Below are 63,356 nucleotides of genomic sequence, written 5' to 3'. Positions count from 1 at the left end.
TAGGCATTTTATCGAGCACTTGGTGTGCTCTAATTCTGCATATGCTAAACTGAGAACATAAATGCGAACTAAGGGCATAAAAACATACAATTAGCTACTTATACTACAGGTGAGAGGTTACTTATTTCCTGCGCTAGATTTCTTACAATTCGTTCGCTAGGTTTCCGGAGAAGAAGGTCTTCTCGACGATCCTCTTACGTCTATGCTTTCTTCTTGCGGAGGGGAGCGTCCTTGTGCCGGAGTCGTCGCCAGAAGGTGCTCCTACGGCTCTAGGGATGAAACCCTAAGTTTCTGGACTGGGCATGAAGAGAGGGTGCGGGAGAGAAGGAGGCGCCGTGTAACACCCACGAATTTTTATTTATACATGAGTATTATTCTCATTAAGAGCATGGAAATAAATAAAAATGGATAAGAGAAAAAGAAGAGTAAGAAACAAAATAAAAATAAAAGGTAAGAGGTAGAGGCCAAGGATTGAACCTCGAACCTCCCACCAATAATAGGGAAAGATTAATGGCATGATCACCACTAGGATAGAGAGTAACATATGCATAGGAAGGAATAAAAATGTTAGTTAAAGGAGAGAAGAAAGAAATAAAGCAAAGAGCAAGAGAAAACCAAATTGCTCACCTCTTCACCCTCTTGGTTAATAGAAGGAACAAGAAGAAGGCAAGTTGTCTTCCTCACCCTTCCCTCTCCTCATTTTCATGGGAATCAAGAGAGAAGTAATGGATGAATTAAGGGAAAGATTAATGAAGGCATAAATTCCTCTCATGATGAATAAATAGAAAAAATGAGAAGTAAATCTCTCATTTTCCTCATTCTTCCTCCTCCTTCCTCCCTTTCTTTTCTTCACCGAGACTAGGAGATCCTCCCACTCTTTGATCCGAGCACTAAGTCAAGTTCTTCTCCAAGTAAGCTAATTTCCAAGAAGAAATCTTCAAGTTCTAGCCCTCCCAAGCAAAGGAAATCAAAGGAGACACAAGAAGAAGAACCTTCTTCCTTCCTTAACAACTAGAACACTTTCCTCCTTAAGAAAAACCACAAGGGAAAGGATGTAAGTTCCCCTCACCTGTGGTACAATAGCTATGTGATTGTTATGTAAAAATATTGCTTAAAAACCTAGAGTTGTTTCATGAGGGTTTCGGCCAAACAAAAAGAAAGAGTTTAAAGAACCTTGAAAACCAACTAAGATATGTTCATGATGTTGCTTATGTTATGTACCTTATGGTAGGAGGGTTAAACTAATATTTTCATGCTAGAATGTTTGGTTAGAACATAAATTTATGAACTTAGATTTTCGGCATAGAAGGAACAAAAGAACTAGAAGAGCTCTAAACCTAAACCAAGCATGTTTCCTTATTCTTATGATGTGTACCTCATGATAAATGGTGTTGTTAATGTTTTTACACCTTGTATGTCAATTTAAACTGGGTTCCATAGTCTTGTACATTCGGCCATGATAGAGTTGGCGGCCTAGAAGGGCTTTAACCTAAAAATTTAAGCATGCTATGATTCTCATAAGACAAGATATGAAGCTAATATGACATGCCATGATCTTAGGTTAAGTTGAACAATATTTCTTATGTATATGATGGTTCGGCCATTTTAAAACTTGAACCCTAGGAAAGTTTAAATCAAGTCTAAGATACTTATGATCTACTTGATGAAGAGATGTGAAATAAATTAATGTTCACATGTTGCTTGAAACTTGAATCCTTGTTCTTTAGCATTCGGCCACAATTGTTTTTAAGACCTAGGATGCTTAAATTTCTAAACTAAGTGGTCCATGTTATTCTTTGAAATGAATGCTAGGAAAGTTCTTATGGTCTTCATGCTAATATGCCACTAGAAACTTAATTCCCATGCTTACAAGATTCGGCCACATTAGGTTAAAAGGCTTGAGAAGCTTGAAACTTAGACTAAAACTACTTATATATGGTGATTCTCATGATATGTATTGATATGTTAGTATGAAGATCAACCTTTTCATGTTGCTTGTAACCTAGAAACATGTTGCTAGGGTTTCGGCCATGTTAGGGTTAAAGGCTTAGAGAACTTGGAACCTAAATCAAATATGCTCAAGTGGTTTCTTATGGAATATGATATGAAAATGGTTAGGGTTGTTCATGCTTATATGTTGTTAATAACCCAAAAGGAGGCTTAATGAGTTTCGGCCAGGTTATGAAAAGGGACCTAGAAAGCTTGGAACCTATACCTAACATGCTTAAGATGCCTCTTATGTCATAAGAAATAATAGATGTTTAGGGTTCACATGTTCTTTTGTTGCTTGATAACCTAAACCATCTCTACATGTTTCGGCCACCACTTGTTACTAAGGTTAGAGACCTAATTGTGTTCTTCCATGAACTTCATATGCAACGCTTTATGATATGTGGAGAGTATGACATGCTGTGATGTTCATTTATATATGTTAGGTCCTATTCATGACATGATGTGTGCTTGATTTCATGATATGTTATGTGCTCATTTTCATGATATGCTGTATGCTAAATTTCATGATATGCTATGTACTCATTTTCATGATATGCTGTGTGCTCAATTTCATGATATGCTATGTGCTCAAGTCCATGATATACTGTGTGCTTAAACTCATGATATGCTATGTGCTCAAATTCATGATATGATATGTGCCTAAACTCATGATATGCTATGTGCTCAAATTCATGATATGCTGTTGTTCGAGCAATCCCAATAGTCCGTGCGACCATGTGTTTTGGTGTTTGGGCAAAGGGTTTAAGTTAGGTTCACCCTTGTATTTGATATGTGTATTTGAGTTGTGCAGGTTTGCAGGATACACATGTGACTCAGGTTGATGGCTTCGGGTCTGGTGAAGGATGGAGCATCTGAGGGACCATGGACAAGGCAGCGAGGACAAGGGCCGAGGGAAGCGACTTCGAGGCATACGCGAAGGATGGCATTGGGGACGAGCCGTGGGCTTGAATGCATCCGAGGTCCGAGAGCCAAAGGAAGTAGGCTTGAAGGTAAAAGGTCAAAGCTGCAAAGGAAGCATCAAGTGAGTCATAAGGGTGAGATGCGAGTGCGAGATTGTACTCGGAGTAAAATCCTAGTTTTAGGGTTTCTTGTGGCGATCTTGTAAGCGCTCTTGTGATCTTGTGCGATCGACTACATGTTTTAGCGATCGGCGGTCATTGGCGTGAGCAGAATGTGTGGAATCGAGCGTTGGGATGTAATTGAATTTCCAGAGAGGCGATCATTGCATGTTTTAGCTGATCGGTGGTAGGCGGGTTTTCAACCGTGGCCTATAAAACCAAAGCTTGGGAGCTTGGTTTGAGTTGACGAAATAGAGGTGGTTAATCTCTATTAGTAGTCTACTTGTGCCCTAGCGTCAAAAGAGTTCTTGTGAGGGTTGTGGTGAGGTTTCTCCACCCACAAGGAGCTACGTGAGCTAGCCGGAGTTTGCCGGGGAGTAATCCACCGAAGGATCGGGATCGTCCACCTTACGGACAGCCGTGGAGTAGGAGCCCTAATCTCCGAACCACGTTAAACGATCGTGTCAATTGGTTTGCTTGTCTTTCTCATTCTTAGTCTTTAGCTTTCGTATTTGTATTTGTAATGTTTGTATTCCGCTGTGCTAACAAATACGTAGGAAGCGAGTATTTGGGGGTGCCGTCTATCCAACCCCCCTTCAAGCCGGCCGTCCGATCCCCTACAAGTGGTATCAGAGCAAGGCCGCTCTCCGTCGGACTAACCGCCGAGGAAGCAAAGATGACCGGCTTGATAGATCCGCCAAAGTTCGAAGGAGGAAGCTTATGGGATATCACCTTTTGGATGGTGAAGATGAAGAACTTCTTCGAGACGGATTGGGACACAATGATGGTGGTGGAAGAGCCATTTGAAATCCCTAAAGGCAAGAAAGGGAAGAAGCTCCGAACACGACATTGGACGGAGGAGCAAACCTCACGATCGGAGGCAAACTCAAAGGTAATAGCAATTTTAATTGATTTATTGCCTCCTAATGTGATAAGTGGTGTAGGTAAATATGAGAACGCCCATGAATTATGGAGTAAAGTGAAGAAATTTCCATGGGAGGAATTTTTGCCTACACAACAAGAAGAAGAAAAATCCGAAGAAAGTGATGAAGTGGTCCAAGAGGAGAAGAAGGACCAATCGGATGTGGAGCCCAAGGAGTTGGGTTTAGTAGCTCAAGAAGAGGAGGTGAAGCAAACGGAAGTTGAGTCACGCTCAATATCCGAGGAGGAGAAGGAAGATGAGGTATCATCTACATCCTCAAGAATTGAAGAAGATTCCAAGACAAGTGAAGAAGATGAAGTCTTGGAAGTAAACATAGCAAGCACCTCCATCGAAGTGAAGTCAAATAACAACATAATTTGCTTCGGATGTAATGAGAAGGGACACTACAAGAGTAGGTGTCCATTGGGTAAGAAGAAGGTAACTCCTAAACTCAATCAAGTTATTTTGAATACTAACATGGGTTGTAGGAATGAAGAAGCCCAAAGGAGGAGAATGTGCATTACATGCTTCACGTGTGGGGAGAAGGGCCACTACCACACAAAATGCCCCAAGAAGTGGGAAATCAAGAAGCTTGCGCATCTAAAGAAATGGGAGAAGAAGAAGAGGAGCTCAAATCAAGGGGGAGCTTCAAGGGTAAGGGAGGTATACCCTAATTTGAAATGTAATTCAAATTCAAATTATTATCTTCCCATGCATGCTAGGAGAAATAATGATTATCATTATGTAGCAATGGAAAATTTTGGATTTAGATATCATGATAGGAGTAGGGTAAATGTGGATCAAAACCCTAGGAAATCTATGCATGAAAAATCTAGAAACAATAGACCTAGGGAGACCCAAGGCATTAATCCCAAGAAGGGGAGACACATGCCTAGGAAGGGTAGGTCTAGGAATGTCCAATTTGGACAAATTAACTCTAGGGTTAGAAACCTAGAGAAGGAGAATCAAGCTTTAAGGGGAAAGCTTGATAAGTTGGAACAATTCCTTAAGAGATTCAATGTTGGATCTAAGGAATTAAGGATGATGTTGGGTAGCCAAAGACCCAACAATGATAGATCGGGCTTGGGATACCGATCTAGTCCCTCCAAGGCCAATGAGAGTTCATATGCTAGGGTGGCAAATGATCATGGCAAGGGAGAGGTCTCCAAGGCTAAGGGAAAGTCTTATGCTAGGGTTGCATATGACTATAGCAAGGAGAAGTCAATTAATGGCAAGGGAAAGTCATTTAATGGTAAGAAGAAATTAACCAAGGATAAGGTGTCCAAGGTTAAGAAAGTTACGTTTGTAGGCCAAGTGTCACCGGGGGTGGATCGATGTGGCCTAGCCATTGTGGATGAGTCACCTAGGGAGGTGGCTAAGGCTAAGAGCTCTAGGGGGAGCTCTAAGAGACAATTTGGGACCCATGGCCAATGGATCTCAAGGGAGTTTTACTTGGGAGTCTAGACAAGCCATGGAATGTGCCAAGTGGTTTGGAGACGGACTTGAGTCTCAAACCTAGGGTTTTGGCACAATTAGTTTATGTTTCATGCAAGAAATATGACAATTGGGGTCATATATCATGAAAATTGGTTTTGGATGTATAAATGCCATATAAACCAATGCTAGGGATGCATTGTGGGTTAATATGGACAAATACATCAAGAGGAAGCCAAAACTAGGACTTTAGGTCAAGGTTCAATTGAACTTTTTAGCTAGTTTTGAGTTTTGTGTCAATCTTGGGATTGGTGATAGATACATTTTTGAATGTATTTTTCCCAAGTAGACATGGGTAAAACAGACCTCTCCACAAAATTTGGAGATTTTTGGAGGTCTGTGGAATTATTGGTGCATTTATGAAATTGGGTCAGAAATGCTGAAAAACTGTGCCAGTCGACTGCTAGTTTTAGCAGTCGACTGCACCAGTCGACTGCTAAAAGTTGCAGTCGACTGGCTGGAAACAGAAGCATTCTGTTCGCTCAACCAGTAGCGACCAGTCGACTGGCACTTCTTGCAGTCGACTGATACCAGTCTGAAATTGTTTTCAGCACTGGATTTTGACCAAGTCAACTCATACAAGTGTATGAAATCCATCGGGGATAAACACACGAGTTTAGGGTCTATTGGAATGACAAGTTTTCAACAATTGGGATATTGTTGGAGGACCTTTTGGATGTTAGGCAAAGGGGGAGAAGTAAGGTTTAGTTGGGAAAACCTGAAAGTGCCTTTGCGTAGGGGGAGCCTTGGGATAGGTTCTTAAAAAGCCCGTTGTAAAAATCCTAGCTCATGGGGAGCATAGGTGTAGGGAGAGCCTTGGGATAGGTTCAAATGCATGATGCATTGTTACGGCAGTTGCCAAGTGTGTAACCTTGGCAACGTAAGTCCATTCGGCGTTGTAAGTCCAAGTGTGTAGCCTTGGCATCGTAAGACCATTCGGCGTTGTAAGTCCAAGTGTGTAGCCTTGGCATCGTAAGACCATTCGGCAGAGTAAGTCCAAGTGTGTAGCCTTGGCATCGTAAGACCATTCGGCGGAGTAAGTCCAAGTGTGTAGCCTTGGCATCGTAAGTCCATTGTATGTATTAGCATGTTTATTTGCTATTTGTTTTCCCTAACTTAAACGTATTGCCAAACACCAAAAAGGGGGAGATTGTTGGAGCAATCCCAATGGTCCGTGCGACCATGTGTTTTGGTGTTTGGGCAAAGGGTTTAAGTTAGGTTCACCCTTGTATTTGATATGTGTATTTGAGTTGTGCAGGTTTGCAGGATACACATGTGACTCAGGTTGATGGCTTCGGGTCTGGTGAAGGATGGAGCATCTGAGGGACCATGGACAAGGCAGCGAGGACAAGGGCCGAGGGAAGCGACTTCGAGGCATACGCGAAGGATGGCATTGGGGACGAGCCGCGGGCTTGAATGCATCCGAGGGACGAGAGCCAAAGGAAGTAGGCTTGAAGGTAAAAGGTCAAAGCTGCAAAGGAAGCATCAAGTGAGTCATAAGGGTACGAGTGCACGAGAGATTGTACTCGGAGTAAAATCCTAGTTTTTAGGGTTTTACTGTAGCAGTACTGTAGCGCTACTGTAGCAGTACTGTAGCAGCCGACTGCATGTTTTAGCAGTCGACTGGTGCAGTCGACTGGCAGCGAACAGAATGTGTTGAATCAAGCCGTTGGGATGTAACGGTCGAATTTCCACAGAGGGCAGTCGACTGGTAGGCGGGGTTTTCCAACCCGTGGCCTATAAAACCAAAGCTTGGGAGCTTGGTTTGAGTTGACGAAATAGAGGTGGTTAATCTCTATTAGTAGTCTACTTGTGCCCTAGCGTCAAAAGAGTTCTTGTGAGGGTTGTGGTGAGGTTTCTCCACCCACAAGGAGGTACGTGAGCTAGCCGGAGTTTGCCGGGGAGTAATCCACCGAAGGATCGGGATCGTCCACCTTACGGACAGCCGTGGAGTAGGAGCCCTAATCTCCGAACCACGTTAAACGATCGTGTCAATTGGTTTGCTTGTCTTTCTCATTCTTAGTCTTTAGCTTTCGTATTTGTATTTGTAATGTTTGTATTTCTCTGTGCTAACAAATACGTAGGAAGCGAGTATTTGGGGGTGCCGTCTATCCAACCCCCCTTCAAGCCGGTCGTCCGATCCCCTACAGCTGTGTGCTCAAATTCATGATAGGTTGTATGCTTAATTATGCATGTGTTCATGATATGCTGTGTGCTCAAAATCATGATATGCTGTGTGCTCAAATATACATGCTTTAAGCTATGCCTAAAAGAGTTGCTTCCCTATAAGTGGGATCAAGAGCACTCATCATGATATGAATATGACATGAGTAATATGGACTATGTAAATATGACATGCTATTTTACTTTTAAGGCTTGTACCAAGGGTGGGCTCCATAAGCGCCCCGGGGTCGATGGACTAAGAAACGGGCCTCGTTAGGGATGGGCTCCTAAGTGCCCCTAGGTCGATGGACTAAGAAACGGGCCTAGTATATGCCTTGTAGGGTTCAAGACTTGCTACCTTGGACCTACTAGGATGCGCGCATTTATGTACGTGGTACAAGCCGGGATCCCCTCTTATGTTGAGATTATGTTTAAGTATCTATACTATATGTTTTAACAAACATGATGCATGTTTTAAAAGTTCACCTTGCATATACTTTTTGAATATGCCATGATGAGTATGATGTTCATGTTATGTTATGCCATGCTACCTTGTGTTTATGCCATGATTATGCCATGATATCTATGATTGTGCTCATGATACGTATGATGATCACTTATGATATGCTATGATGCTTTACGTTTTGATATATGCTTTGTGATTGTTGACATGCTATACGGATTTTGTGAGTAGGAAAGGAACTTACTGAGCCATGAGTGCTCACAGCTTACTTTCTTGTACCACAGATAAGGGCAAAGGTTAGATGAACGAGCAGCAGGAGGGGCTAGCAAGATGTGTGGGGTAGTGACTGGCTAAAGAAGAAAAGACCTGCTTACATTAAATATGAACTGTGCTTAGTTGATATTTATTTTATGATTGTAATTGCATGACATTTTATCATGTTAATTCCTATATGTCTTGAAATAATGTAAAGTATGACATATGGATTCTATGTTTCAAAAATTTACAAGTAAGACTTCCGCTGTAATAAGTTATTAAGTTGATAAGTATGGTAAGTAACCCCCATCGCCTTAGCAGGAGGGGCGGGGTGTTACACGCCAGGTGAGGGTTTGAGGGAGAGGTGTCGTTCCAAAATAATAACTCTCTACTTAATTTCCTTATTTATATTAAGTGATTAATACACCCCCAACTCAACCTTAAGTATAATTGTTCTCCTCTTCTTTTAGCACACCCCTGCTGAGGCCCCTTGGTTACTAAAGTCACCCTATATGTCATAGAGTCCATAGGTCTCGGGTTCAATTCCCGCTTAGGCTATTTTAAGTTTTTATTTAATTTTGCTACTTCGGCTATTCTAAAAATTCCATAAAAATATCCTAAAATTTCTGAAAAATAATAGAATATTTCTAAAATAACTTTGAGAATTTTTGGGCGTTACAATGTCCTTCTCCTGCAAGAAAGAGTTAGTTCGAGGTAAAAATAATATTTTAAACTACCCTGCAAAATAGAAGTTATCACAATAGAAGAAGAGTAGTAATTAGATTATGTCTCACCGAGACCGAAATCTAGTTAAGATCTCAAGTTAGAGTTCCGAAATGGTTCTAAATTGGATCAGTGCCTAAGTTCCCTAACCGGGAGCGCGTCCTCACCAAGTCACTCCCCTCCAGTGACTTACCTTAACTTACCTGTCAGACGTCCGATCAGCCCATTGAACCGTTGGACTTCGTGCTAACTATCAGGTCAGCCCGTCGACCTAGCTAGACTTCGTACCAGACATCCAGTTAGCTCGTCGACCAGTTTGGGCTTCATGCCAGCTATCAGGTCAACCCGTTGACTTAGCTGGACTTCATGCCAGACATCCGGTCAGTCCGTCGACCAGTCTAGGCTTCTCCTGCACACTTAGTTAAAGTGTTAGATCACAATGAAACTAACTTAACCTACTTTGTCATTCATTAAAATCTGGGTTAGACCGTTAGTGCTAACCGCACCAACAATCTCCCCCTTTATGATGCAATGACAATCTGGGTTAAGTTAGTGAAAACATATGCAAAAAGTAAACAATCACTTAAGATGATTTTTAGGTTAGGGTTTAGGGTTTGATATTTTGTATTTTGTTTGTTAACTCACTTAAACCCACCTAACCCTCCCCCTTTGGCATTCATCAAAAAAGAATATAGAATGGTTAAGTCAGAGAGAGAAAAAAATGAAATTGCGAATCCAAACTAAAGTTAGATTGGCTTGGGAGAGTTTAAAGTAGAAAATATAGAAAATTTGCTTTAAACGTTATCTTTTAGCTTTTCAAAAATAGCTAACTTAGAAAACCAACTTTGCAAAATCTAAATTTTTATCTACTAGCCCTTTAAAAAAAATATAAAAATAATTTACAAGCATAAATTTTTATAAAGGCAAAATTTCAAATATACCTACTTTACAAAAGTAAGATTAACAAAAGCCAAGTTTGTAAAATCGAACTTTCAAATATACCTAATTTTCAAAACTAAGTTTGTAAAATGTAATTTTAAAACCAATTTTCAAATACAAATCAATTTTCAAAACTAAGTTTTTTAAAATCATTTTCAAGAATAAGTTTTTGAAATTTATTTTCAAAAATAAGTTTTTGAAGGTTATTTTAAAAATGAATAAGTTTTTGAAAGTTAAAAAAAAAAAATTTGAAAGCCATTTTTCAAAGATTAAATTTGCATAATTAAAGTAATTTTCAAAACAATTTTGCTAAAGTATTTTTAAGGAAATGAAAAATACTTTTCAAAATTAATTTTGCATAAATATTTTCAAAAGAAGAAAAAATAATAAGTATGAAAATAATTAATCCTCCCTGAACCTAACATTAATTTTGAAATAAGACTTTTCAAAAATATTTGCCAAAAAAATTTAAAGTAAGATTTTCAAAGTATATATATATATATTTAAAAGTAAGGTAGGATTTTCAAAAAAAAAAAATTTAGAAAAATTGATAAGGAATAATTAAAAAAAATCCCAAAAAAACTTAAGGAAATAATTTTCTAATAAAAAAAATTTGATCTTCTCTCTGAGTTTGATACTCCTCCTAAAGTTGATACTCCCCCTGAATTTATTACTCTTCCTTAATTTATCTCTCCCCCTTAAGTTAACACTAAGGTTTGGATATGTTAAATTTTAGAGCCTTAACATTTTTTCTACCTAAGTGTTTTAGGAGATTTAGTAACACTTATGTTTATAAAGTTTATTATTTATATAAGAATTTCTATATACTTGTTTATATAAGTTTGATTGAAATAAGGTTATTTAAATTAATCTGTAATAAGTTAACTAGCTCAATTCAATACTTATTTGATTAAAACAACTTAAATTTTGTATTAAATGATTGAATTAATTGATTAAATGAAAGTCTTATTAGTATTAGCCCTAGTACCAATTATGAGATGATTGTAAAGGACTCCTTTTATATCATATTTTATTATTAATAAAGGCAAAGTTGGTTATTATAATTACTTCAATTCAGTGCCGAATGAATAAGTATAATAATGAGACTGGTTGAATTGATAGTGAGATATTGTAGATATACATAAAACACTACTCTTAACTATTCCTAGTCAAGCATTAATATGCAAGGACAATATTAATGCGTTGAGACTAGCATGTAGGTCAATGGATAACTTAATCTCATAAGTCATGGATATGAGATATCAAGTTGACACATGAGTATATATTAGAGAATATATACTGAATGACCCACCATGAGAATGTTTCATAGATCATTATATGAGTGTCATAAATATTCTCATGTGACTATTAGTATGAATAGTCCTTAGACTTGAAGTTACTACGGTTCCCTATGTAACACCCCAAATTTCATGATTTGGAGTCCTAAAAGACCTTATTAAAATCTAGAAATGTTTTAGAAAAATTCTAGAGATTTTTAGAAATTTTTAGAATATTTTTATGTAATTTTTGGAAGTCGTTTGGTATTTTTACCAAAAGGAAGTTTTGACAAAAAATGTCCAAGCCGAGGTTCGAACTAGCGACCTTTGACTCGGTCAAAACCCAGCTAACCAACTGGGCTAGCAGTCGTTACTTGAACAAATAAAGGAAGAGATTTATTTAAGTAATAGGAATTAATAACAAAGCAATAAAAGGAAGAAAAAAAGGTAGCAGCCGAGAATTGAACCCGGGGCTTTTAGCTTGGTCAAAACCCAACGAACCAACTGTTCCGCGGACATTTCATGAAAGAGTAAGGCAGCGAAATTATCTTAAGTTAATAGAAATACCAGAGTTATAAAAGGAACTTAGGGCTTGAGAATTTCCCGAGCCCTAATTTCTCCCGAATCCCTTCTTCTCTTCTCTCGCGTGCGCGGCGTCAACGACTTCTCTTGGGCGGAAAGCGAAGCCGAGTTAGGGCTTCACTCCGGCGGCCGATTGAGGGAGTTTTCCGAGAGTTCTCCACCTCCTCACAATCCTTTCGTCGAGGAGAGCTTATGGGCACGAAGAGGAGCCGGATTGTTGAGTTCTCCGCAAGCCCTAGAAGCATTAGAAGCCTTCTTCTCGGTTGTAAGTCCAAGAACGCTAGGTAAGTTGCTTACTCACCTGCAGAAGAGTAGTTTTGGATTTCCCGTTATTCTTTTCTTTCTGATTTTTACAGCATGTTTGCTTCCTTAAGTTGCTGCTGCAAATTGAGGATTTAAATCCTTGTATCTTCTTGATGTTTATTTTGAAACATGCTGTAAGGAATAGGTTGTAAAGGGTTAGTACACAGTTTGAGTTTTACAGAATTTGGATTTAAGCTGTAAGATTTGTTGCTTAAGTTTTCTCCCGTGAATTCTTGCAGAATAGTTAGGAAAGGGTTTTTGTTTTGTTTTAAGTCTTCAGCAAGTTTAATTTGGTTGGTTTTGTGCTATGTATGAGATAGGAACAACCTCGTTGAAGTTTGGAACAACCCCTCTTGGATCTTGTAGCAAACCCGGATTTGATTCTATGATCTGTAGTTGAAGCTTTCGATGTGTGCTAGCTTAAGTTTTGATGGCTTTGTATTTGTTCTGGAGTTGGATTAGTGAAGTGTTGCTAGGATTTCTGGGTGTCAACGGCCCTGTGCTTACCGTTCATTTGACATCAACTTGAGAAGAATTGTGAGAGTTAGAATCTGGACTATTTAAGAAAATCTCTTTTTCTTCCATTGTCTCCTTAGGATGGTTAAATTGTGCATGCACTATTAGTGAGTCCGAATAGATCACGTAAAGGATTTAAGAGAAGAACTATGCATGATTAGTTGTGCTTAAGCTAAAGTTTAAATCATACAGCAGAAATTAGTTTGTAGTAGTGCAGATTTTTCAATGGGTAGTAGAGCAGATTTTTGTTATGTACCATGCAGATTTTCGTTAGTTATAATATGCAAAATCATTTGTTTAAGTATTCACTCTTAGTATGTTCAAGTGTAAATTTCAGATTTGCTTTCCTTGTTCTAATTATGACGTAGCAAGCTTAAGGAATTCAGATGTGGTTTCCTTTATTTAATTTTGTTGTAGCATACTTGAAGAAGTCAGATTTGTTTCCATGCTTTGGATTTTCCGTACAGCTAGTGTATTTTGTTTTCTTTGCTTTGGATTTCATTATACATCAGTGTAATAGCTAGAGATTATTGAGTAGCATGCATTCTTTGCTTTCTTTCTTATATCTCAGTTGTAGCAAGATTTAAGGTTTTTAATTCCCACAAGTTTTAGATTTAGTTAAGCTTGTATGATGTGCAGATTCTCTAGTTTTCATTTTGCTATTTTTAACAAGCATGAACAACCATGTGTTCTAGTGGAAAAATAAGAGTTCTATTAAATTCTTTTAGAAGTATTAACAAGTATAAGATAGATGAAGAAAAGAAAGAAAAAGGCCAAGACTTTAAGTAGAATCCCAAAGTCAAGACTTTAGGGATTTTGGCACACAAGGTGCTTAAAGAAAATGCCGAGGCATTATATATTAGAAATATTAAAAGATAACAAGTATTTTACTTTTATCAGTCACTACAAGAAAAAGCCTCATAGACATCGGTGGAACAACAACAGTTTTAAGCAAAAACCGATGTCTTTGAGTATTGTACACCGGTTTTTCCAAAAACCGGTGTCTATAAGCGTAGATTTTCGCTCATAGACATCGGTTTTTTAGCCGATGTCTATGAGCACTTTTTTTTTTGTTAATAGACATCGATTTTAACAGCGGTTTTTAAAACCCGATGTTAATGAACCAAAAAAAAATAATTTAACTTTTCCACCAGCCAAAATTTATAACACTTCACAAAGTTCCCTCCAAACCTAAATCAATATCGCGCCCCTTCTCTCAGCCTAAACCTAAACCTAAACCTCCGACCATCTCTCTCAGCCTCATCTCCCTCTTCCCCTTCTTGGATCTCTTCCCCTTCCTGGATCGACGCCCCTTCCTCTCCTGATTAGGATCAAAACCACCTGCTTCGATCCTAAGCAAAATCGTAGTTCCATTCTGCCTCCTCGTCCGATCCTCTCTTCCTCCTCCTCCTTCCTCTCTTCGCTCTTCCCGGCTAAGGTAGGGGCCGACAAGATCCGAACAGCTAGAGGATGCCCACGACCACCATGGCACGGTTGGTCGGCAACATGAGGGAATCCGAAGGAAGAGAGAACAACACCGAGATCTCTGATCTTGTGTAAAGGGGTCTCCTTCTTCTGAAGCAGAGAGATCGAGTGCAGTACAAGAATAACGAAGTATGTCTGCTTGTTAAAACCCTAAAATTGCAGGCATAAAGGCTCTCCGTGCTTCATTTTCTCCTTCTCGGCCTCTTCGCTCGCTGGGTACACGGTCATCTTCAAAACCTCTCGTTTCCTCTTTTCATTCTTCTTAATCGTCTGATTGCTAAAGGTTGAGGATGGCGTTTGGGGTTAACCTCTCTATAAAGCGCCGAAGCCTTTTCTTTTCCCCCGACTTTCTCCTCTATTCTTCCTCTGCTTCTCGCGACTTCGGTCTTCACGCGACCGAGACCGGCGATTTCTTCTTCTCTCGGTGGCACCGGCGAAGAGCGGACCTTGGAGCGTTGAGAGGAAGAGAGGTTAGTTACAGCCGAACCTTCTTTCTCCCCGATCCCTTCCTCCCTTCTCTGATCTCGGTGAACAACGGCGACGGATCTCGATCGGTGGATTTCGCCGGCTGTCGGGAGGGAACCAAGGGCATCGGCGTTGGATCAGGCCAACATCGATTGTTTGGAGGAGGTAACAACCATTGTTCCTTCCCGATCTCTGTCCCTGTTCGTCGGCAAGAACAAGTCGTTGCCCTAACTTCGATCTTGGAGGTAAGGGTTTGGTTTTGGTTGTGAATTCGAACCTTGATCCTTTCTAGTGTTGATTCAGGTGGTTCTTTCTGGGAAGCAGAGACTGGTATTTTGGTCCCGGCCACCACAGCTCTGTTGGATCGATCTCTTCTTCGTATCAGTGATCGTCTCCGGTGATTGAAGGGTGCAGAGGTAATGAGGTCGATCTGTTGTTGTTGTTAACAGGTTGTTTTGATGACTTCTTGTTATTCTTTCTTCTTGATCCGGCTAGTGAAGATGCACTATGTAATGTTCTGTTTGTAGGGGATTGAGGTACGGTTTAGTTCTTGTTCCTTACCCTTGTGCGATCATTAGTTGCAGTAGATGTTACCTAATGAATCCTGTGTGTTTTGAGCTGGATCCACGGCAGAGTCAATAAGAATTTGTTTGTTCTGGTGTTGGAGGTTAAGGGTATGATGTGTTACTAGTTAACAAGGATAAGAGTTGTTATATTGGGTAATTGAATGTTGTAAATAAAGATTAACCTGAATCTGAAATGGTTTCAGTGACATTTAGGTTTCATGTTAGGTGATTATGGAAGATTGTAACCTTGAAGATCTAATGGGAATTTAGATATTGGATGGTTTAGGTTAGAATATAAATTTAATATGGTTATGTTAAAAGAAGGGAGCCGTACCTATGGTTAGCGTTTCTTTTGTATGTTCATTTCCTCCAGGTTTTTGTAATTTAATTTCCACCCTCTAGGGTTTTTTTTTTAATTCAGTTTTCGATGCCTAATTCCACCCTGCTTCTTTCTGACATACATTTACACATTGTTTCAGAGGATGCGATGTGCTTATTTTAGATATTGGATTGGGAAGTGCAGAGAATCAAGCAAGGGTCAAGGAGTTGCTTCATGTGGAGGAATCAAAACTAGAGGAGGATGAGGGTAAGTGTTTTTACTCATAATATTATTTTAGTTTATGTTCAGATCAGTTGGCACTCGATTCTGTGCTTTAGGAAATACCACTCCAGCAGTGAGATGGGTTCGAGATGATAAATATGATTGCATCCGATTAAAGCATTGCAAGGTGAGCTATATTCACTGTGTATCCCCCCTTCAGAGTACATATGTATCTGTATAGTAATTAATTTCAATATAGGCACATCAAATTACCTTAATTGTTTCTGGACATAGACTTAATCCTTTGGATTACTTTATTTTAATTGGTAGAGTATTTGCCACTACCTTTCTATTATTCATTCTTTTGCTTTGCAGGTTGTGAAAAAATTGATTGGCATCGGAAAGGAGACTATTTCACTACTGTCGTTCCTAGTGATATCCTAATTATGAATTTTAGTTGTACTTATTTTTAGTCATTCCTAGTGCCTATTTTATATCTCAGTTTTGTTTCTTTCTTTTTTCTAATACACACTGACAAATTGGAAATATATAAAAGTCATGACATTATACCTAGTTACCTAGCCTTTGAGACTGGAATCAAGATGAAACCTAAAGTGCCCTGAAAAGTTTAGGCATACCAAATTCTCTCAGTTTAATGACAGAGGTCAGTTGTGTTCCAAACTTTATTATTTTCCTTGTTTTTCATTTACCGCGTCTAGATTAAGAAACTATGGCTTTCTAACTCAAATAAAAATTGCAATTCCTGCCTATCTTAGACCTAACATTAACTTATTAATTGAACAGGTGTTTTAGATTGTAAATTTCATCCGAGGCAGCCATGGCTATTCACAGCTGGAGCAGATTCTGTCATTAAACTGTATTGCCACTAATGATAGATTCTCCAGGAAACTTTGAAGAATCTCCTCGAGTCAAGATACGTGAGTACTTGCTGATCCTACATGACTACGGTAGCAAGTTCATGTTCTTTGCTGAAGCTGCAACCTATTTATGAGGTCGTTCTATATGGCATCGACACCTAGAGCAAGTTCGTGTTCTTTGCTAAAATTGCAATCTATTTACAAGGTCTTTAGGTTAGTTTTGTTGTTAATTTATTTTATTGTTGGCTGCTAAAACTGTCTATAATTTCTAAATTACTTATAAAGCTATATCCTTTTATGTCGACTTATAATTTATTTTATTAAGATTTTTGAACTTAAGCATCACCTTCAGATTTAAGTTAGTTACTTTATTTTCATTGTCTTTGAAGGACTACTGTTATTATATATTTTCCTGGTTTCTTGTCATGGTTATTCCTTATCCTCTATCCTTTATGTACTTTCTTTTGCTTTAGATGCTAGAACAAAAAGCAAACTAATGTAACCCAGTGTGCTGATGTAGCTGCTTCAGAAATAAAGCATAGTTAAAGATCCCCAGTAGATGATGCAGTGCTCATTCCTTGCATAAACAAATCCAAACACCAAGCAAGGTATATACAAAAAATACAATGAAGGTCATCTGTAGACACGTTGGAAGGTTTCATACCAAAACATTGTAGTCGTCACCAAAACCTCCAAGGGTCCTTAAATGGGGGAACATAATTTTCCGTAGGAGGGAGGAGACGAAAAGATTCTACCGTCTTTTGAAGTACAGGGCCCAACTGCAGAAAAAACCCAACCGTTCAGAATGTTACGGATTTGAAAGAATTTTAGTTCTGAAACTGGAATCATATGATCCTGAAATCAGGGAGATAATAACAAGTTGTTTTTTTCCTTGTTGAATAACTTCATTTTAATAATTTTTCCCAAGTCATGCTTTGCTTTACAACCTAACCATCCACAAGCATTGTCAAGCCTTGGCAACATATATATACATGGATTGGTAAGCTTTAGAAATGTTTGATGACAACTGTGCGGATAGTTTATTTTTGTTCCTTAATGAAACTTCTCTTCATGCAGTAATATGATGAGTGTTGCTGCATCATTCTATAAGGCAATTTTAGCAGTTACAACAGGGATATCTGTGCCCTTCAACAACTTGGCTATTATATACAAGCAACAGGTAGAGTACTATATCTGCCTTTTTCATTGCTAGTTTGAGAGTTACTGCATATTGCCTCATTTAATAGAAGAAAGTCATATAATTTGTCTATCATCTTCTTTGTTGTCTTTGCCCCTAGTTGGAAATTGATAGTTCTCTTGTATTACAATAGGGAAATTATGCAGAAGCGATAGCCTGTAAATTTGATTGGATTATAGTTTTATATTGATTGGATTATAGTTTTAAATTTGATGGAATGCTTGCCTTTATGCACAGAGACTATGCTTTGCATCGGAAGTGAATGGCATCGTTATCCTTCTTCATTTTTTATGCCTTCGTACATTAAGGAAGTTCAATGGATAAATGAAGGATTTAGGGGTCTTCTCCCATATCCTTTTAATTCAAGTTTGGGAGGCATGACAACTACCCCACCTTATTTCAATGACAAGAACAAGGGTTCTCATGGCCAATATGTGTCTATTAATGGGATTTTCAATGTCTTGCTTACCACGCTAATCCTACTTCTGATTGGATTTGCAGCTTCAAGATATCAAACTCTACACCTTCTATATGGAGCTAGATTTGCAAAAGCCATATCCAACTCGAGGAAGTGACTTATTGACATGGGAGGTAGGTGTACCTCTTTAGTTCCGCTTTTAACCAAATATCCCTATAAAGATTCATTTGTGTGCTCTTAACAGATCTATTCCTACAACGTTGTTATCTAGGATTAGCATTTATTTTGTTAAATGTGATTTATGCACCTATAATTATCCTGGTGAAGTTAGCATTCTATTAAACTAGATTATGACCTTTACAGAGAACTTATTGGTAACCAAGGACTTTGTGAAGATAGAAAATTTTTGCCTTGCTCGTGAAGTTCATTCGAAGCCACCATTCACAGAATAGGTTTCAACACGCTGGTAAGCATGTTTATGACAAGCACTTGTGATCTTATATTTTTTATTTGATACATGTACACATTTGTTTTAGTTATTTGACATATGGTGGATTTATGTGTTTTTACAGTTTACAAATCTCAAGTACTTGAAATTGATGAAATGCAGTTCGAGTGGGCTGAATGCATGCTAGATTACATTTGAAGTGCGGTTCTACCTTGATGTGTTAAAAGAATGTTCTACCTTGATTTTGATATCTATTAGCTAGCTTTTGATGTAAAAAGAATGTTTGGGTATTTTATGGATATTGTTGTAAGAAGATTATTTATATAATTTGTGAATATTTGTGTATTTTATGGATATTATTGAATGAAGAATATTTGTATAATTTTTGAATATTTGTGTATTTTTTTTTTGTTATTGTCGATTTTTCATTATTTCGGAAATCAAATTTGTGCTGTTAAAAAATATACATATTACATCGGTTTTCCACCGTTGTAAAATCGGTGTTATTAACTAATATTACATCGGTCATTTACCGCTGCCAAAACTGGTGTTATTAACATACAATATTACATCAGTTTTACACCGTTGATGAAACGGTGTCGTTAAGTGATACTACACCGGTTAATAACCGATTCGAAGACCGGTGTCGTTAAGTGATACTACACCGGTTTTAACCCGATGTCTAAAATGGCAGACTTTTAACATCGGCTTCATAGACATCGGTCGAAAATGAAATAGACACCGGTGGAAAACCGATGTCTATGAAGGTTTTTGTTGTAGTGAGTGGCACTGTACTGGACTCTCAGTTGTCTTTGGGTTGGGCTCCCATAGTCGTCCCTAGGTTTAGATAACCTAGTATGCAGGACTCTCAGTAGTCCTTGGGCTGGGCTCCCATAGTCGGTCCCTAGGTTTAGATAACCTAGTAAACCCTACTAGATTCGGGACCAGCTATCTCGGGTCTAGTTAGGGATGCGCGCATAGTAAGTACAGTTGTCGGGCCCAAGAAGAAGTTGATTATTATTTTGAAGTATTATAAGTATAAGTTTTTGAACAAACAAAATAAGTTTCACATAAGTATAAAAGTATAAAAGAATAATTTTAGAACAAATGAATCAAGTTTCACTTTGTCTTAGAATCAGCAAGTTTAGTTCTTTATGCTAGCATGATTGTATAGATTTACTTTACATGTTTAGCACTTCAGTATGTTTATTTATTTACTAGTAGATGAGCATGAGTAGTTTTCCCTTTGAGCATTCAGTTTTAGTTTTCAGTATATTTACATGCATATCGAGTTTTTGCGAGTTAGATAGCGCTTACTAAGCATTTTGCTTATAGATTGCATTTCCTCTTACTGCAGATAAAGGAAGGCGACAAGGTGGCGCAGATGATGTGTGATGTCAGGACTATGGAAGTCTTGGGACTAGAAAGGAGTTCCTTTAGTCTTCTTTCCTTATTTTAGTTTCTGCATTTTAGTTATTGTAACCATTTGAGTTGTATTTTAAGTTCATGTCATTTGAGATTATTCTGTTTAGATTGCATGTAGGATGAATTCAGTTTAGTAAGTAGATATTTGTGTGTTTGATACTTATTTAACTGCGTGGGTGTTTGATAAATGTTCCAGCCGCCTGTGGCTGATGTATACTATGCTTGTATCTTGGTTTATGGTCACCGGTACAAGGGAGACTCTGTCAAAATTTTTCGGTAGGGTTTCCATGTGATTTGTAATCATACCGGTTAAGTAGAGTTAGTAGTTAAGTAGCGGTCATCCTTAGAGTGTAGTAGTAGTAAGAAGGGTGGTCGTTACGCCCTACATAAGGAGTTGTATACTTTAGTATCGACAAACGTCACCCATAACAGGGTGGACCATAAAGTCGATCACTGGGTATGCAATAAGTTATGCGGAGGGATGTGAGTGATGTAGATGGGATCTATCCCTTCCATATGATGGAAGTGATATCTATGAGCCTCTTGATTAGTAGGACACAAGAATGTATGACCATGCTTAAATGAGTCAATATGCAATATTGAGCTTATTTAATTGAGTGTGTCTATTTAGAGATCAAGAAACATAAATATTGATAAGAGGATGACACGGTCTATGCCTCATTGATCAATCTAGATATCGAGGATAGAAGGATTGAGTCATACAAGATAATAGCCACGGAAAGGTTAAGTCAGATCTCGACATTCTCGTCACTTGGGTAGTAATGATGCCTTGCTAGATGTCACTCATTGCTTATGTATTTAAATGTTGATTTGGATACATTGGCAATGTTACGAGAACCTATTGGGTCACACACAAAGAACAAGTCAATGGAGATGGATTCATATGATGAATCATTGGATTAAGTCTAATTCAAATTGGACTCATTGAGTAAGACTCAATTAAATCCAACTATTAGATTGAGTCCAATTCAAATTAGACTCATTGAATCAATTGGATTGATGATTAATGAGTTGGACTCATTATATGACTTCATGAATTATTTGATGATTAATGAGTTGGACTCATTATATGATTTCATGAATTTGAATTCATGAAGAAAGAGGAGTGTACAACTTGAATTACTCATGCATTGGATGCATTGGATGAAGAATGAACAATTTGAATTGCTCATGAATTGCATGCATTGGATGCATTTGATTCATTGGATGAAGAGTGAACCATTTGAATTGCTCATGCATAGGATGCATTGGATTCATTGGATGAAGACAAATATTAATGTCAATCAAGGTAATTGACATTAAGGCAGGAGGCAATTTCATGAATTTATAAAAGGGAGTTTTTGAATTCATTTTCATGATGAGTTTTTGGTGTTCTTGCTCTTCTTCCTCCTCCTCTCTTCCACTTGGCTGAAACTTCCAAGAAGGGTTGCTAGCACAACCTTTGGTTGTTTTATTCTCCACTTGGTGAGTTTGTGTGATAAACGAGACTTGTTCATGTGGATACCATAGAGGCGCGACCACTTGATCGCGCTAGGATCCGTATCTAAAGAAACATTGTTGTCGAAATTGTGAAGGGAACACAACAAAGGTATAACTTTCTCATGTATAAAAATTAGTACTTAGTATATGGTTTCCTTTCGCATGAATATTTTGGAAAGGAACTAGATGTTTTCCGCTGCGCTTGCCCGTGTTTAGCACCCTAGTTCCTTATAATGGTATCAGAGCCACTTGCGAAGGTATATACTAAGTAGTTAGAATTTCATATGTGATATAGAAATTGCATGACATGTTTATTATGATTTGCATGATTATGAGCAAGTTTAAAATAATTTTTTAAATAATTTTTGAGTTAAGTTAGTTTTTAAAATAATTTTTAAAATAAGTTAATTTTAAAATAAATTAAATTTTCAATTGAATTGAATTTGATTTGGTTTAATTTAATTTTAATTAGATTTAATTTAATTTGGTTCGATTTGATTCGATTTGGTTCGGTTCGATTCGATTCGGTTCGATTTGATTCAATTTGGTTCGCTTCGATTTGGTTCGATTCGATTCGATTTGATTTGAAGTCCTTAGTCATCTCACCCGATCTAGGTTTTCAATCAAGGGATCCTATAATTTTTGTGAGATGAGTTAGATTTAGTTTCAGGGTTTGGTTTAACTTTGTGTTAGATTCAGATTTAACTCTGGGCTCAAAAAATAGGGATAAACTTCTGGGCTATGGTGAGTCACTTGGACATCATTAGAGTAACCATGCCTTTGAGGTTTTTCAAATAGTCCTATCCACTGAACTTAGTACAAAACCTTGGTCTAACTAGTTAGGATCCGTATGGGGTAGCTTCGGTTAGTTCCACTAAGACAAATGCACCAGGTCGAAGCCATATCTTCCTAGACATGCATAGACAAAGTTTCCCTAATGTACTATTATCCAAAACTTTACCAGTACCATAATTCAAGTTAAACTTTTGTCCATTTTTAACTAGTCCTAATTACCCTGCCGAGTAGGTTATTTTTGGTCACCCTGTCGGGTAGATTATTTTTTTAGGTGCCAACTAGTTTGGAGCCTCCCCTAAATTATTGATTTTTTTAAAGATTTTCGTATAATTAGGATTAGTTTTAGTTAAGATTTAATGTTTAATTTGTAATTTAAATTTAAGTTTTAATTTAATTTAAGCTTTAAGTTTTAATTTTAAGTTAATTTAAGTTTTAATTTTAATGTAATTTAAGTTTTAATTTAATTTTGAATTAATTAAATTGGTCACATTATCTTTTTTTTTGAAGGAGTGTATTTAATGTTTAAGTTTTTATTAATTTTTAAATTTGAATTAATTAAATTGTTTGAATTATATCTCTTTAAAGGTTTATCTTTTAACCTTTTATTAATTGTTAATTTTGAATTTTCTAGATTATCTTTGCCTTTTAAGTTGATATGATTAGTTGAATTTATTAGATTAGTCTTATCTTTAAAATTTATTTTTTTTGTTAATTAAATTATCTTGGGTTTGGATATGATTTTCTGGATTGATATTGTCTAGATTATTAAATAATTTATTAAGAAAAATTTATTAATTTTGTCTAGATCAATATTTGACGTTGTCATCATTTTCATTTGAATTTTCAGATTTATTTAAGTTTAAATTTAAATTTTTAATATTTAACTTTTCTGAATTTGTTAATTTATTTAAATTTTGTGTAAAGTAATATTTTTAATATTATTAGTTGAATTTTTCTTAGAGGTAGAGTCATTCAAATTGATTTGTTTATCATTTGAATTTTTAGGGTTATTAATTATTTTCAGATTTTCTGTATTTTCTAAATTAATTAGATTTGTTTTATCAGCTAATATCCTAGGGGTATTTTTGCATGTATTATCAAATGTACTATTTTCACGTATATTTTCATATATATTCAAATTAACATGCATATTTTTTAAACTACTACTAGCAGGGGTGTTTTGGTAAATATCACTAACCTCGAGCGCAACCCCTAATTCAGTGGGCTTTTGGATTGGATTTGACTTGAGTCCAAATTTGATTTTGATTTGATCCTCTAGCTCTAACGTCTCCTCGTGTAGCTTGATCAACGGTCCAAAGCTCATATGCATTCTTGTACTTTTCTAGTTTGCATAAAATATTGTTAAGTAAAATATTACAAATAAGTTTACTTATATTTCCGTTCAATTCTGAGTCCCGAGAAGGTTTTCTCAATATCGACACATTATCGAAATTTAAGCTTCCTAAGAACCATTCCATTTCTTGCTTCTAGTAGTTGAAATCTTCTTGATCATATGGTGGTAGTTCGTGGATGCTTCGTCTTTCTTGAATAGACATTGGTATATTTGCAAAAAAAAAAAAAAAAAAAAAGACAAGAAATAATTTCCAAGACTTTGTCTTGGGATAAGCAATGTGGGAGATAAAGAAATATGCATGAGAAAAATATTTTTTCTTAAAAAAATAAAATATTAAAAAATATTACTACAAATTTTGTTAAACGTGATATTTTGTCAACACTAACCAACGGTGAAGAAATGAAAATGAATTTTTCAAAAATATTTTGGAGGGAAAAAATGAAAGGCGTAAGAATATCTTTTAAGTAAAAACGATACCTAATTTTTTTTAAAAAGAAACCCCTTGTCTAATTGGTGGTTGCACCAAATCAGAGCGGTACCTGCTCTGATACCACTTGTTGGATCATGAAAGTCGATAGAGGGGGGGGGGTGAATATCGATCGAAAACGTTCGTAGAGAGTACGCAGCGAAAAAGAATAAAAGCAATGCTAACAAGAACCAATTTACTTGGTTTAGAGCCTTGGTCGACTCCTACTCCAAGACCCACACTCCTCGAGTGCTTTCGTTGGGCAATCCACTAGCAGTTCGAAAAGATGAATACAAAATTAAAGTATAGGAATGCTAAATAAATGAAATATCGACAACAATTAAGGAAAAAGAAAGTAGCACATTGTCGGAGAAGCTTTGCAGTGTCGCAGGAGCACAGCGCTGTATAGCAAGCGTTGGAAGACGTAGTTGTGAATTGTATTGCTTCGGGGTGAGACCTCCTTATATAGGATGCTTCGGGCGCTGGGACCGTGACATAGGTCCCGCCAATCAGCACGCTCCCCATGATGACAGGATAGAATTTTTGCCTCTGGGTGCCCGGACCGATTCCGGGCGCCCGGACCAACTTCGGGAGCTCGGACCAACTTCGGGAGCTCGGACCAACTCTGGGCGCCCGGATCCCTTTCGGGCACCCGGACCACCTTTCTCCAGAATGTCCTCCTGCAAGAAAGAGTTAGTCCGAGACAAAAATAATATTTTAAACTACCCTGCAAAGCAGAAGTTAGCACAATAGAAGAAGAGTAGTAATTAGATTCCGTCTCACCAAGACCGGAATCTAGTCAAGATCTCAACTTAGAGTTCCAAAATAGTTCTAAGTTGGATCGGCGCATAAGTTCCCTAACCGGGAACGCGTCCTCACCAAGTCACTCCCTTTAGTGACTTACCTTGACTTACCTGCCAGACGTTCGGTCAGCCCGTCGACCCGTCTGGACTTCGTGCTTGCTATCAAGTCAGGCTTTCAACCTAGCTGGACTTCGTGCCAGACATCCGGTCAGCCCGTCGACCAGTCTGGGCTTCGTGCCAACTATCAGGTCAACTCGTTGACCTAGCTAGACTTCGTGTCCGACATCCGATCAGCTAGTCTAGGCTTCTCCTGCACACTTAGTTAAAGTATTAGATCACAATGAAACTAACTTAACCTAATTTGTCATTCATCAAAATCTGGGTTAGACCGTTAGTGCTAACCACACCAACACAAGTTAGCTATCTCACTCGGAGAAGAGCCCCTGAAGCGGAAAAGGACCACAAATTTCATAGTGGTAGATGCGCCCTTGGCCTACAACGCTATTTTGGGTTGACCGACACTCAATGAGTTTCGAGCGATAGTGTCCACTTACTACCAGAAGATCAAATTCCCGGTGGATATTAAAGTAGGCGAAGTCAAAGGAGATCAACTCGTCGCTCGGCGTTGATACGTCGAGATGGTCAAGTCTAAAGCATGAGCCGCTCGGAAGACACCTTGCCTGGAGGTGAACGCCATCATTGAAAAACCCCCCCACTCTGGTTTATGAAGAAAAAAAAGAAGTTCAGATCCACCCTGACCGCCCGGAAGCAACTACCTTCATTGCTACCGATCTGGAGGAGGAGTAAAAGACAGAGCTGGTAGCTTGCCTCAAACAGAATCATGATGTGTTCGCCTAGATGACACACAAGCTTTCCAGTATTTCACCGAGTGTGGCTCAGCATGAGCTACATGTCCGACCGAACACTCGGCCAGTAAAACATAAGAAGAGGAACTTTAGCACGGAATAGAACTTGGTCATCCGAGCGGAGATAGAGAAATTACTGGAGGCCGACCACATACGAGAGGTATAATTTCTGAGCTGGCTAGCTAACATAGTACTGGTCCCTAAGCTGGGAGGCAAATGGAGGGTCTGCATAGACTTCCGCGACCTGAATAAAGTGTCCTTGAAGGATTTCTATCCGTTGCCCTAAATAGACCAGATGGTGGACTCTATGGCCGACTGTGAGCTGATCTGCATGCTCGACGCATATCAAGGTTATCACCAAGTGTCGCTCGCCCTAGAAGATCAAGAAAAGGTCATCTTTATCACGATTGATGAAATATTTTGCTACAACGTCATGCCGTTCAGACTAAAGAACATCAGGGCCACCTACCAGAGACTCATGAACAAGGTGTTCCGGTGGCAAATATACCGCAACACAGAGGTATATGTCGACGACATATTAATAAAATCTCCAAGGGCTATTGATCTTTGCACATACATCAAGGAGATCTGCTAAACTCTGAGGACAAATGGAATAAAGTTGAACCTAAACAAATGCCTGTTCGGCACCAAGAGCGGCCGATCCCTAGGATATATCATTACCGAGTGGGGGATCGAGGCGAATCCGAGCAAGGTCAAGGCTCTGCAAGATATGCCACCACCATGCAACTTTAACGAAGCCCAATGATTGACCGGGCGCATTACCACTCTGTCTAGATTCATATCCAAGTCATCCGATCGAATCTTACCATTCTTCAAAGTGCTACATCGGGCGACAAAATTCCAGTGGGATGTGGAGTGCAACCGAATGTTTAAAGAACTCAAAGATTATCTCAACTCCTTGCCTATATTAGCTAAGCCGAGCGTAGGAGAGCCACTATGGATTTATCTGTCATCCACCGAAAATTCGTTCGGCTCGGCATTAGTTAAGAAGAATGGGAAAGAGAAATAGCTCATGTATTTTTTAAGTCATATATTGAAAGATGTTGAATCCTGCTACACTGGTCTAGAAAAATTAGCTTACGCTTTGGTACTAGCCGCTCGGAGACTTTGGTTGTACTTCCTCTCCCATTTAATCATCATGATGACCAACAGTACCTTGGGAAGATCCTCCTCAACCTAGAAGCATCCGGTCAGTTAATCAAGTGAACCACTGAATTAAGTGAGTTCAACATCCAATACCAGCACCGAATGGTGATAAAAGCTCAGGGTTTGGCTGATTTCATCATGGAAATCCAGAACGACGAGCTAGAAGCAATTTGGAGAATATATGTTGATGGCTCTTCCACCCGACAAGGCAGCGGGATCGATATCTTGCTCATTTCCCCAAGGGAAGACCAAATGTAACTTGTCGTTCGATTGGATTATCGCACCACCAACAATGTGTTAGGGTCAATTTGTAGCTAGAGGGGGGGGGGGAGGGGTGAATAGCTCGTCGCGTTCGTTGTTTTGATGCTTCGTGATGATGTGTAGCGGAAAAGAACTCAAAGCAAACACTCACAACGCTGACAAGAGGATTTACTTGGTGTCCACCTCAAGAAGAAGTGACTAATCTAAGGATCCACATATGACGCACTCTCCACTAAGAAAAATACTCCTTCTTGGTAACTACTAGAGGTGGAGAAACCTTGTACAAACTCACACAATCATACAACTCGAAACAAGAAGTAAATACAAGATAATACAAATGAAAAACCTTCTTGCTTGAAACCTTGTAGCTTGTAGATGCCTCTGGACCCTTTGGAAAGTACAATAACACTTCTCTTCCAAGCTCTTAGTCTGGCAATGAGTCATAGTGAAGAATCGTGTAAGCGTTGTAGAGAAGAAAGTTTGCCATGACTTTATACCCATCGCTTCTAGGGCTCCCAATCGATTGGGCTTGCTCCCAATCAATTGCCATGTAAGATCCCAGCGATCTCAGCCGTCCAAAATCTGCATCCTATGCAACAGTCATTTCCCAATCGATTGGGGAGGCTTGAATCAATCAGTTGATCGATTCAGCCTCCCTCACATCCACGTGCGAGAAACAGCCCCCAATCGATCGCTTGATCGATTGGCATTGCTCAATTGATTGGCCGATTGATTGGCGTTGCTCAATTGATCGGCAGATCGATTGGGGAGCATTCTGTGCTCACGATTTCATTTCCCAATCAATCGGTGGATCGATTGGGCCAACCTTCTTCACAACACACCCTCAATCGATTGGCTAATTGATTGAACCACGGTTCAATCGATCAGTTGATCAGTTGACCTCCCTTTGGCTTGCTTAACTCAAGTCCAAGGTTCCCAAACCCAACATCTAGTCAACCTTGACCTGTTGGGACTACTTGTGCCTAGCATCCGATCAACCTCGATCTGTTGGGACTTCTTCACCAAGTGTCCGATCAATCCTTTAACTCACTTAGACTTTTCTCCTCGTGCCAAGTGTCTGGTCAATCTTGACCCACTTGGACTTACCGTCTCGTACCGAATGTCCGATCCTCCATGACCCACTTGGACTTCCACCAGATATCCAGTCACCCTTGACCCATCTAGATTTCCTCATGCCAAGTATCCGGTTAATTCTTTGACCTACTTGGGCTTCCCAACACCAGGTGTCCGGTCAACTTTGATCCACCTGGATCTCCATGTGCTTGGCTTCACTTACTAGGGCTTTCCATCTGCCTAGCTTCACTCACTAGGACTTTTCATCTGCCTGGCTTCACTCACCAGGACTTTCCATCTGCCTGACTTCACTCACTAGGGCTTTCACCTAGTTTCACTCACTAGGATTTTCTCACTGTCCGACTTCACTCACCAGGACTTTCACCTGCCTAGCTTCACTCACTAGGTCTTTCTGTTAGATCGAGATGCGCTAGAGGGGGGGGGGGTGAATAGCGCTCGTGGCTTTCACTTGGGTCGGAATCGTAAAACTATCGGAGTTAAAACACGCAGCGGAATAAATAAAAGCAAACAGAAAGAACACAAGGATTTACTTCGTTCGGAGCCTAGATCGACTCCTACTCAAAGGCCCGTGATCCTTGATCGCTTTCCGTGGGCAACAACTATAAGCTCGATAAGGTTTACAAGTATAACAATTTACAACTTAATTTAAACCAGAAATCTTATACCGACAACAATGGATGAAAAAGCGAAGCTCCGGGTCGTCGGTGTCGAGTCGCAACACTTCCAGGTCGTTGATTTAGTAGCACACAACAAGAGGATCACTTAGAATGAGTTGTGTTGAGCTACTGGTCGAAACCCTCTTATAAAGAGTGTTCAATGTGCCTTGAAAGCCATCCAAGGCGCCTCCATGCTGGCCGAGTCATACGCTGAGATAGGGGCTGAACTGGTTAAACCTTATCAGGTTCAAGGCACCTTCATGCTTCCTCAAGGCGCCTTCATCCTCTAGTCCAAGGCGCCTTGAGCCTCCTTCAAGGCGCCTCCAAGTCTGCTTTGCAGCCAGCTCATCTTTTGCACCCGAGGCGCCTCCAAGCTCCATGGAGGCACCTCGGACACTGTTCATCCGAGGTAAACTTGTGCTCCTTTGCTCCTGCAAAAGTGTTAGTCCTAAATACATACCCTGCAACACAAAGTTAACACAAAACAACAGTAAATATGATAACAGAATATAATGGCAGTCTCCAGACTGTCCGGGTCTAACTTCGGATTTCCAATCGGAAACCCTAGGTCGACCCGACGCCTACTGTTCCCTCTACGGGGAACGCGTCCTCACCTACTCCACTCAGGATATTTACCTGATGCTAGTGCGATCTTCCAGATCGATTACCTGATGCCAGTGCGATCTTCCAGATCGACTAGACTTTTGCTCGGTGCTCGGTGCTCGATGCTTGATGCTTCCGGACTTTTTGCTGGACTTTCGCTTCCCGGCTGGTCCAGTCTTTCACCTGGTTCGCGACACCAGGACTTTCCACCTAGGGTTACCCTCCCTAGGACTTTTTCTTGAAGCACTCGACCCATCAAGACTTTCCGCATAGGGTTACCACCCCCTATGACCTAGGGTTACCACCCCCTAGGATTTTCACCTTGCCTAACCGCAGCTAGGGCTTTTACCTAAGTACACTTAGGACTTTCCTGCAATCTCATTCAGACCGTTAGATCACCACATATCTTAACTTTGAATCCTTTGCCATTATCAAAGCTTAGGTTCGATCGTCGGATGCTTCCCGCACCAACAATCTCCCCCTTTTTTATTATGGCAACTCAAATTCAAAGTTAAGTAAAACAAATGTATAAGTATATTAAAAGGTTTTAAGTGAGCAAGCTTAAGTATATATCAATTCAAATAAAAGCATAATTTAAGCTAACACTTAAACTTTTGTGAAGCTCCCCCTTAATTCAGGGCTTCCTTTTTGAATTTTTACTTTTGAATTTCCTACTCTCCCCCTTTGTCATTTATAAAAAATAAGCCAATTTTCAATTTTTATTTTTGAAAAGTAAATTAGGCTAGGAAAAAAAAATGGGATAAGTGCTAAGTTGAAAAATAAATTTTCACCTAAAATTTTGAAAGCACTAAGTTAAAATTTTACAAAACTATCTGAAAGGTGACTTAGGAAAATATCTTAGCAAGAAATTTTAAAGGTAGGTTTCAAGGTTGGCTAAATTTGAAAAAGTTTGAAATTTGCTCTATGAATCACTTAGCTAAGCCTTTTGCAAGCATTGAATTTTGAAAATATAGCTTAAGTGGAAAAAGGTCTTATCTTAATTTTGAATAAAATAATACTTATTTTTTGAACAATTAGGAGTAAGAACTTGTTAATTTTTAGGATGAAGAGAGAGTAGCTAAAAATTTAAGTTATTTATTCAGTTGGTCCTTAAGTCCAAGCATGAGTCAACTTATTTAACTTGTCTTGATCAGGTATCAGAGCCTTAAATTACAAGCATGCTTAATCTTAATATTTCTATTTCCTTCACCAACTGTGTAACCTTTAGCTACTTGCTGATTGCCTAGAGGGCAGGAGCTTTCACTTGGTTAGTCAAGTTAAGTCATTTAGTCCAGTTAGATTTGACTAAGGCTGGAAGACTTGACTTGATTGCTATTAATAAAGTATTTAACGCCCAGACTCATATTGATGCACAGATATAAGCATTCTTAAGTCCAGGCTATACCCTATGCATCTCACACCATTCTATGTTTTTCAAGCATAAGCAAGGTATACCTAGGTGTTTGTGAGATGCTCTGGCTTAAATCTAGGGGAACATGATTTCTAGGGTAAAGCCTAAACTAAGTCCAATTTTTGAAAATTCTAAGAAAAGGGGATTTTGAAATCTTTATTTTTCCTAGAGTTTTTTAAGAACAATTTAAAAGTGGTTTTGAAATTATACTCACAATTTTGAAAAAAAAAAAAGGAACAAATAAGTACTGAATTAAAACATAAGTCAGCTAAACATAAGATAACCAACTCCAAGATACAACCAAAAGATGAGTAAGATATCCAGGTCCAAAAAGTGAGTGACATATCTAGACAATCTAAAAAGATAGAGTCAAGCAGGCGGATCGTCAGTTGGAGGATCAGCTAGAGGCTGCTTGGGGGCCGGCTGAGGCTGTCCCTGACGTTGTATCTCGCCTCGGAGAGATTCGAACCCAGCAGCTATCTAGGATCACATAGATCAAAGGAAGCGATGGCTATCTAGCACAGCTCGTCGCGTCTGAGAGGACTCGATCTCGAGCCGAGTGAGTCTGTCCTCGACAGAAAGTGGTGCCGAAGATGAAGGCCCAGCTGATGTGGAGGGCCCGGCAGAGGAAGAAGGATATGTGAAAAAATCCTCGGCTAAGAAGTCATCCCACTCCTCTCCCTCGCTTGGTATGTCCTCGGCCTCTAGAGTGATGGGGGCAGCCGCTGGCTGTGGTCGACCTGTCCAGGCTAGAACTCCATCAGTGTTGACCTCAGCATGGGCTAGTCTACAACTGCGTGACCCTAGTTCGTCGTATATAGTTAAGGGGATAACTGTCCCTCTGGTCACATCTATGCCCTCGATGGTCGAAAAGATGGAAGTCAAAATATGACAGTAGGGCATATGCACTATACGGGATGTGACTGTACTAGATGCTGAGATAATGTTCTGGAACATGTGTAAGGCTATATCAATGTCCAAACGATGACTCAGGGCATATAGAAAGAATGAATGTGAGGATCGCATCTTTGGGACATCCCGAGATGAGATCAGTAGTATGCAGGCTGTCAGGACCCTATACATAACATAGTCCTAGACTCTAAGAAAAACTGACCTGAACTCAGTCAAGTCGAGTGGTCTCTCCCCCCTAAAAAAGTACGTATAGATAGTGTCTAACGTAATATGAGAGTAGGGATCGCCAAATGGCAGATCCCTACCGGGGTAGCACAGGAAGGTACACTCTGACGCTCTAAGCCCTAAGGCGGTACGTAACAAAGTGGGGGTAAGCTGGATGTCAATGCTACCGACTCTATAGGAGTATGTGCGATCATCAACCCTTTCAAGGTTGTGATAGAACTGTGCACATAAATCATGATTTACTGCATTAAACCAATTTGTCCAGCTGATAGTATTCTATCATCTGGACCAATGGGTGACAGTACTGACTAAAAAAGGGCCTATTTACGTATCTAGGTTTGATAAGGTTAAATTTGAAGTTAGAAAATGTAGCCCTAAGTTGGTCGGTTGGGAATCTGAGGTCGGCTGATGGGAGTCTAGCCAGATTGGGATCGACTTGACGTCGTTTCCTATGTTCAACGTTTTTACACAAAAATTGGCAAAATAAGCACAAAGATTATGTAAAAATTTACTGGGAAGTGTTTAGAGTTTACGTAGGAGGCATTGTGGGGTGTAGAAGGGGAGGAACAGGTTGAAGGCGCCTTAGATCGTGAAGAAATCGCACGAGTATCACGTGCTCGGCGTCGACAGAAAACGAGCAGAAACACTTCTGTTCGTTTCAATATTATCTGTTGAAGGTGCCTTAAACAGGAGTTTAAGGCGCCTTATAAAGTCGTTGAAGGCGCCTCGGATCATAGTTTCAGGCGGTGGGAGTTTTCCCGCCGCTTTCTAGGGCGCCTCCCGTGTATGGGAGGCGCCTCCGACAGGCGCCACAGTTGTTTTATGTTTTTTTGTTTTTGTTTTTGTTTGTTTGTTTGATTGTTTGAATTGTGATATGAGTTTAATTAATTTTAAGTTAACTTTGAAAAATAATTTTTAAGTTAATTTAATTTAGAAAATAATTTTAAGTTTGAAAAATAATTTTAAGTTCAATTAATTTTGAAAAAATAATTAATGTTTGAAAAATAATTTGAAAAAAATAATTTTTAATTTTGAAAGATTTTTAAAATAATTTTGAAAATAAGTTTTAAAAGAAAATTTTTTTCAAATAATTTTGAAACTAAGTTTTAAAAGATTTTTAAAATAATTTTGAAAATAAGTTTTAAAAGATTTAAAATAATTTTTAAAAGACTTTTCAAGTAATTTTGAAAATAAGTTTTAAAAGATTTTTTAAAATAATTTTGAAAATTAGTTTTTAAAAGATTTTTCAAATAATTTTCAAATAGTTTTGAAATAAGTTTTAAAAGATTTTTTAAAATGATTTTTCAAATAGTTTTGAAATTAAGTTTTAAAAGATTTTTTAAAATAATTTTTTTAAAAGATTTTTCAAATAGTTTTGAAATTAAGTTTTAAAAGATTTTTAAAATCAGTTTTTAAAAGATTTTTTTAAATCATTTTTTAAAATGTTTTTTTTTGAAAGATTTTTAAAATAATTTTTTAAAAGATTTTTCAAATATTTTTGAAACTAAGTTTTAAAAGATTTTTAAAATGATTTTAAAAATATTTTTCAAATAATTTTCAAATAGTTTTGAAATTAAGTTTTAAAAGATTTTTTAAAATGATTTTTAAAAGATTTTTCAAATAATTTTGAAATTAAGTTTTAAAAGATTTTTTAAAATAATTTTGAAATCAGTTTTTAAAAGATTTTTTTTAAAAGATTTTTCAAGTAATTTTGAAAATAAGTTTTAAAATATTTTTAAAATAAATTTTTTTAAAAGATTTTTCAAATAGTTTTGAAATTAAGTTTTAAAATATTTTTAAAATAATTTTTTAAAAGATTTTTCAAATAGTTTTGAAATTAAGTTTTAAAAGATTTTTTAAAATTATTTTTAAAAGATTTTTAAAATAATTTTTTTAAAAATATTTTTCAAATAGTTTTGAAATTAAGTTTTAAAAGATTTTTTAAAATGATTTTTAAAATAATTATTTTTTAAAATATTTTTCAAATTGTTTTGAAATTAAGTTTTAAATGCTTTTTAAAAATGATTTTTAAAAGATTTTTCAAATAGTTTTTAAATTATGTTTTAAAAATATTTTTAAAATGATTTTTCAAATATTTTTTAAGTATTTTTGAAATTATGTTTTTGAAAGATTTTTTAAAATTATTTTTTAAAAGATTTTTTCAAATATTTTTGAAATTAAGTTTTAAAAGATTTTTAAAATGATTTTTCAAAGATTTTTGAAATTAAGTTTTTTAAAAAGATTTTTAAAATAATTTTTTTAAATATTTTGGAAATTATGTTTTTAAAGGATATTATTTAAAAAAATATTAATTACGAATTTAATTTTGAATTTGAATTTTAAATTCCTTAGTCATCTCACCCGATCTAAATTTTCAATCAGGGAATCCTATAATTTTTGTGAGAAGAATTGAGGTTCAATTTTAGGGTTATGTTTAACTTTGTGTTAGATTCAGGTTTAGCTTTGATTTCAACAAGTAAGCATTCTTTAGATAAACTTCTGGGTTATGGTGAGTCACAAGGAACTCATTAAAGTAACCATGCCTTCGAGGTTTTCCAAATAGTCCTACCCATTGAACTATACTAAACCTTGGTCTAACTAGTTAGGATCCATTTAAGGGTAGCTTCGGTTAGTTCCACTTGGCCAAATGCACCAGGTCGAAGCCATATCTTCCTAGACATGCGATGCCCAAGCTTCCCTAACGTACTATCATCCAAAAACTTCACCAGTACCGTGGGTCAAGTTAAACCTAGCTCCTTTTAATCTAACCTTAATTATCCTGCCGGGTAGTCTACTCTTGTTTACCCATTTCGGGTAGATTAAGTTTGGTTACCTAGTTGGGTAGTTTAGTTGGGGGTGCCAGCTATTCTGGATCCTCCATCTATTTTTTTTATTTGATTTAAATTAAATTTTGAATTTTAAATTTTAATTTAATTTCGAATTTTTTAATTTTTAAAATTTGAATTTTAATTTAATTTTGAATTTTTAAAATTTTGAATTTTAATTTAATTTTGAATTTTTAATTGAATTTCAAATTTTAATTTAATTTCAAATTTTTAATTGAATTTTGAATTTTGAATTTTAATTTCAAATTTTTTAATTGAATTTTGAAATTTAATTTAATTTTTTAATTTATTTTCAAATTTTTAATTTAATTGGAATTTATGTTCGTTTTATTAATATTATTTTTCTTTTTGCTCCCCTGGATCATAGCCTCGATATGGTCTATCGAGGTAATGTATTTGATCCTTCGAGATCCAATATTGACCAAGTCTAACTTGATTAATCAATTTGGACTTGGGGACCCATACTTAGACTGTTTTTCTATTTGTTCTTTCTACAAGAGATAAGTAAGATTTGTATTTCCTTTTTGGTTTAAATCCTAGACCAGTTCTATTGTATACAACTCTTTGTGTCCCAAGAATTAGGTCAAGATTCTTGGAACCTAAAGAAAACCGTTCTAGTATTTTCTCCAGATCCTTGACTTGAGTTTTCAGATTGGAGTTCTCTTCTTCAAGTTTTTGAACTTGAGTTGAGTTTCCAGTCTGAACTGGTTCAGTCAAAGATTTGGAGTTAGTCACTTCTTTAAGGACAGCTACTTCCTTTAGAAGTGACTTAATTCTAAGATTCGACTTAGCTATTTTTCGTAATAAATAATTGACTAAGTGATTGAGTCGAGGGATACTTACAGAGGGATCGGGCCCTTCGGAAACGGATACGGATCCGTGGCTTCGCTCGGACTCGGCCTCCGACTCGATCTCGCTCTCGGATTCGTCGATCTGGTCCTGGGCCATTAGCGCAAGTAAACTCGTCTGATCGAGTTCGTCGTCGTCGTCTTCTAAGGAAGATTCGTCCCATGTCGCCTTTAAGGCCTTCTTCCTTCTTTGCTTCTTTGCATCCTTTTGATTAGGGCAGTTGTCCTTGATGTGCCCCTTCTGGTTGCACCCGTAGCAGATCACTTCGAACTTTACCTTAGAACTTGGTTGAGCCTCCTTGGATTGGACTGCCTTCTTTAGGTCCTTCTTGTTGAAGCCTTTCTTCTTCTTGTAGAGTCTCTTCACAAGGTTCATGAGCTCGGTTGTTAGTTCTTCATCTTCATCATCTGAGTCGAGTTCTTCTTCTGACTCAGGTTCAGTTCTTCGTCGTGATCTCGGTTCGCGCATTCGACTGGTACCTGCAACCAAAGCAACCCCCTTCTCGGTTGGCTATGCATTAGTCGGCTCATGTAATTCAAACTCACAGAATAATTCATCTAACTTTATTTAAGATAAATCCTTGGAGACTTTGTAGGTATCTACCATTGATGCCCACAATGTGCTCCTTGGAAACGAGTTTAGTGCGTATCTTATGACGCCCCGATTCTCTATCTTTTGCCCGATTCCGTGGAGAGAATTGAGGATGTCTTGAATTCTTGCGTGCAGTGAACTTGCCATCTCACCTTCCTGCATTTTCAGATTATATAATTTATTAAGTAAAAGATCTCTTTTACTTACCTTGGTATCGGAGGTCCCTTCATGAAGCTCGATTAGCTTCTCCCATAGCTCCTTGGCGCTTGAGAATGGACCGACGCGGTTTAGTTCCTCCTTTGTTAATCCGCACTGGAGGGTACAAGTTGCTCTGGCATTTGCCTCCACCTTCTTGATTAACGCAGGTTCCTAGTGTTAGAGTTTATACTGAAAGCCTAGCTTTTGGTATAAATATTTATCTAGAAATAAGAATCACATTGGTCAAATATCTCCATTTATGATAAATGTAGTTGTTCAATTAATTTATATTGTAGATAACATGGTGTGTGGTGTCACACACAGAAGATCATGTTATCAGTTCTTTATAAATTATAAACAGTTGCTCACGACTAAGATGGAAAGGAACAAACCATTGGAATAGTCGTAGTGTAATTAGGTATTAGTTTATCTTGACTAATAAATTACACTATACACTCTAAGTGTATTGAGTAGGACCATTTTAGGTAAGTTCTTTTTATACTGACTTGATAAAAGAACTAGACCTTAGTTATTATGAAAGTATGTGATCTTAATCCTAATATAATAACAAGCACATATATTTGATATTTATTTTTTTAATTTATCAATGGGTGAGATTTAGTTCGATAAATCAATAAGCCCGATAAGTTGGGAAATGATATCACTTATAGTGTATGTTGTTGATTATAGAAGGAATATGTGTCCTAGTAATCTAGGTTGAGAATGACCCCAAGAGGAGCTCATAAGAATTGTCATGTTAAACCCTGCAGGTGGACTTAGTCCGACATGACAATAAGGTTGAGTGGTACTACTCTTGGACTAAGATATTAATTAAGTGAGTTGTCAGTAACTCATTTAATTAGTGGACATTCATTATCTTAAACACAGGGAGACTAACACACTCATAATAAGAAGGAGCCCAAAATATAATTTGGGATTGGTGCGGTAGTTCAATAATAGTTCTTTAGTGGAATGAATTATTATTGATGAAATTAAGTTATGTGTTCGGGGCGAACACGGGATGCTTAATTTCATCGGGAGACCAAAACCAATTCCTCCTCTCGGTCCCTATCGTAGCCTCTTGTATATAGAGATTTATACCCACCACATACCCACCTTCTTACCCAACCAATAGGGGTCGGCCAAGCCAAGCTTGAAGCTCAAGCTTAGGGCCGACCAAGCCTGAAGGTTGAGCCTTAAGGTGGCCGGCCAATAGCTTGGAGCCCAAGCTTAGGTGGCCGGCCATATCATATTAAAAAGGGATTTTTGTTAAAATTATTTTTTATGTGGATATCATGGTTTTAAAAGAGAGTTTAAAATTTAAATCTTTCCTTTTATAGCTTTCTACAAAAGATTAAGAAAAGATTTGAAATCTTTCCTTATTTGTAGATTGAAAGGTGGATTTTAATTTTGAGAAAACTTTCCTTTTTAACCATGTTCATGATTTAAAAGAGAGTTTAAAAATTAAATATTCTCTTTTATAAGTTTCTACAAAAGATTAAGAAAAGATTTGATATCTTTCCTTATTTGTAGATTAAAAGATATTTTAATTTTTAGAGATAACTTTCTTTTTATCCACATGTTTAAAAGAAAGATTTTAATTTATAAAATTTCCTTTTTATAATCCACCATGAAGGTAAAAATTATTAGAGAAATTTTTTATAAATTTCCGGAAGCAAATAAGGAAGTTTTAATTTGTGTTTAAAATTTTATTTGCTTAGCTTGGAGATTTTAAAGTGGCCGACCATTGAAATAATGAAAAGAAAATTGATTTTTAATTAAATAAATTTTCCTTTTCATGGCAAAAGAATTAAGGAAGTTTTTATTAAAATTTCCTTATTTGCCAAGACCAAGGATTATAAAAAAGGGGTAGAGGAGCCTTCATGTTGAACAATCTCTATTCTATTTTTCTTCCTCTCTTTTCCTCCTTGGTGGCCGGCCCTAGCTTCTCCCTCTTCTCTTCTTCTTGTGGCCGGTGGCAACCCCTCTTGGAGCTCTTGATGGTGGTCGGTTCTAGCTAGGAGAAGAAGGAGAGAAAGGAGGTTTTGTTTCTTGCATCCCTTGGAGCTTGGTGGTGGTGGCCGGACCTCTACTTCTCTTGGATAATTGTGGTGGCCGAAACCTAGAAGGAAGAAGAAGGTGCTTGGTGGTTCTCGTCTCGGAAGATCGTTGCCCACACAACGTCCGAGGTTAGAAGAGGAATACGGTAGAAGATCAAGAGGTTATTTTTGCTTACAAAGAAAGGTATAACTAGTAATTGTTTTTCACATCATACTAGTTTTTCTTTGTATTGTTATTTTTGGAAATACCAAACACAAGAGGCATATGATTCTAGAGTTTTCGGATTTGTTTCGAATTTGTGTTTCTTTTGTTTTATTTTTCGAATTTGTGATTCGATTGTTCTCTTTGGTTAAACCTAGAGTTATTTATGGAAATTAAATATTAGCTTTCCTTAAAAGGCTTTGTCTAGGCGGTGGTGGTTCCTCCCATATCCAAGAAGGTCATGTGCCTCACCATGCAGTCCTGGAATCCAATTTTGGAAATTAATATTTAATGGAATTAATAACATAGGTGGATTTGAATCAATAGTGTTAAGTTCCACTTGCGATTCAAATCTAAACCATTAAGAACAGATAAGTTAAATTTGGAATCAATGATATTAAGTTCCGTCTGCAATTCCTAATTTAACTTCTAAAGAACACAATAGGTTATTTAATGAATGGTTCGACACTTGTACAAAAAAATTTTGTACAGTGGAATCGGTATGTTTTCCTAGGACTAACCAACAATTGGTATCAGAGCTAGGGTTTGTCTCTGTGTATTTGGTTTTCAAATTAGGTTATGCACATGTCATACATAATTTAGGCAGGATAATATTAGGATGTGCTAACTTTGTGGTTGCAGGCTCCAACTATTATGGCTTATAGATGTTGTGTGTGATTGGACCCTTGGACATGTCAAGGGCATTATTTTGTGTGTGCATGATTGTATGTAACTAATACACCAGGAGCTGTATTAGCCTTAGGATTTTAGAATTTTATTTTCGATCTAGATTACATGTACATTCCCTCATGGAATATAAGATCGATATATGTAAAATTCTATTTTTGTCGCAAATCGGATTCTTGCGAGGCGTGGTACTTTTGGAGCACCAGAGGCGCAGCGGAATAAGAAGCAAGATGAATGCGATGACTCGATCCGATGGTGGTGGCTAAAGATTGCAGCAGCTAGGGTTGGAGCACATGGAGGACAGTAACAGGAAAAGGCCATAATAGTTGGAAAATAATTTCCTTATTTATTGCTTTATTTGCTGTGATATGTGTGTATGCATGTGATGCATGCTAGGATAACTTAAAATTCCTCACTTTAAATAACTAAGTGGGAGAGGGATTTATTTTAATAAATTCCACGGTCTCCATTACTGGTTTGTAAGTGATGCAAACAAACTTGCGCGTTGGCTCTGATTGCCTTCCTCCATATCGGATGAGTTTGTTTGCGGATCACTAGATCAAACATCCATTTAGGATGACTATAGGAAATTAATTAAGGGCGTGCGATCTTCCCCATCGAAGGGGGCATAATCTTATTAATGGACTTAGTGTCAAGTAATGGTATACACTTAGGCACGTCTAATAGTATCCTCCCCATCGGAGTCACTGCTATTATTTGTGTGACCGAAGAAAACCAACTATTAATTTGTCATAAAGATAGGTTGACAAGATAATAAAATTAAAACCCCCTCTTACAAATGTTGAGATTTTGTATACGTCCACACTATCGTGGCATACAAAAATTCATGATGTATGAGGTAATTTTATTTGTCAGTTTGACAAGGAAATAAAATTAATGGGAAAAACCCCTCTAACAAATGTTTGGTTTTGTATACGTCCACACTATCGTGGAATACAAAATTCACGGTGTTTGAGGTAATTTTATTTGTCATAAAGACTTATTGACAAGATAATTAATGGGTAAAACCCTCCTTTTACAAATGTTCAATTTTGTATACGTCCACACTATCGTGGCATACAAAATTCACGGTGTTTGAGGTGTTGGTGAATTTAAATAATATTGTTTGAGGAATCAATGTTATTTTAAATTCAAAAGTTTTGACCAAATATTTGATTAAAGATAGATCAACTATTAATTTTACTCGTCATAAAGTAAAGTTGACGAGATAATAAAATTAATGGATAAAATCTCCTTTTTGATTTTGTATACGTCTACACTATCGTGGCATACAAAATTCATGGGGATTTTAAGGTGTTGGTCTTGACCAAATATTTTTGTGATTCTTAGGATTTAAAATGTTAGTCAATCCCCTAGTTGTTATACTATAGAATAGACTTAGTAGTCCCAATTGTAATGATTGGAAATAGGACTTGGACATTTAGGTAGACTGTCCTCTTAAAACTAAGAACAAAATAGGTGTATTTCATTCATTAGTTAATACATGATTAGTGATGTTATCTACCGGTACCTGGTGTGTAGATACGGGAGTCACTAATCATGTCTGCAATTCATTGCAAAGGTTCCAGGAAACCTGATATCTATATGAAGGGGAAGTCACCGTCTACATGGGCACTACTGCAAATGGTAGCTGTTGCAGTGGGAGATGCTTATCCTCTGATAGGGATAAAATATGGATTTTAAGAAATTATCTTTACGTACTAAGGTTAGAAAGAATTTGATTTCGATTTCTAAACTATAGAAGAATAGATATTCTATCTATTTTGATAACAAACTTATTATCAAGAAAATAGGAAAGATATCTATTCTGGTACGTTGGTTAACAATTTATAAATCCAATAACTCCCACGATGCAATAAATGGAAATTAATAACACATCTTCTAACTATTAAGAGAAAGCAACCTTCAGAAATGAACCAATTATATCTTTGGCATCAAAGGCTAGGTTATTTTAACTTAAGTAGGATTCATTGGTAGCTGATGAACTTTTGGGTTCATTGGTAGTGGAAATCTTTCCAACCTGAGAGTCTTACTTGGAAGGAAAAATAACCGAGAAGCTTTTAAAGGGATATGGAACCAAAGATATAATGGAATTGGTTCATTTTGATTTGTGTGGTCCTTTGACTATCCAGACAAGAGGTAGTTTCGAATATTTCGTCTATTTTATAGACAACTATTCGAGACACAGATAGATTTACTTGATACACCGCAAGTCTAAGTGCTTTGATTAGTTCAAAGAGTACGAGGCTGATGCGGAGAAATGTCAAAGTAAAAATATTGAGACACTACGGTGAGATCGTAGTAGCAAATATCTCTTGGGAGAATTTAGGAGTCACTTATCAGAAGTAGGGATTCAATCCCAACTAACTGCACTTGGTACATCCCAACAGAATAGTGTAGTAGAAAGAAGGTATAAGACTCTTATGGAATAATTAGATCGATGATGAGTTACCAAATTCGTTTTAAGGATATATAATGGAAACGGAAGTGAACATAGTACCTTCTAAGTCATAACTCTCTACTCCCAAAGAATTGTAGAGCGGGCGTAAGCCTAGTCTGAAGCATATTCGGATTTGGGTGGTCTAGCACATGAAAGACATTGATAAGTTGGACATGAGTTCACTTGTTTGTGAGTTATCCTAGAAAAATGAAAAGAGGTTTATAGTCTTTAAAATCGGAAGGTCATTGTTGGCACTAATGCCCGATTTTAGAAAAGGACTATACTATGAACCATAAGCCCATAAGTAAATTTGTTCTTAAGAAAAGGACACATCTAATCTAGTACCAACTGTACAAGATGAAATATCACAAGAAACTGCAACATGTATCACAATTAATACATAATTATAAATAGTACCTCATCGTAGTTGGAGGGTTGTCAAACAACCTAAAAGATTCATGTTTTGGGAGAGTCTTTGGAATTGATCCCAAATTAACATGAGCTTGATCCCGGACACATGATGAAGCACTCCAAGATAAAGATGCAGCATCTTGGCAAAAAGCAATGAATACAGATATTCTGGAAGCTTGTAGAACCACCAGATGGTGTAAAAGCCATTGGATAAAAATAAGTCTACAAAAGGAAAAGTGGGATAGACAGGAAGGTAGAAACTTTCAAAGCAAGGCTTGTTGAAAAAGGAAACTTTTTTACCGGTAGCCATGCTTAAGTCTACCCGGATTCTTTTATCTATGAAATTTAGCAAGTGGATAACAAGACAGCTTTCCTTAATGGAAGTCTTGAAGAAAACATCCATATAAAGCAACCAGAAGGGTTCATTAAAAAGAGCAAAGAACATCTTGTGTGTAAGCTCAAACAGTCTATGGATTGAAGTAAAGCTTCAAGGTCTTGGTACATTCGGTTTAATAAAGTAATCCAGATCTATGAATTTATTTTATAACCGAATGAGTTTTGTGTATACAAGAAGTGTGATTGAAACGTGGTGGTATTTCTTGTACTATACGTAGATAACATTTTTGATAGTTGGAAACAATATCAAAGTGTTGTCAGAAGTAGGGTTATAGTTGTCCAAACAATTTGATATGAAGGACTTGAGAGAATGCATATATTCTTGGGATCAAAGGGATCGCAAGAAAAGAATATATTTTACTTATCCCATGTTTCATATAACAAAACAATCTTAGTTCATTTTAGCATGCAGAACTCCAAGAAAGGTTTCTTACCTTTTAGGCATGGAGTAGCTTTATCTAAAAGAGATGTCTCAGAAGACATCAAAGGAAATAAAGGACATGAAGGCATTTCCTTATGCTTCGGCTGTAGGAAGTCTAATGTATGCAATGCTGTGTACGAGACTGGATATCTGTTTTGCCGTGGACATGGTTAACAGATATCAAAGTAACTCTGGACAAGGACATTTGTCTGCGGTAAAGCATATATTGAAGTACCTTAGAGGCACTAGAGATTATATGCTAGCTTACAAGGCAGATAATTTGGTCCCTATGGGTTACATGGATTTTAACATCCAATCAGAAAGGGACAATAGTAAGTCAACCTCGGGGTTTTGTGTTTACTTTAGGAGGAAAAGTCATAACTATGGAAGAGTGATAAGCATAGGTGTTTTTTCGGACTCCACCATAGAAGCTGAGTATATGGCAGCCTCTGAGGTAGCTATAGAAGCTGTATGGCTTAGATACTTCAAGAGAGACTTAGATATGATTTTTGATTTGCCTAAAATAATTTGGTGCAGTAGCAAACTCAAAGAAACCATAAGTCCATAAGGCAAGTAAACACAATAGAGCGCAAATACCACCCAATACGAGAAATCGAATAAACGAGGAGAAGTTGTTGTCGCCTATATTGCATCAGATGATGACCTATAGATCTTTTCACTAAGGCCCTTAAGGCAAGAGTTTTTGATGGGCATGTTGAAGGGTTGGGAATCAGATGTATGACAGCAGATATAGCAGCTTAGTCTTTTAGTATAAGTGGGAGATTGTTAAAGTGTATACTAAAATCCTAGCTTTTGGTATAAACATTTATCTAGAAATAAGAATCACATTGGTCAAATATCTACATTTATGATAAATGTAGTTGTTCAATTAATTTATATTGTAGATAACATGGTGTGTGGTGTCACACACAGAAGATCATGTTATCAGTTCTTTATAAATTATAAACAGTTGCTCATGACTAAGATGGAAAGGAACAAACCATTGGAATAGTCGTAGTGTAATTAGGTATTAGTTTATCTTGACTAATAAATTACACTACTACACTCTAAGTGTATTGAGTAGGACCATTTTAGGTAAGTTCTTTTTATACTGACTTGATAAAAGAACTAGACCTTAGTTATTATGGAAGTGCGTGCTCTTAATCCTAATATAATAACAAGCACATATATTTGATATTTATTTCTTTGATTTATCAATGGGTGAGATTTAGTTCGATAAATCAATAAGCCCGATAAGTTGGGAAATGATATCACTTATAGTGTGTGTTGTTGATTATAGAAGGAATCTGTGTCCTAGTAATCTAGGTTGAGAATGACCCCAAGAGGAGCTCATAAGAATTGTCATGTTAAACCCTGCAGGTGGACTTAGTCCGACATGACAATAAGGTTGAGTGGTACTACTCTTGGACTAAGATATTAATTAAGTGAGTTGTCAGTAACTCATTTAATTAGTGGACATTCATTATCTTAAACACAGGGAGACTAACACACTCATAATAAGAAGGAGCCCAAAATTTAATTTGGGATTGGTGCGGTAGTTCAATAATAGTTTTTTAGTGAAATGAATTATTATTGATGAAATTAAGTTATGTGTTCGGGGTGAACACGGGATGCTTAATTTCATCGGGAGACCAAAACCAATTCCTCCTCTCGGTCCCTATCGTAGCCTCTTGTAGATATAGATTTATACCCACCACATACCCACCTTCTTACCCAACCAATAGGGGTCGGCCAAGCCAAGCTTGAAGCTCAAGCTTAGGGCCGACCAAGCCTGAAGGTTGAGCCTTAGGGTGGCCGGCCAATAGCTTGGAGCTCAAGCTTAGGTGGCCGGCCACATCATATTAAAAAGGGATTTTTGTTAAAATTATTTCTTATGTGGATATCATGGTTTTAAAAGAGAATTTAAAATTTAAATCTTTCCTTTTATAGCTTTCTACAAAAGATTAAGAAAAGATTTGAAATCTTTCCTTATTTGTAGATTGAAAGGTAGATTTTAATTTTGAGAAAACTTTCCTTTTTAACCATGTTCATGATTTAAAAGAGAGTTTAAAAATTAAATATTCTCTTTTATAAGTTTCTACAAAAGATTAAGAAAAGATTTGATATCTTTCCTTATTTGTAGATTAAAAGATATTTTAATTTTTAGAGATAACTTTCTTTTTATCCACATGTTTAAAAGAAAGATTTTAGTTTATAAAATTTCCTTTTTATAATCCACCATGAAGGTAAAAATTATTAGAGAAATTTTTTATAAATTTCCGGAAGCAAATAAGGAAGTTTTAATTTGTGTTTAAAATTTTATTTGCTTAGCTTGGAGATTTTAAAGTGGCCGACCATTGAAATAATGAAAAGAAAATTGATTTTTAATTAAATAAATTTTCCTTTTCATGGCAAAAGAATTAAGGAAGTTTTTATTAAAATTTTCTTATTTGCCAAGACCAAGGATTATAAAAAAGGGGTAGAGGAGCCTTCATGTTGAACAATCTCTATTCTATTTTTCTTCCTCTCTTTTCCTCCTTGGTGGCCGGCCCTAGCTTCTCCCTCTTCTCTTCTTCTTGTGGCCGGCGGCAACCCCTCTTGGAGCTCTTGATGGTGGCCGATTCTAGCTAGGAGAAGAAGGAGAGAAAGGAGGTTTTGTTTCTTGCATCCCTTGGAGCTTGGTGGTGGTGGCCGGACCTCTACTTCTCTTGGATAATTGTGGTGGCCGAAACCTAGAAGGAAGAAGAAGGTTCTTGGTGGTTCTCGTCTTGGAAGATCGTTGCCCACACAATGACCGAGGTTAGAAGAGGAATACGGTAGAAGATCAAGAGGTTATTTTTGCTTACAAAGAAAGGTATAACTAGTAATTGTTTTTCGCATCATACTAGTTTTTCTTTGTATAGTTATTTTTGGAAATACCAAACACAAGAGGCATATGATTCTAGAGTTTTCGGATTTGTTTCAAATTTGTGTTTCTTTTGTTTTATTTTTCGAATTTGTGATTCGATTGTTCTTTTTGCTTAAACCTAGAGTTATTTATGGAAATTAAATATTAGCTTTCCTTAAAAGGCTTTGTCTAGGCGGTGGTGGTTGCTCCCATATCCAAGAAGGTCATGTGCCTCGCCATGCAGTCTTGGAAGCCAATTTTGGAAATTAATATTTAATGGAATTAATAACATAGGTGGATTTGAATCAATAGTGTTAAGTTTCGCTTGCGATTCAAATCTAAACCATTAAGAACAGATAAGCTAAATTTGGAATCAATGATGTTAAGTTCCGTCTACGATTCCTAATTTAACTTCTAAAGAACACAATAGGTTATTTAAAGAAAGGTTCGACACTTGTACAAAAAAATTTTGTACAGTGGAACCGGTACGTTTTCCTAGGACTAACCAACACCAAGTCCTCGCATGGTGTAGGATTGTCGTCTTTATCCGTTGGCAGATCCAAACCAGTCTTGACGATCATCCACGTCTCGAACTGGATCTTCAGGAAGTTCTCCATTCTGCCCTTCCAGTAACCAAAGTCCTCTCCGGTGAAGAGCGGGGGACGGACAGTGCTATAACCCTCTTGTTGGGCCATTTTAGATCAACTATGAAGAAAATAAACGACAAGAAAATTCTAGGACTTGGTCCTGGATTAGTAGTGCGGGAAGTAGTTAAAAGAAAACGATCTCGAGTGGTGTTGCACCAACTTCAAACAAAAACTAATCCGAGAAAAGAATTAGAATATAGCTATAAAGCTAAATTCTAATTGACTCCGAAAAATCTGAAAATACCACGAAAAAATTATTTTGAATGGTGGTTGCACTGATTCAAAACAACTCTGCTCTGATACCAATTGTTGGATCGAGATGCGCTAGAGGGGGGGGGTGAATAGCGCTCGTGGCTTTCACTTGGTTCGGAATCGTAAAACTATCGGAGTTAAAACACGCAGCGGAATAAATAAAAGCAAACAGAAAGAACACAAGGATTTACTTTGTTCGGAGCCTAGATCGACTCCTACTCGAAAGCCCGCGATCCTTGATCACTTTCCGTGGGCAACAACTATAAGCTCGATAAGGTTTACAAGTATAATAATTTACAGTTTAATTTAAACCAAAAATCTTATACCGACAACAATGGATGAAAAAGCGAAGCTCCGGGTCGTCGGTGTCGAGTCGCAGCACTTCCGGGTCGTTGATTTAGCAGCACACAACAAGATAATCACTTAGAATGAGTTGTGTTGAGCTACTGGTCGAAACCCTCTTATAAAGGGTGTTCAAGGCGCCTTGAAAGCCATCCAAGGCGCCTCCATGCTGGCCGAGTCATACGCTGAGATAGGGGCTGAACTGGTTAAACCTTATCAGGTTCAAGGCGCCTTCATGCTTCCTCAAGGCGCCTTCATCCTCCAGTCCAAGGCGCCTTGAGCCTCCTTCAAGGCGCCTCCAAGCCTGCTTCGCAGCCAGCTCATCTTTTGCACCCGAGGTGCCTCCAAGCTCCATGGAGGCACCTCGGACACTGTTCATCCGAGGTAAACTTGTGCTCCTTTGCTCCTGCAAAAGTGTTAGTCTTAAACACATACCCTGCAATACAAAGTTAGCACAAAACAACAGTAAATATGATAACATAATATAATGACAGTCTCCGGACTGTCCGGGTCTGACTTCGGATTTCCAACCGGAAAACCTAGGTCGACCCGACACCTACTGTTCCCTCTACGGGGAACGCGTCCTCACCTACTCCACTCAGGAGATTTACCTGATGCCAGTGCGATCTTCCAGATCGACTAGACTTTTGCTCAGTGCTCGGTGCTCGATGCTTGATGCTTCCAGACTTTCTGTTGGACTTCCGCTTCCCGGCTGGTCCAGTCTTTCACCTGGTTCGCGACACCAAGAATTTCCACCTAGGGTTACCCCCTAGGACTTTTGCCTGAAGCACTCGACCCATCAAGACTTTCCGCATAGGGTTATCACCCCCTATGACCTAGGGTTACCACCCCCTAGGGTTTTCACCTTGCCTAATCGCAGCTAGAGCTTTTGCCTAAGTACACTTAGGACTTTCCTGCAATCTCATTCAGACCGTTAGATCACAACACATCTTAACTTTGAATCCTTTGCCATTATCAAAACTTAGGTTCGATCGTCGGATGCTTCCCGCACCAACACTTTCACCTAGCTTCACTCACCAGGATTTTCAACTGCCTAGCTTCACTCACTAAGTCTTTCACCCAGCTTCACTCACCAGGATTTTCTAACTACCTGGCTACAATCATTAGAACTTCCCCTTGCCTAACCTCCACTTAGGACTTTGTTAGTCAAGTATCCGGTCAACCCTTTGATGTACTTGACTCTTCTTCACACCAAACTGGTCAAAACTTGACCAGAGGGGAATTGCTCCAACAATCTCCCCAATCGGACGATTGGTCCTGCAATCTCCATATATTGTCAAACATCAAAACCTAAACATCAAGACTCAAGCTTGAGCCAACTCACACTCAGTCAACCTGGTCAACCTTGACCCAAGGGATATTGCACTAACACAATGAGGCTAAGTATGAAGCCTTGATAGCCGATTTGCAAGAAGCATAACATGTTGGAGCCACAAAGGTCCTAATTCACTCGGACTCTTAATTGACCACCCAACAGCTGACGGGGGCATTCAAGATTAGCAACTCAAGTTATATGTAGACGCCTTCGAGAAGTTAAAGGAAAATTTTCAATAAGTCACTGTACAGAAGATTCCTTGATCGGACAATCAAGTAGCAGATGAACTGGCTAAGTTAGCTAGTTCATTATCACCGATCATGATCAGCCAGCCGATCGAACAAGTTTCTTTGGTGGTGCATATTGATCAGATGGAGGGAGTTACCTTTCGAAGCAATTGGAGAACACCATTAATCAAATGTCTTCGATTAGGAAGTACGCTGGCCGACTCGGAAGCGACACGTCTACTAAAGAAGAGGGTTGGACGGTTCACATTGGTTGGAGATCAGCTATATAAAAGAGTCTTCTCTAGGCCTTTGCTCAAGTGTGTCGGACTAGAAGACGCAACATACATCTTGCAATAAGTGCACTAAGGCACCTGTGGAAGCCATCTGGGTGGCCATTCGCTAGCTCAAAAGATTCTTCTGGCCAGATACTTTTGGCCAACGCTCCAAGAGGATGTCGCTCGAACGACGACCACATGCCTGTCCTGTCAAAGGTATCACAATGTTTCACACCGGCCGATCGAAGAAATGAATTTATCCACTGTATCTTACCCGTTCGACCAATGGGGCATGAACATCGTGGGGTCATTCCCCATGGCAACTGGTCAGCGGAGGATTCTGCTCGTCGCTGTGGACTACTTCTCAAAATGGGTGGAGGTCAAGCCGCTAGCAAGAATAAGTGAGCAGATGGTCATTAAATTCATCTAGCAGAACATCCTCTCTATATTCGGCATCCCCCACCGTCTCATCTCTAATAATGGGAGGCAGTTCGTGGGTCAGAAGTTCAGGGAGTAGTGTGAGGGCTATGACATCCAGCAGGACTTCACCTCAGTTGCCTAGCCCCAGAGCAACAGCCGCGTGGAGGTCACAAACCGAGAGATCCTCAAAGGCTTACAAACTCGACTCAATCACGTAGGAGGTAGTTGGGTTGACGAGCTTTCAAGTGTCTTGTGGGCACTTCACACGACTCCAAAGGAGGCGACCGTCGTAACACTATTCCAGCTGGTGTACGAAAGAGAAGCGGCGGTTCCTATAGAGATTGGAGTAGAATCCGACTGGGTGCAACTCTATGACAAGAGAAATGGCGAGCAAAGGTTAATGGAGCTCGACTTGGTGGATGAAGTGCAGGATAAAGTGGTTGTTTGGCTAATGACTTACCGACAGCGGATGAGGAAGAACTACAACAAGAGGGTGATCCCGAGGTCCTTCTAGGTCGGTGATCTAGTGTGGAAGAAAATCAAGCCGGTCGGCGACGTCACCAAAATCGAAGCTCCATGGGTGGGACCTTACAAGGTCGTACAGAAACTCCGCTCGAGGGCCTATTACTTGGAAGACAAAAATGGTAGATGACTCGAGCAGCCGTGGAGCATAAATCATCTTCAATCCTATAGGCCCGAGTGAGAGGTGCATGAGCAAATATAAATGTACTTGTGAATATACCTTCTGGATGCAGGGCCAACATGAAATAAAAATCAAAGTTTTCCAAACTCTTAGGCCGATTAGGCCAAGTTAAAGTCGAGTGGGGACTATAAACCCCTGTCTATGTCAACGGTCGAGCGGCAACCTTAAACCCCTGTTTATGTCAGCAGTCGAGCGGTGAATTTAAACCCTCATCTTCACCAATGATCGAGCGGTGACCTTAAACCCTCATCTTCACGAACGGTCGAGCGACGACCTTAAACCCCCGTTGTCATCAGTGGTCGAGTGGCGACCTTAGACCCTTGTCTCGATAAGCGGTCAAGCATCGATCTTATAACTCGAGAATGATGAACGATCGACTGTGAATACGTGCTACTCAAAAGTTCCAAGTCTTCAAATACGGTGACAGTTCGGGATTATTCTACTATCGGAAGGTCACAAAGCTACAATAAGTAACTCACAATCTCGCTCAGGGTTTTACGTGGAAACACGTGAACAACTAAAATACGAGTCAAATCGAAAGACGCCGAGTGATGGCAAGGGACGAACGAATAAGAAAAGATCGTCGGACGGGCAATCATTCATAAATACTTAGAATGAGGATTACAAACATCTTGCATGAGGATTACAAACAGAAGGGTGAATACAAAATCACTTGAGTAAAGATCATGTTGGTGCTGGAAGCATCCGACGATCGAACCTATGTTTTGATTATGTCAAAGGGTTCAAAGTTAAGTTGTCTTGTTATCTAACATGTGTGAATGAGTTTGCAGGAAAGTCCTAAGTGTACTTAGACAAAAGTCCTACCTACGGCTAGGCAAGCAGAAAATCCTAGGGGGTGGTAACCCTAGGTAAGAAAAAGTTCTAGCTGCGATTAGGCAAAGGGAAAATCCTAGGGGGCGGTAACCCTAGGTCCTAAGAGGTGGTAACCCTAGGTGGAAAGACTTGGCGAGTCGAGGGCTTTGGGCAAAAGTCCTAGGGGGTGGTAACCCTAGGTGGAAAGTCCTGGTGTCGCAAACCAAGTGGAAGTCTAGACGGGTCGTGGAGCGGACGTCCAGCAGAAAGACCTAAAGACTCGAGCACTGAGCAAAAGTCCAGTCGGTCTGGAGGACCGATCTGGCAATAGGTATACTTGTTGGATGCTACTCGGAATTTTGTTTTGCTTCCCCTATACAAAATTTTATACAAGCACAGAACTTTCTTAACAACCTATGTGTTCCTCATGAGTTAAACTTGAATTGGAAATGGAACTTAACATTTTTACTTCAAGTTCAACTCATGTGTTCTTCAGTAGTTAAAACTTGGATTGTAAATGATACTTAACATTATTAATTCAAGTTCATCCTATGTTATAGAAGTTGATTAAATATCTATTTTAAGGATTGACTTCCAGGTTAAACATAGCAAGGCACACGACCTTCTTGGGTATGGGATCACCCACCACTTCCTAGACAAAGCCTTTCAAAGAAATTGGATATTTAAACTTCTTAAAGTAACCCTAGGTTTAACTACAGAGACCTCAATAGAAGCACAAGATCAAAACACTAAATTGAAACACAAAAAATGAAACACAAAATCGCTAGCCTCTTGTGTTGGTATTTCAGGATCCATACAAAGAAAAACTAGTTTCGCTGCAGAATTAAGAACTAGTTATACCTTTCTTTGTAAACAAAGACCTCTTGTTCTTCTGCTGTATTCCTCTCCTCCTCTTGGGCGTCGTGTGGGCGACGATCTACCAAGATTAAATCCACCCAAACCTTCCTCTTTGCCTACACGTTTCGGCCACCCAAAGAATGTCAAAATAGGAAACTTCCTTCTCTTCTTCTTCCCCTCCAAGGAAACCGGTCACAAGAAGATAGACTTGATGTGCCGCCGACCTTAAGAGAAGAAAACAAAGGGAGAAGGGAAAGAGAGAAGGGTCGACCGCCAAGGAATCAAAGAACCACCGACCACCAAGGATATATAAGGTAGAGTCCCTCCTTCTCTTCTTCTTCTCCTTCAAGCAACCGGCCACCAATGGAATCAAAAGTGTGCCGCCGGCCCTAAGCTTTAGAAGAAAAGTGAGGAGTCGGCCACCAAAGATAGAACAAGAGAGGAATTATGCAGATTATTATTCTTTCTCTAAGGCACCATCTATCCTCTTTTATAATCCTTGGTAATGGCTAAAAATAAAAGTTTTAAACATAATTAAAACTTCCTTTTAATTCCAATCATGGAAAAAATGGAAATTTTAATAATAATTAAAATCTCTCTCTTTTAAATTTCCTATTGTGATGACTACAAAAGGAAAGTTTTAAAATTAATTTTTATCTTTTAAACAATGTAGAAGGCTACAAAAAAAGGAAAGATTAAAATTAAAACTTCTCTTTTAAATCATGATTACAAAAAAAGGAAAGTTTTGTCAAAATTAAAATCTCTCTTTTTAAACATTATAGATAACTACAAAAAAGGAAAGAGTAAAATCTCTCTTTTAAACTTTGTAGATACCTATAAAAGAAAAGATTTTAACATTTAAAACTCTCTTTTTAAACCATGTGGATGGCTATAAAAGGAAAGATTTATAATTAAAATTTCTCTTTTAAATCTCTTTAAGGATGGCTATAAAAGGAAAGATTTATAATTAAAATCTCTCTTTTAAATCCCTTTAAGGATGGCTATAAAAGGAAAGATTTTTACAATTAAAATCTCTCTTTTAAATCCCTTTAAGGATGGCTATAAAAGGAAAGATTTTTACAATTAAAATCTCTCTTTTAAATCCCTTTAAGGATAGCTATAAAAGGAAAGATTTTAAAAACTAAAACTCCCTTTTAATTCCCTTGTGGTTGGCCCCTTGCTTGGGCACCAAGCAAGGCTTGGCGGGCCACATCTTGGACACCAAGATGTGCTTGGCCGACCCTAACATGGACTAGAAGATGGGCTTGGGTGGATACAAGGCTTTATATATAGAAGCTACAGCAGGGATCGAGAGGAGGAATTGGTTTTGTCCTCCCGATGAGCTTGAGCTTCCTATGTTCGACCTGAACACCCAACTCAAGTTCATCAATGATAACTCATACAACTAAAGAGTTATTATTGAACTACCGCACCAATCCCATATTATATTATGGGATCCTTCTTATCATGAGTGCATTAATCTCCCTGTGTTTAAGATATCGAATGTCCATTAATTAAATGAGTTACTGACAACTCACTTAATTAATATCTAGCTCCAAGAGTAGTACCACTCAACTTTATTATCATGTTGGACTAAGTCCACCTGCAGGGTTTATATGACAATCCATATGAGCTCCTCAAGGGGACATCACCAACCTATATAACTAGAACACAGTTTCCTTCTGTAATCAACAATACACCATAAAAATAATATTATTTTCTAACTTATCAGGCTTATTGATTTAATGAATAAATCTTACTCGTTGATAAATTAAAGAAATAAATACTAAGTATATATGCTTGTTATTATATCGGGATTAAGAGTACGCACATCCATAATAACAAAGGTTAAGTTCTTTTATGCAGTCAGTATAAAAAGAAACAACCTCAAATGGTCCTGCTCAATACACACATCATGTATTAGTGTAATTTTATAGTCAAGATAAACTAATACAAAATTATACTACAACCATTCAATGGTTTGCCCCAATCCATCTTGGTTGTGAGCTACTATTTATAATTTATAAGGAACTGATAATATAATCTTCTGTGTGACACCACACACCATGTTATCTACAATATAAATTAAATGGACCACTGCATTTTACTAAATGCAGACATTTGACCTATGTGATTCTTATTTCAAAATAAATGTTCATACAAAAAGCTAGACTTTTAGTATACATCCTAACAATCTCCCATTTATACTAAAAGACTATGCTGCCATATATGCTGCCATACATCTGATTCCCATCCCCTCAACATGCCTATCAAATGCTCTCGCCGGAAGGGCCTTAGTGAAAGGATCTGCCAGGTTATCTTCTGATGCAATCTTGGCGACAACAACTTCTCCTCGCTTTACGATGTCTCATATCAAATGGTACTTGTGCTCAATGTGTTTACTTGCCTTATGGGCTCATGGTTCCTTCGAGTTTGCTACTGCACCACTATTATCACAATAAATTGCGATACTTTTGGGCAAACTAGGAATCATATCTAAGTCCATCAAGAAGTTTCTGAGCCATACAACTTCTTTGGCTACCTCAGAGGCTGCCACATACTTAGCTTCTATGGTGGAGTCTAAAACATATTTCTGCTTAACACTCCTCCATGTTATGGCTCCGCATCCCAAAGTAAACACATACCCTGAGGTTGACTACTATTGTCCCTATCTAATTGGAAGTCCGAATCCGTGTAACCCACAGGGAGCAAATCATCTGCCTGGTAAACTAGCATATAATCTCTAGTCCTTCTCAGGTACTTTAATATATGCTTTACAACAGTCCAATGTCCCTGTCCTGGATTACTTTGATATTTGCTAACCATGCCTATGGCAAAACAGATATCCGGTCTCGTACATAACATTGCATACATTAGGCTTCCTACAGCCGAAGCATAAGGAACTGCCTTCATGTCCTCTATCTCCTTTGATGTTTTAGGACACATCTCTTTAGATAAAGGTACTTCATGCATAAAAGGTAGAAGATCTTTCTTGGAGTTTTGCATGCTAAAACGAGCTAGGATAGTCTCGATGCATGAAGCTTGGGATAAGCACAACATTCTTTTCTTGCGATCCCTTATTACTTTGATCCCAAGAATATGTCCACATTCTCCCAAGTCCTTCATATCAAACTTCTTGGACAACCATACCCTTATATCTGACAACACTTTGACATTGTTGCCAATGAGCAAAATATCATCTACGTATAGTACAAGAAATACCACTGTGTTTTCGTCACTCTTCTTGTATATACAAGACTCATCCAGACACTGAATGAATCCATAAGACTGGATCACTTCATTAAATCGGATGTTCCAAGATCTCGAAGCTTGCTTCAGTCCATAAATAGACCGATTGAGCTTATATACAAGATCCTCTTTGCCCTTCGCAATGAATCCCTCTGGTTGCTTCATATGGATGTTTTTTTCAAGATTTCTATTAAGGAAAGCTGTCTTGACATCCATTTACCAAATCTCATAATCTATATGAGCGGTAATAGATAAAAGAATCCGGATGGACTTAAGCATGGCTACCGGTGAAAAGGTTTCCTCATAATCGATTCTCTCTTTCTGAGTATACCCTTTTGCAACAAACCTTGCTTTGAAAGTTTCCACCTTCCCGTCTATCCCTCTTTTTCTTTTTAGACTCATTTACACCCAATGAATTTTACACCATTTGGTGGTTCTACAAGCTCCTAGACCTAATTAAAATACATAGATTCTATTTCAGAGTTCATTGCACTTTACCAAGATGCTACATCTTTATCTTGGAGTGCTTCATCATATGTGCATGAGTTAGGTTAATGTTTACCAAGGATCAAGTCAGAAGACTCTCCCAAAAACATGAATCTATCAGGTTGTCGAACAACCCTCCCACTACGACATGCCACTGCTTGTAATTATGCATCATTTATGACACATGTTGCAGTTTATTGTGGTATCTCATCTTGTACCGTTGATACTAAAATAGACGTGTCTTCTCTTATTTCTTCGAGAACAATTTTACTCATGGGCTTGTGGTTCATTACATAGTCCTCTTCTAAAAATAGAGCATTGGTACTAACAATGACCTTCTGATCTTTAGGATTATAAAATAAACCACCTTACGTTCCTTTAGGATAACCCACAAAAAAGCGAACTTCTGTACGTGATTCCAACTTATCAATGTCTCCCTTCAGCACATGTGCTGGACTACCCCAAATCCGAATATGCTTCAGACTAGGCTTACACCCATTCCACAATTCTATAAGAGTAGAGGGTACTAACTTAGATGGTATCATGTTCAAAATGTACACTGCCGTTTCCAGAGCATATCCCCAAAATGAATTTGGTAATTCTGAATAACTCATCATTGATCTAACCATTTCTATAAGAGTCCTATTCTTTCATTCCACACCATTCTGTTGGGGTGTACCAGGTGCAGACAGATGAGATTAAATCCCGACCTCTGATAAGTAACTCCTAAACTTTCCTAAGAGGTACTCGCCACCATGATCAGACCGTAGTGTCTTGATACTTTTACCATGACATTTCTCCACATCAGCCTTATACTCTTTGAACTTATCAAAGCACTCAGACTTGCAGCGCATCAAGTAAATGTACCCGTATCTTGAATAGTCGTCTATAAAAGAGATGAAATATTCGAAACCACCTCTTGCCTGGATAGTCATAGGTCCACACAAATCAGAATAAACCAATTCCAACACATCTTTGGCTCTATACCCCTTAGCCTTAAAAGGTCTCTTGGCTATTTTTCCTTCCAAGAAAGACTCGTAGGTTGGAAAGTTTTCCACCACCAATGAATCCAAAAGTCCATCGGCTATTAACCTTTGAATCCTACTCAAGTTGATATGACCAAGCCTTAGATGTCAAAGATATGTTTGGTTCATTTCCGAAGGTTGGTTTCTCTTATTAGAATTAGAAGATGTGTTATTAATTTCCATTTGTTGCATCATGGGAGTTATTGGATTTAGAGTATATAAATTGCCAACCAACGTACCAGAATAGATAACTACCATATTTTTCTTGATAACAACTTTGTCATCAAAAGAAACAGAATATCCATCCTTAAATAGTTTAGAAACTGAAATCAAGTTCTTTCTAAAACTTGGTACGTAAAGACAATTTCTCAAAATCAATGTTTTATTCCTATCAAAAGATAAATAAATATCTTCCACTACAAAAGCCGCCACTTTCGTAGCATTGCCCATGTAAACGGTGATTTCCCCTTCATGTAGTTGTTGGGTTTCCTGGAATCCCTGCAATGAATTGCAGACATGATCAGTCGCTCCTGTATCTACACACCAGGTACCAGTAGATAACACCACTAAACATGTTTCAACAACTAAGGCCATTTGAAATCCTAAGAATCACAAAATATTTGGTCAATACTTTAGAATTTAAAATAATATTGATTCCTTAAACAATATCATTTAAATTCACCAACACCTCAAAACACCGTGAATTTTGTATGTCACGTTAGTGTGGATGTATATAAATTCAAACATTTGTAAGAGGGGGTTATACCCATTAATTTTATTATCTTGTCAACCTAACTTTATGACAAATAAAATTAATAGTTGGTTTTTCTTCGGTCACACAAATAATAGAAGTGACTCCGATGGGGAGGATACTATTAAATGCACCTAAGTGTATACCATTACTTGATACTTAGTCCATTAAATAGGATTGTGCCCCTTCAGTTGGAGAAGATCACACACACCTAAATAACTTCCTATAATCATCCATAAAGGAAGTTTGATCTAGTGATCCGCAAACAAACTCATTCGATGTGGAGGAAGATCATTCAGAGCCAACGCGTAAGTTTGAATGCATCACTAACAAACCAGTAATGGAGACCATGGAATTTAAATAATTCCTCTCCCACTTAGTTATTTAAAATGAGAAATTTTAACATGCACACACACACACAACACATCAGCATAAAAGGCAATAAATATGAAAAATAATTTTCCAACTATTATGGCCTCATCCATAGCTGCCCTCCGTGTGCAATCAACCCTAACCGCCGCCAACGGGTCATGTCGTCGCGTCTATCTTGCTTCCTTTTCCACTGTGCCTCTAGTCCTCAATAGCACCACGCCTCGCAAGGATACGATCCGCAAAAAAAATAAAATTTTACATTTATCTATCCTATATTCCACAAGGGAACGTACATGTAATCTAGATCGAACAAAATGTAAAATCCCAAAACTAATAAAATTCCTGCTGTATTTAATAATTACAATCATGCACACACATAAAATGCCCTCGACATGCCCGAGGGTCCAATCACACACAAACATAATAGGGTCATAATAGTTGGAACTAGGATGCCTGCAACCACAGAGTTAATCTATTTTCACATCCTACTATTATCCTGTCTAAATTTATGTATGAACAGTGCACAATTTAACTGAAAAAAAACACACAGAGGCAGAAAACTAGCTTTGATTCCAATTGTTGGATGCTACTCGGAATTCCGTTTTGCTTCCCATGTACAAAAATTTATACAAGCACAGAACTTTCCTAACAACCTATGTGTTCCTCATGAGTTAAACTTGAATTGGAAACGGAACTTAACATTTTTACTTCAAGTTCAACTCATGTGTTCTTCAGTAGTTAAAACTTGGATTGCAAACGATAATTAACATTATTAATTCAAGTTCATCCCATGTTATAGAAGTTGATTAAATATCTATTTCAAGGATTGACTTCTAGATTAAACATGGCGAGGCACACGACCTTCTTGGGTATGGGATCACCCACCACTTCCTAGATAAAGCCTTTCAAAGAAATTGGATATTTAAACTTCTTAAAGTAACCCTAGGTTTAACTACAGAGACCTCAATAGAAGCACAAGATCAAAACACTAAATTGAAACACAAAAAATGAAACACAAAATCGCTAGCCTCTTGTGTTGGTATTTCAGGATTCATACAAAGAAAAACTAGTTTCGCTGCAGAATTAAGAACTAGTTATACCTTTCTTTGTAAACAAAGACCTCTTGATCTTCTGCTGTATTCCTCTCCTCCTCTTGGGCGTCGTGTGGGTGACGATCTACCAAGATTAAATCAACCCAAACCTTCTTCTTTGCCTACAAGTTTCGGCCACCCAAAGAATGTCAAAATAGGAAACTTCCTTCTCTTCTTCTTCCCCTCCAAGGAAACCGGACACAAGAACATAGACTTGATGTGCCGCCGACCTTAAGAGAAGAAAACAAAGGGAGAAGGGAAAGAGAGAAGGGTCGACCACCAAGGAATCAAAGAACCACCGGCCACCAAGGATATATAAGGTAGAGTCCCTCCTTCTCTTCTTCTTCTCCTTCAAGCAACCGGCCACCAATGGAATCAAAGTGTGTTGTCGGCCCTAAGCTTTAGAAGAAAAGAGAGGAGCCGATCACCAAAGATAGAACAAGAGAGGAATTATATAGATTATTATTCTTTCTCTAAGGCACCATCTATCCTCTTTTATAATACTTGGTAATGGAAAGTTTTAAATATAATTAAAACTTCCTTTTAATTCCAATCATAGAAAAAAAGGAAATTTTAATAATAATTAAAATCTCTCTCTTTTAAATTTCCTATTGTGATGACTACAAAAGGAAAGTTTTAAAATTAATCTTTCTCTTTTAAACAATGTAGAAGGCTACAAAAAAGGAAAGATTAAAATTAAAACTTCTTTTTTAAATCATGATTACAAAAAAGGAAAGTTTTGTCAAAATTAAAATCTCTCTTTTTAAACATTATAAATAACTAAAAAAAGGACAGATTAAAATCTCTCTATTAAACTTTGTAGATAGCTATAAAAGGAAAGATTTTAACATTTAAAACTCTCTTTTTAAACCATGTAGATGGCTATAAAAGGAAAAATTTTTACAATTAAAATCTCTCTTTTAAATCCCTTTAAGGATGACTATAAAAGGAAAGATTTTTACAATTAAAATATCTTTTTTAAATCCTTTTAAGGATGACTATAAAAGGAAAGGTTTTAAAAACTAAAACTCCCTTTTAATTCCCTTCTGGCCGGCCCCTTGCTTGGGCACCAAGCAAGGCTTGGCCGGCCACATCTTGGACACCAAGATGTGCTTGGTCGGCCACATCTTGGACACCAAGATGTGCTTGGCCAGCCCTAACATGGACTAGAAGATGGGCTTGGGTGGATACAAGGCTTTATATATAGAGGCTACAACAGGGACCGAGAGAAGGAATTGGTTTTGGCCTCCCGATGAGCTTGAGCTTCTTGTGTTCGACCCGAACACCCAACTCAAGTTCATCAATAATAACTCGTACCACTAAAGAGTTATTATTGAACTACCACACCAATCTCATATTACATTATGAGCTCCTTCTTATCATGAGTGCATTAATCTCCCTGTGTTTAAGATATCGAATGTCCATTAATTAAATGAGTTACTGACAACTTACTTAATTAATATCTAGCTCTAAGAGTAGTACCACTCAACTTCATTGTCATGTCAGACTAAGTCCACCTGCAGGGTTTATATGACAATCCTTATGAGCTCCTCAAGGGAACATCATCAACCTAAATAACCAGGACACAATTTCCTTCTTTAATCAACAACACACCATATAAATAATATTATTTCCCAACTTATCATGCCTATTGATTTAACGAATAAATCTCACCCATTGATAAATTAAAGAAATAAATATTAAGTATATATGCTTGTTATTATATCGGGATTAAGAGTATGCACATTTATAATAATAGAGGTTATGTTCTTTTATGCAGTCAGTATAAAAAGAAATAACCTCAAATGGTCCTACTCAATACACACATAGTGTACTAGTGTAATTTTATAGTCAAGATAAACTAATACCAAATTACATTACAACCATTTCAATGGTTTGTCCAAATCCATCTTCGTTGTGAGCCACTATTTATAATTTATAAGGAACTAATAACATGATTTTTTGCGTGACATCACACACCATGTTATCTACAATATAAATTAAATGGGCAACTACATTTTAGTAAATGCAGACATTTGACCAATGTGATTCTTATTTCAAAATAAATATTCATACAAAAATCTAGGCTTTTAGTATACATCCTAATAATACTCTCCTTAGTGGAGTAGGTGAGGACGCGTTCCTCAGAGAGGGAACAGTAGGCGTAGGTTTGACCTAGGATTTCCAGTCAAAAATTTGAAGTCAGAACTGGGCAGTCCGGAGATTGTCAAACACTTCTGTTATCATGTTTATTATATGCTAACTTTGTTTTACATGATATGTTATTGTTTTGTGGACTAATGTAGCTTGCAGGATGAAGAAAGAGCTCAAATCCCCGAATGAACAATGTCCGGGGCACCTCCATGGAGCTTGGAGGCGCTTTGGATACTTTAGAAGGAGCGCACGAAGTCAAGCTGGAGGCACCCTCAAGGAGTGCTGAGGCACCTCGGATGGGCTTGAAGGCGCCCTCTATAGCATTGGAGGCGCCTTCAAGAGGATGAGTGGCGACTTCTTCAGCCCTTATCTTCGCTGTAAAATCGACGGAGTTGAGGGCAACCTCAAGGAGGTTGAAGGCGCCCTCAATGGGCCTTATAAGGAGGTCTTGACCAGCAGCATGGATCATCACATTCTAAGCCATCTTTCAGCTGCACACTACCAACGAGACGATCCAGCTGAGCTACAACAAGACCCCGATGACCCGAAGCTGCGAAGTTTCATTTCTTTGTTTTCGGTATAGTTTTGCTATTTCTTTTATTGTAATAAATTTTGTAATACATGAGTGATTATAGTGATTGCCTAAAGTAAACGCTCAACGAGTGTGGGCCTTGGAGTAGGAGTTGCCCTAGACTCCGAACCAAGTTAATCTTGGTGTCTTCTCTGTGTGTGTGTTATTTATTATTCTACTGCATTTACTCCTAAGTTTTTCGAATACGAAAAGTGAAAGCCACGAGCGCTATTCACCCCCCTCTAGCGCGTCTCGATCCAACAATTGGTATCAAAGTGGGGTCACTTCGATTTGGTGCAACCACCAGTCAAGCATATTTTTCGTGGTGATTTTCAATTTTTCGGAGTTGATTGGAATCGGTATTCTTGCCGCCCTCCAATCCTTTTTTTCGTAATCGAATTTTTCTCAAAGTTGGTCCAACACCACTTGAGATCGCGTGTTAGTTTTTTTTTTAACCCACACTACTAATCTAGGATTAAGTCCTGGGACAAGTTTCTTTTTTTGCTTTCCTTGTACAAGTTTCTATGGCTCTTCAAGAAGGCTACATTACAGCCCGATTTCCGCTCTTCACCGGAGAAGATTTCGACTACTGGAAGGGCCAAATGGAGTCATACCTTCAAACACATTTCGAAGTCCCAACTGACGGCAATGGCAAACTAATATCGTGCGAGAACTGGGATGCAACTCTGATAAAGAAGGTAGAAGCAAACGCCAAAGCAACCTGTACACTTCAGTGCGGCTTAACCAAGGAGGAGTTGAACCGTGTCGGCCCGTTCTTGAGCGCCAAAGAATTGTGGCAAAAGATGATCGAGTTACACGAGGGCACACCTGATACAAAGGTAAGTAAGCATGACTTACTACTTAACAAATTATATAATATTAAAATGCAGGAAGGTGAGACAGCTAGTCAGCTCCATGCCCGTATACAAGATCTACTCAACGGACTCCACGCAATCGGACAGAAAGTGGAGAACCACGACATCCTAAGGTATGCCCTAAATGCCTTTCCGAGGACTACCTTGTGGGCATCCACGGTAGATGCTTACAAGGTATCTAAGGATCTATCTTTAATTAAACTAGACATATTGTTTGTTGAATTTGAATTGCATGAACAAATTAACACTCAATCGACCAAGAAGGGTATTACTTTGATTGCAGGTACAAGCAGAGCACGCGAACCAAAAGTAAGACACAGAACTGAACCGAACTCAGAAGAAGAACCAGACTCGGACGATGACAACGACGAGATCACAGTCGAACTTGTTAATTTGGTAAGAAAGCTCTACAAAAAGAATTGAAGGGCTTCAACAAGAAGGTGATCCAGTCCAAGGAGGGTCAACCAAGTTTCAAGATGAAGTTCGAAGTAACCTGCTACGACTGCAACCAAAAGGGACATATCAAAGCCAACTATCTGAATCAAAAGGAGGCAAAGAAGCAAAGAAAGAAGAAAGCTTGGAAGGCGGCTTGGGACAAGTCTTCTTCTTCAGAAGAGTTCGATGATAAAGAGCTCGAACAAACGAGTTTCCTTG

At 37.9% G+C, this 63,356-nt stretch overlaps 3 long non-coding RNA genes across 4 annotated transcripts; 2 read left to right on the top strand and 1 right to left on the bottom strand.

The window, feature by feature from the left end:
* The first annotated feature begins 14,669 nt into the window (after positions 1–14,669).
* Positions 14,670–16,314, top strand: LOC121983266. Of its 2 annotated transcripts, none has more exons than XR_006112440.1 (3): positions 14,670–14,823; positions 14,962–15,074; positions 15,704–15,784. It is a non-coding gene; the product is annotated as an uncharacterized LOC121983266 (long non-coding RNA). The 2 variants fall into 2 exon arrangements; XR_006112441.1 differs by lacking the exon at positions 14,670–14,823 and adding an exon at positions 15,882–16,314 and having other exon boundaries at positions 14,838–15,074; positions 15,704–15,810.
* An 841-nt stretch (positions 16,315–17,155) lies between these two features.
* On the bottom strand, positions 17,156–17,820 carry LOC121983265. Its single transcript, XR_006112439.1, has 2 exons — positions 17,308–17,820; positions 17,156–17,220 (listed from the first exon to the last, which is right to left on the bottom strand). It is a non-coding gene; the product is annotated as an uncharacterized LOC121983265 (long non-coding RNA).
* Positions 17,821–18,222: 402 nt separating this feature from the next.
* On the top strand, positions 18,223–18,850 carry LOC121983264. The gene is made up of 3 exons (XR_006112438.1): positions 18,223–18,432; positions 18,623–18,725; positions 18,832–18,850. It is a non-coding gene; the product is annotated as an uncharacterized LOC121983264 (long non-coding RNA).
* The last annotated feature ends 44,506 nt before the right edge of the window (positions 18,851–63,356 follow it).

The sequence above is a fragment of the Zingiber officinale genome, chromosome 5A (assembly GCF_018446385.1).
Source record: "Zingiber officinale cultivar Zhangliang chromosome 5A, Zo_v1.1, whole genome shotgun sequence".
NCBI lineage: Eukaryota > Viridiplantae > Streptophyta > Magnoliopsida > Zingiberales > Zingiberaceae > Zingiber > Zingiber officinale.
The sequence above is the reverse complement of the archived record's forward strand: the minus strand, read 5'-3'. Positions and strand labels throughout refer to the sequence as shown.